This window comes from Homo sapiens, chromosome 1 (assembly GCF_000001405.40).
Source record: "Homo sapiens chromosome 1, GRCh38.p14 Primary Assembly".
Lineage (NCBI taxonomy): Eukaryota > Metazoa > Chordata > Mammalia > Primates > Hominidae > Homo > Homo sapiens.
In genome coordinates, this window is record NC_000001.11 from 203,185,101 (window position 1) to 203,255,438 (window position 70,338).

The window sequence follows — 70,338 nt, forward strand, 5'->3', positions numbered from 1 at the left end:
CTCGCCCTTCCTCCTGGGTGGGGTTGCCCTGCCCTGGGACCAGCCCAGCTGGTCCCTCCTCTCCTGGCCAGCCCTGGCCCAACCTGTTCTTGAGTGTGTTGAGCATGCCGTAGAGCGTCACATCATTCCACTCCCAGGTGTCGATGTGATCGTTGCTTATATTGGCAAAGCTGTAGATGATGTGGGTACAGAGGAAGCGGTCAAGGGCATCTGGGAAGCAGCTCCCATCGCCTTCCCGGTACTGGGACCAGCTGGTGTAGTAGCAGACCAGTTTGTATGCAGAGCCTGAAGGAGAAGTCTGGGATGGGGCCCGGGCCAGGATTCGGCAAGAGACCTCAGGCTGAGCCCAGAGCTGAGCACCAATGGGGTGTGGGGTTGGGTAGGGAGGAGTGGGGTGCAGATTGTGAGCAAAGTCAGAATTCTTAAATGAAAGGAGCTGGTTCAGGTCCCCCTGCCTCTGGGGAGTTCCCTGACTGGTGAAAATAAGGCCTATTCTGAAAATGCTTAGAAAAGATCCAATGCAGGGGATGAATACGCTACAGGCACTGTGTGGGGGAAGGGTAGGAGCTGGGGAATAAGGATGAAATGGGACTTGGTGCCAGCACAGCAGGCTTCCTGGAAGCAGTGGCTTTGTGGGAGGGGAAGGCCCAAGATAGCCTGTGTCACAGATGGCCCTGGCTTTCAGGCTGGCACCTTTAGTGACCTGCAGTGAGGTCCTTCATCCATGAGGGACTCTGGCCCACCTTTCTCTGCCTCCTGGTGAGAGTGCCTCTAACTTGTAACCCACCCGGAATGGCAGTCCTGTGCTCCCTCGGCATGTCCCCCAGGCTGGGGCACAATATCACAATGGACCAGGAAATCCTTCCTCGCCTCTAATTCTGTTTCTCCTGCTGCAAACAATGTGGGCATCACTCATCCAAGCAGCTACTGGGCAACTGTACTAGCGGCTCCCAGGGGCTGTTAGTCAAAGCCTTCACTGAACCAGGACCTTTTAAAGTTTCTTATTTTGAGAATTTTCACATATACCAAAGAGTATAGCAAAATAAACATCCATATACTCCTCACTCCAGTTTAGCAAACGTGACTATTTCGAAGTCATTGGAAGCACAGAAGAACCTGGCAAAGTGTTCCCTTGGAGCTAAGACCTCCTCCACACCTGCCCTGTGCCCTCGCCACGCCTCTGGACTTAAAAGTGGAGGTGGAGGGATTACTCACAGCACTGGAGCAGCACCAGGACCACAAAGCCTGAAGAGAAATCCAGGATGAGACCCCTGCAAGTGCATCCTGCCCTTCCGCCCTGCTCCCTCCCCCAAGCAACTGAGACCCACCTCCCCCACCCCCACCTCCTGGTTGCAGCCTCAGTCCCTCCCCTGGCTCTGCTTCTCCTCCCCCTCTGCCCACTCCCTTAGTCCCTCACCCAGCAGGCAGATGGCTCTGCGGGCTGTCTGGGCCTGAAAACCCACAACTCTGATGGATTAACCTTGGCTAGCCCAGATACCTGTTTGAGACGCCTTCACACCCATTCTGGCTGCAGCAGAGCAGGGCAGGGTGTGGCCTCTTCCCTTGCCCACGGCTCCTGGTGCCAGCTACCTAGACAGGGCCTCTTCCCCAGGCCCTGTACTTCCTTTATATACCTGTCCCACTCCACTCCCCGACGCGGCAAACCAGCCCTTTTATGGGAACTGAGCTATGTGTCAATGAAGGAATCACGAGGCTGGCAAGTGGAGGCGGGGGAGTACTATGGATTACCAGAGGAGGGTTGAGAAACCGCAGAGTTTTGAAAACTTTGGGTCAGGTCTTCATGAGGCACCTGCCAGCAGAAGAGCCACTAGGGTGATGATGGGGGGCTTCTGGAGATGTGACTCAGCCGCATTTCCCAGCCTTCCTCCCACTCCTGCACCCCACCACTGGCCTTTCTTGCCAGCAATTTCCTGGCTTTTCTGGCAGCCTCTACCTTTGCATCTTCAGCATTCACTCCAGGCCCCTGGCCAGGTGGAAACTGGGCACAATTTAGTTACGTAAGCCACAGTGCCCTAAACAAGGCTGTTGTTTTCTTCCCAGGCTCAGCATTGCCCTGCTTGACCTACCTTCCTACCCTCCCCCTCACACTTTCTGTCTTCAGGCTGGGTAAGGGCCAGAGAGCCTCGGGAGGAAGGAAAGCAAAGAGCCTGAAACTGAGCGCTCCCTTTTGGGCCCGTGTCTTTTTTTTTTTTTTTTTTTTTTTTTTTGCAATTTACATGCTGATTATTTAGAGGGAAAGACAGGGAAATTCCCAAGAATGCTTTAAGCCCCGGTGCTATTTTGCTTCTGTTTTGAAATTCCCATAAAGAGAGAGGATCTTTTGCAAGCTCGGTGCTGCAGTGAGGCACCATGGAGGAAATACAGGCCCTACGGGGCGGCTGCACGAGCATCTGACATCAGTCAGCTCCCCAACTCTCTCAGTGAGGCTTTGGAACCCAAGCCTGATGATACAGCCCCTCTCTAAATCCTTCAGTGATCTCTCATCACTCCTAGGACAAGAACAAAACTTCTTAACGAGGCTCCCTGCCTGATTACGTCCCTGTTTGTGGATACATTTTTTTTTTGGCCAAATATCCAGGACAACTCCATTCTTTGCAGGCTTAACATTAATTAATAGGCAGTGAGTGAAAAGTTCAGAACTCCAAGAGGCAGAATGGGTCCAAGGGCTTCTCAAGAAAGTACCTTTATTTTTCACTAATGTTAGGTAATACTCTAATTTTTCCAGGCTGGTTTTGCAGCTCTCTCGGTGAGGTCTCTCTGCTCTCTCCCTCTTCTCTCCCTCTCTCCCTTTCTCTTCCTTTAAAACTCAGCCAGTGCCTTCCCTTCATTGTAAGAGAGGTGGACAAAAAGTGGCTTGTCCAGAATCACGCTCGGTGAATACTAAAGAGGCATCACTTTTCCTTTTTAAGATGACTGCCTCCTTTTGTACCCAAGATGATTGACAGCAATGACAGTCAATGATAGCTTCTTCTGGTTCATTTGGGGCACTGAGAGGAGGACTTCTAATTTCTAATAGTGATATTATGAAGTGGCATGCAGATGCAAAATTTTTCATCACAGAGCACAGGATGTTAAGAAAACACCTCCTATTTTCACTATCTCCCTTTGTTAAAAATTATTTCATAGGCTTAGATTGGCCCAAGCCTTGTTGTCCTATGCTCCCTCAAGCTCAGTTTATTAATTCCACATGCTCTGCCTGAAGGCAGCTTTGTAACAACAAATGGCCAAGATACCCCCAGGCCTGTGTTAGCAGGATTGGCCAAGGGTCTCATAGGCTCACCACCTCCCAGCCTTATCTCAGGCCATGACCCCCACCCTCCCTATATTCCACTCATGCTTATATGTCTTCTTTTAAATCCTTATATTTGCTCTACTGACTCCCGCCACAGGGCCTTTATATATGACATCCACTTGCCTGTAAATAACGATGAAAGATCTGAGATTTTATGCTACTTGCAAATTAATGACATAACTACAGTTTCGTGGATGTTGGCAGAAGACACGAGACTCCTAGGTCAGAGACAAAGGACTTTATTATCCATGGTACAGCAAGCAGCATGAACTTCATGTTAGGGTCAGTTCCCCTTAGCCCTCAGGTCTCACAAGGGCAGTGTTGGAGGAGCCCAGGTAGATGCCATGAATGCAATGAGTTACATCACAGCAGAGGAATCCCTAGTTTAAGGAACTCAAATCTTTCATGATGAGCAGTAAGCCTTCCTCACCTTGGCCAGCCCAAGATAAGGGAGACATTATCTTTATTACTGGACAGTAAACAAATCTGCCTTTTGGTCTGGAGGGGGGACGCTATTTCTATCTTCCAAGGCTGTTTGCTGTACAAACATCACTAAAAAGATTGCCTAGAACAAAGAAGCCAGTGCCTCTGCACATAAGCTGTGCAGGAAATGCAGGCAACCCATGGAGAATTGCGGTTGGAGAATTGCGGATGGAGAATTGCAGCCTAACACTGCTCTTCTTTGACTGCTTTATTCTTCCTCATCCTTCAGATTGCAGCTCAGGAGTCACCTTGTCTGCAGAAAAGGCAGTCTCCAGGTGACAGAAAACCCGCTATAGGGCTGTCAGAGCACTTTGTACCTCTCTCCTTAACACCTGACTCAGTTATAATTTTATATGTTGTGTGTGGCAGTGGATGTTTTGTTTGCCTCTCTCACTAGACTATAAACTCAGTAAAGGCAACGGCTGGGTCATTTTATCCACCTTTGTATCTATCCCCAGTGCTTGAGACATAGTAGATGCTCAGTAAAGTACTCGTTGAATAAATGAACAAATGATCTCAAAATGGTGCATAACTTCACACTCTTATGAGTTTAAACCCTGATGTTCTCAAAATTTCATCTCATTCAATAGTTTTTGTTACCCTGTGAAGAACTGACTCAGGAGGTGCCATAAAACCACAAAACAAGCTTCCTGACTTAATTTCCCTAATCAAACATTTCTAGGCCCCACAGTACATTGATAGTGTTCAACCAATGTTTATTAAGTAAGTGTACTAGAGTAGTTGCCTTCCACTGAGGTAGACAGTAGAGACAGAAAGGTGAATGGGAACAGAGAGGCAGTCCCTGTCCTCATGAAGCATACAGTCTGGCAAAGAAGATGGACATTAAACAAAGAAAAGCAAGTAATGTATTACGAAGGAAGGGCAGGTGTTAGTCTGCCCCTTGCCCACCGTCCCCTACACACAAAAAAAATTGTGCAAAAACCTGGAGCAGGAAGAGGTTGTTATGTTCAGGAACCAGAAGAATTCAAGAGTGGTTGAGGCATGGAATTAGCAGGAGGGAGCTCGAGGGAGGCACAAGATGAGTCTGGATCAGGAGCCAGAGGGTGGACATTACCACCATTCAGAAAACAAGCTCCTGGGAGCCTGGGCTGGCCCCTTGGGCACAGTGGTTTTGAGGATTCCTTCATTTTGCATGGCGTGTCAGAGCAAACAGAGGTGGTGTTGATGCCCCACCAAATGCTTGAGGAGAATTCTCTCTTTTACAAGTAGTCTCTTCCTCCAGAGGGTGGACTTCTGCCAGGCAGGAATTCAAATCATCTCCAAATCCTCAGCTCGGTGGTGGTGCTGGCGCACAGTAGAAGCTGTCGAAGACTCAGAGGCAGAAACACTTAGAGAAGAAAACAGTTGCTTGTGAAAAGCGGAAGCGAGTCAGATTTCAGAATGGCTGGCTCGTCAAATGCAAAATGCAACAAGTATTTGAAGGGGAAAAAAAAATGACCCAAGGTTATCACGTTTGGTGGAGATCAGCATCATTTTTACAACACATCTTCACTTATCAGCATAGCAAAAATCAGGGATGAAATTGTTTTTTTCGGGGAATTTTTTTTCTTTTTGAGACAGAGTCTCACTCTGTCACCCAGGCTGGAGTGCAGTGGCGTGATCTGGGCTCACTGCAGCTTCGACCTTCTGGGCTCAAGCCATCCTCCTGCCTCAGCCTCCCAAAGTGTTGGGATCAATGGCGTGTGCAACCACACCCAGCTGGGAATCCAAATTTATGGGAAATAGCCAAGGCTTATTATTTTGGTGTCTTAAACCACTCAGGATAACCTATTATTCTTGGCTTATCTCCAGATGCAAATTATTCCCATCCCCACCCCGCAGTGGTACTTGGTCATGAATGAAGCCAGTAGAGTGAAGAGTTGGGCTTTGCGTCTACGGATTTTCCTTCCTTGTGGGCAAGTCCTTGCCATTGAGGCATGGGTTGAACCGTATATGTTGCTTAATAACTTCCTGATGCAGCATCATCAAATTGATATTTTGTTTTATTTGACCAAAATTTATTTCTATTGACATAACAGGAGGTGTTGATGAAATAAATACTTTCTTTTTGTATGGCTAGCGAAACCAGAGCCACATGATAGTGATGCTTTACAGTGAGCTTCTGTCTGGAGGCTTTGTAAAGCCCCTAGGGCTGGGAAGAAATTACTTTTATGTGTGAAGTATTATATCAGCACCATTTTCTCTAAGATTCCCATATGTGTTAATATTCCTAGACTGCCAGGAAATGTAGGTTTTATTTATTTATTTATTTATTTATTTATTTATTTATTTTACTACCTCTAAGGCTGCAATGTCATCAGTTCTAAAGCCATACCAGAGTTTTCTAGAGGACTTCATAGGTGTCATTTCCACATGTAAAATGTAGTCTTTATTCCTTAATAGTGGCTTATCATATAACAAAAATTCTTTGCTTGGCCAAATTTCAGGCGGGCTTCTGAATCTTCTCCTAGGCCCATCTGTGCACTTCCTTGTAAAATCCAGTTTTAGCAAAGAGCCCTGCTAAGTCAATTTAGCAAGAACCCCCTACCCTCAACATCTGAATACCTTGACATCTGACCAGGTTCCTTGTCCTTTATCATGCCCCAGGGGATGTCTGACCACCCTGGCCTGTCTGCAGCAAGAATCCTGTTAAGTCTGTTTAGCCAGAATCCCCCTTACTCCTGTTTCCTCTTAGTAACTTCTGTCTACAGACCCCCTGGTCCTTAGCTACTGATTTCCACTTGCCCATGCTGTATTTAGAGTTGAGCCCAATCTCTCCCCCCAACTGCAAGACCCCATTGCCCTGGTTCCTGTACCTGTCATAATGATCTTGGATAAAGACATCCTTACATACTTCAACAAGTGGCATTGGATAATTTTTTTCTTTAACACATACCTAATTAAATGGAATTTTGGCATGGTCAGTATCCAATTATTTTCTGGTAAGAAAAAGGACAGATTCTCATTGGATCTATATAAATAACATGATCATAAACATTCATTCTATCTAGAAGTGAATAAGCTATATTAATTTGGTTCCAATTTTCCCCCTCAAATGTATAACATAGGATATTTGATCATAAAAAGTAAAGGAACTTGTAAAAGCATGGGTAAGAGGAGAAAACATAAACTGTGCTTGTTCTGTTCTCTCACTCAACACAATGACCACCATCAACACAGGAGACTTCTGCCACCAAATGTGTGGGTCTCTCCCCATCACCAAGCAAGCATTTGCAATGGACACCAGCTGGGTGTCCTCCAGTTCAATTCTGATGCTCTCGGCCTGCAGAGAGCATCAGATCCCACAGGTTGAGGGCTCATTCCTACAAGACTGCCGCCCCTTCAGGCATCAACCACAAGTCTGGGCCTCTGGAACTTTTGACTGACCAGCTTCAAGTTGGGGTTCCCACATTCACCTCTTTAGGTTTAATTTGTTAGAGAGGTTCACAGAACTCAGGGAAACACATTTACCGGTGCATTATAAAAGATATTACAAAGTACACAGATGCTGAGATACACAGGGCGAGGTATGGGGAAGGGGCTTGGAGCGTCCATGCCCTCCTTGGGGGTGCCGCTCTCCAGGAACCTCCACATGCTCAGCTACCTGGAAGTGCTCTGTACCCAGTCATCGTGGGCCTTTATGGAGACTTCACTGGGTAGTCATGATTGACAACCATGTAGAAATGTGATTGGACAAGAAGGGTGTGGTCTAATACTAATAGACGCAATAGGGAAACCCAGCAAGGGCTGTCTGTTCAGATTCTTATTGGCCTCTATGCAGCATTCCTTCTTTCAGGGAACTGGGCAAGACTCTCTTTTGAAACAGGGGTCTTATGACCTACAATCCGACAAGGTAGGTCAGGGGATTTCTTTATGACCAGAGAAGGGGAAAGGTTAGAGTATATTTTTATTGTCTAAGGCCTGCTTCTGAGGCCTAAGACATCCCAACATTAAACACAAGATTGTTACAAGGGCTGCGGGAGTTATGAGTACTGTTCTGTAGACAAGTCCGATCAATACAGGTCATTATAATCTGATCAGGCTGTACAGTGAACTTCTGTCCGGAGGCTTTGTAAAGCCCTTAGGGCTAGGAAGAAATTGCTTTTATGTGTGAAGTATTATATCAGTGCTATTTTCTTTAAGATTGCCATGTTTGTTAATATTCCTAGCCTGCCAGGAAATGCAGGGTTTTTTTCTTCTTTTAAAATTGTCCTGATGATATATTAGTTTATAATCTATATTAAGATTTCCCATGGGATTTTTTTTCCTTTTGAAATTTGAAAGTTCAAGTGGGACTAAGTGACATTTAAGGAGTGCGCCCATGTGCTGTACGTATAAAAACCAACACTGGATTTGAAGACATAGGTTGGAAAAAAAAAAGGTTAGCTATCTCATTAATAATTTATAGATTGACTACATGTTGAAATGTTAATATTGTGGGTATATTGGGTCAAATAAAATATATTATTAAAATCTTTTTAAAAAGAGTGCCTTACTCCAGTATGTGTAGGTATAATATGTTAAATTGAAAATGAGAGATAGAGTAAGCAGATTTTTTTCTGATATTAATTAAAATATAATATCGATCATAATGAAACCAACACTTATTTCACTTAGTCCTAGGTAATTCATTTTTGTTTTGTTGGTCTTGGGTTAGGTAGACCAAACTTTCTTCTATAAAATTGTATGCTTTCTGATCAGCTGCTCTCACTCTCTATGCAACTACTCAACATGGCCCTTGTAGCAGGAAAGCAGCCGTGAGAATACTGACCCAAGGAGCATGACTGTGTTCCAATAAAACTTTATTTAAGGCCGGGCGCGGTGGCTCAAGCCTGTAATTCCAGCACTTTGGGAGGCCGAGACAGGCGGATCACGAGGTCAGGAGATCAAGACCATCCTGGCTAACACGGTGAAACCCCGTCTCTACTAAAAATACAAAAAATTAGCCGGGCGTGGTGGCGGGCGCCTGTAGTCCCCGCTACTCGCGAGGCTGAGGGAGGAGAATGGCGCGAACCCGGGGGGCGGAGCTTGCAGTGAGCTGAGATCACGCCACTGCGCTCCAGCCTGGGCGACAGAGCAAGACTCCATCTCAAAAACAAAAAACAAACAAACAAACAAACAAAAAAACAACTTTATTAAAAAAATAAAATAAAAACAAAACCTGACAGCCAGTTTTCTGACCCTTATTCTAGAGTCTAGACCAAAACCACTCTAGAGAATCTGAGTCAGTCCCTTGGTTCAGTCGAACAGGTCCAATGCCAGCTTATAGAGGGAAGTCCGTATCCATGGGTGTTTATGTCCTGTGATATCAATAGTCCTGATCTTTAGCTTGTAGCAGGAACATTTAGTATATGGAAGGAAAACGGAAATATTACCCATGTATAATAAAATTAAATGGTTCTGGTTAATCAGCTAGAATGGAGGAGAATGGAGTCTTTTATTAAGGTATAATGTGCAATCGATTTGTATGAGAGAGTGGGACATTAACAAATCTCCAGGGCCTTAATTTTATCTTTATGGGTAAGAATGTCACCAACTGACAAGGATATTTAAACCTAGAGACAACATTTGAAATAAATGACATATGATAAGACACATAATTAAGCCCCATTAGGTCTTTTAGGAAGAAGCATCATTGTTGAAAATCTGAGTAATTTGGAGATCTCCTTCTGAATTTAGCAGCACGATCTCTCTCTTTTTATGTCCCTATCCTTGCAATAATGCTCCCTTTTAACCTCATATAAAAATTTCTGAAGACATTATTTTTAAATCATTTAATTTATTATTATTATTATTATTATTATTTTGAGACAGAGTCTTGCTCTGTCACCCAGGCTGGAATTCAGTGGTGTGATCTCGCCTCACTGCAGCCTCCACCTCCCAGGCTCAAGCAATTCTTGTGCCTCAGCTTCTTGAATAGCCAGGATTATAGGTGTGCACCACCACACCTGGCTATTTTTTTTTTTTTTTGTATTTTTATTAGAGGCAGGGTTTTGCCGTGTTGGCCAGGCTAGTCTTGAACTCCTCCTGGCCTCAAGTGCTCAACCCACGTCAGCCTCCCAAAGTGCTGGGCTTACAGGAGTGAGCCACCACGCCTGGCCTAATTAATTTTTGAGACAGGGTCTCATTCTGATGCCTGGCCGGAGTGCAGTGACACAATCACCGTTCACAGCACCCTCAACCTCCCAGGCTCAAGCGATCCTCTCAACTCAGCCTCCTGACTGGCTGGGATTACAGATGCACAGCCCCCTGCCTGGATAATTTTTAAAACATTTTTTTGTAGAGAGAGGATCTCACTATGTTACCCAGACTAGTCTTGAACTCCTGAGCTCAAGCGATCCTCCTGCCTCAGCCTCCTAAAGTGCTGGGATTACAGGCGTGAGCCACTGCAACCAGCATCATTTAGTTATTTAAAGAAATTAATGAAAGCTGATTTTCCTTTTATCTTAGCTATAGGAATTTTACCTTTGTAGCTATCAATAGCTATTTGGACCATAATAACTTTAAAAGCCAGAACTTAGGGTTGAGGAAGGAAGCTCTGAGCTTGGAATGAAAAGAACCTACTGACACCAACATGAAACACATACCACAGAGAATTCCAAAAGTCACAGAGACTCCAAACAACTTCTTCAACCTTGTATTCTCAAACTCCAAGAAATCTCAAAATCCTTGGACAAACACATTCACCAGAAAATACTACGAGGGGAGTCAGATTCCAGAAACCCTGTCTGCTGCACCTGACAGAAATCATGTCATGGTCAGGCCATAGCAGCATCAAACCTAGATTCCACTCCTGCTGCTACCAATGTGGACACAATTGGCCATGCACCATCAGAACCAGAACCAGAAACAGACTTGGCAAGAATCAATTTAGCTCTATTGTCGCACAGAAGACATTTCAGAGGAGCCAGAGGAGGGTGGGCTGCAGATCAGATCCAAGGGGTAAGGTACACTGTGAGCTCTACCTGTCTGCCTGCTCCCTTGGTAGGAGCCAGGCAGCCAATAGCTTTGTAGAAACTCCAGGAATAAGCTGTCAAAGGAGGACCAGAGACTAATACATTTAGAAAAGAGAAGAAAATAATGAACACTTCAAATCAACTCTTCTAGCTATTTTGAAATATACAATAAATTATTGTTAGCTACAAAAAAAAAAAAAAAGAGAGAGAGAGAAGTAAACAAACTTTCAGTTGCAAAGAGTGGAAGGGAGTAAGCTTTCAAACAAAACTGGCTCATCAAATACAAAGCACAAATGTTTAAAGGAAAAAGTCCCAAATGGCCTAGATGACCGTGTTTACATTGGTACCATTTCTTCATGGTGGAAAACAGCAACTTTCTCACATGGTCATCAGAGTCACAGCGTATCCTCAGACTTCAGCAGAGCAAAAGTCAGGGATCAAATGGTTTTTCTTAGGAAGGCCAAGTTTCTGGGAAATAGTCAAGGCTTATTTTGGGGACCAGAACCAGTCAGGGCGACCCTGTTGGTTTTTTTTTCCTGCCATGGTATGTGAAGTGCTTAGTCATGTTGGAAACAGGGCAGAGTGTCAGCAATGCTCAACACACATTTGTTAAACTAAACTGAACTGAAGTTGACAGTCCCTCATAGGCCCATGAAAACCTGGTCTCTCTGGAGAAGCCACATGAAGATAATAGAAAAGTGATGTACAAGGGTCCCCTTAGCCAGCCTGAAATCAGTTTCCTGGTTAGCAGACAGGGTGGAATGTGGCGCTGTGCACCATTTCTGCCTGGATGTGGGACAGCTGTGTTCAGGCGGCCTCTCCTGTAAGGGAGCAGTGGCTCCCAGGGTCTGTGCTTTCTGGCACACGACACCCATGGGCAGGGGACTGGGAGTGAAAGCAGGGTAAGGAACCACTCTAGAAGTCGGGGCCAGCAGTCTTCACCCCTCTGAAGGTGCCTGGAGCAGCCATGTGTGTATTTATTTTCTGGACCCTGGTTTTGGCCCATCTTGTTAAAGAAGTGATGGCCACTCAAGCCGATCTGGGTGTCCCCCATCCCAGGGATTGACCGGCTTGCTTCTGCCTTCACAGTGTACTCCCCATTCTGGTGCCCACTCCTCACTTCAGTGATTCCTCTTTCTATTCCAGACTCATCTTCTGGAACCTTCCCTCTTTCACAGGCTCACATCTAATTGCTCTATCCTCTGACTGTGTTCTTACAACCACTGGGTCTGTGAGCTTGGGGAACACCTGTGTCTATGGTGGTGTTTTAGTGCCCATGTGTCTCATCTTACCTCTCAGACTGGAAGCTCCCTGAAGGCAGGACTATCTCTTTTCCATCTGCCACACACTTTAGGATCTCCCTGAAGGTAGGGGCTCTCGTCTCCTTTTCTTTTCAGATCTGGTGCCTCCTGAGGGCAGGGTTTGTGTCTCTTTCTGCTGGACTTCCCCATAGCCATGCTTGGGTAAGGGCCTGACTCTCTCAACAGATCTCTCACACCCAAGGACCCAGGTCTCTAACACATCTCTCTGGATGGTGATTGTGATTTGAAACCACTGTTTTGAGGGATGCTTTGCACTTATCCATAGGGCATGCAAAAGGTGTTCTTAGTGATGTCTTGTTGACAATCTTAAACTCCAATCCACTGGATGATCCTCCTTCTCCTCTCCCTTCAGTATCCAGAAGTAAGTGGAGGTTAGTGAAACACACACACACACACACACACACACACACTCCTTCTCCATACATTCTAAATGTCATCTACAAATGTACACCTCTAACCTCTCTAAATAGCCCTGTTCACCATAAACAACCATCCTCTCCTTGGAGTTGTTTTTGATGCCAGGAGAAAAGAAACACTGGCAATGTACAAAGCCAGAGCCCAGGTGACCCCAACCCCACGTGGTGCTGTGGTAGAATCAGAAAAAGTCCCCAACCCCCATTCAGCTCTGCCACTTGCTGACCTTTTTAGCATGACTCAGCCCCCTTGAGCCTCAGCTCCTCACAGGATTGTGGTAAGAATTCAGTGAGGTATGCATGTGAGGGTCTGGCACGGAGCAGATGCTCTGAGGAGGCCGGTTCTCCTTCTCCAACCCCACCTTCATTTCTGGCTCTCCCATGAGATTTCCACCCTCTGCAGTTGAGATGATCCTGTGGCTCCCCCACTAAACACTGAATTTGGAAAACGCATACAGCAGAGCTACATGGATCCCTTTTGCCAGAATGGAGATGGGTCAGATAGCAGTTATAACTCCCTTTAAGAGCCTTCAACATTAAAACAGGCAACTAGCCTGGGCGTGGTGGCTCATGCCTATAATCCCAGCATTTTGGGAGGCCAAGGCAGGCAGATCACCTGAGGTCAGGAGTTCGAGACCAGCCTAGCCAACATGGTGAAACCCCGTCTCTACTAAAAAGACTCAGGTGTGGTGGCATGCACCTGTAATCCCAGCTATTTGGGAGACTGAGGCAGAAGAACCCCTTGAACCCAGGAGGCAGAGGTTGCAGTGAGCTGAGATCTTGCCATTGCACTCCAGCCTGGGTGAGAGAGCAAGACCCTGTTTCAAAGAAAACAGGCAAATAAAGCTATCTTCAGACTCTCCATCCTTAGGAGTACTTAGGGGACCAGGCCTCATCCTTAGGCGACCGGGCCCTTTGGCCTGCGATGAGATGAGAAGGTCCTTCCTGAAGCCTGGAGATGGATGCGATTTGAGAACAGCTTATGTGGTAAGGAGGCTGTGGTAGAGAGAATAATGGCTCCCCAAAGATGTCCATGTCTTAGACCCCAGAGCCTGGAAACATGTAACCACACATGGCAAAAGAGACTTTGAAGATGTATCTAAGTTAAGAGTCTTAGTTGGGGAGGTTATTTTGGATTATCTGGGTGGGCCCAATATAATCACAGAGGTCCTTATGAGCGGATGATGGAGGGTCAGACACAGAAAAGGGGATGTGACAAGGGCAGCAGAGGTAGGAGTGATGTGCTCTGAAGATGAAGGAAGGAGCCACGAGCCAAGGGATGCGGGCAGCTTCTAGAAGGTTAGAAAGGCAGGGAAATAGATTCTGCTCTGGAGACTCCAGAAGGAACACAGCCCTGTGGACATCTTGATTTTAGCTTTATCAAACTTATTTTAGGCTTGTAACCTCAAAAAACTGTAAGACATTAAATATGTGCTGTCTTAAGCCATTATAATTTGTGGTAATTAGTTATAGCGGCCACAGAAAACTAATACAGAGATTGTTTTCTCCATTGACAATGAGGAAGCAGAGAGCAGGTGACCTTTCCAAGTCACTTGGCTGCTAAATACAGAGCCTGTACTGGAGCCCAGTCTCTAGGCTTCCTTTGACCAGGCATGGCCCAAGGCAAACCTGAGTGCAGGGAGTGTGAGGACATGCCTGAAAGTGACCTTTCTCCTGCTAGGCAAGGGCCTGGAGGAGGTGAAACCTGCGTGGTCTTCAATGCCCCTGACATTTGAAAGAAAGTGCCAGCTCCTCAATAAAAACATGCTCGAGGCAGACCTACCCAGGTTGGCACTGGATGAAGACCTCCCTGGTGGGGAGAAAGAAGCAGCTGGATTGCATGATCCCTACCCTGTCCCTCGGATTCACCAAGATGCACATTTCCCTTGAGAGGTTGTAGCCAAGGTGGTCTCAGGGGCACTGGTCACCCCTTAACACTCTGGCCCAGGAGGTGGCACAGTCCTCCCCCTGAAAAGCAGAGCCTGAGCCAAGGCATTCAGATAAGACTCAGGGGAGGCTTGAGGGTGAGGCAGGGGAAGTGCACGCTTTGAGGTGGGTCCTGGACAGTCAGACGTTCAAGCTATGCTCGACTCCTGATTCCATACGGAGGGCGCCATCTGTTTAGGGACCCCTGTTGAAAGATGCACCCCTGCTCCCAAGTCGGGGCCCTCTTCCATCTCCCTAAGGCTAGTCTTCTGAGCTCTGGTTTCCAATAAAGATACAACCTTTCCCCAGGGATTGGAGCTGGGCACCTCCTCTTTGTGGAGACAGAGCTCTCTATCTACAGACATGACCTGACTCATCACTCAGGCCACAGCTGAACCGAGAGAATATAACAGTCCCCCAACATCCACATCACTTCCACACTTCCACTGTTTGGGTAAAGCATTACATTACTCTCTGGAGCCCAGAGTCTTTTGGCTGAAAGACTAATTCACTCCATTATTCATCCTGAGGGGCAAGGGAGACTTGCTATGGGTGCCAAGTGCCCAACACATGCTATTCCAGTCACAACCCGCCCTGCCGAATGCTGGAATGGAGGTGTTGGCCTTATCCCTCTCAGTAGGTGAGCAAACGGAAGCTGAGAGAGGATCAGTGCTTTGCCCAAAGTCGTGCACATTTTATGTGGTTGAGCAAGACTTGAACTGAATTCAGCTCTTTCAACACTGAGTGCGAGGGTTGTTTAAGTAAGGCTGCCCTCATGGGATAAAAGGAGAGTGGGAGGAAAAAGAGAGAGAGCCAATATTGTAAGAAAATTCATGAAACACAGTGGGACAATAGGACAGAACAGTTGAAACTGGGACTGTCCTAGATAGCTGGTATAGATCTTGCCAAGAAAGGAAGTCAGAAGCTAACTATAGACTGAGGACCACGGGTGTAAGAACACGGTCAGTCCCTGGATTCTGCCACTTCTCCTTGTTGGTAATTTTCCATTCTCCCCACTGCTCCCCTGCAATGACTAGCACATAAACCCTGAAACTGAAAGGGACAGCTAGGAAGCAGATAGCCAGTCTTTGTCCAGTTCTGCAGCTATTTTAGGGAGAGAAAGAAACTCAACAATATGGTGTTTATGAGGAAAGTTTTGAGAAAACGTAAAAATAAGCGGAAAGGAGAGTGAATCTTTGGTGGCTTAGAAGGATAAACTAAAGAGCTCACAGGAGTCTGCCAGGGACTAAGGGCAGCATGTGTTCATTCTTTCAGGAAAGAGTTACTGAGCCCCTATTAGGTGCCAAGTCCTGGGCTAGGGTGGGGAGAGTGAGGAGTGGAACCTCCTTTAGTTAGGACAGTCAGGGAGGCTTCTCCGAGGAGGTGATCTTAAGCAGAAATCTGAGGGATGAGAGGGAGTCAGCTACCTCAAGAAGAGAGAAAATGATCCAGGCAGAGAACACCATATGCAAAGTCCTGGAGGTGAGAAAGAGCTTAGTGTGTTGGAAAAAAAAAAAGAGAAAAGCACAAGCAAGCTGACCAGCTGGCTAGAGTAGTTTGGGGATGTGGGGAGAGACAAGAGGCCCCGGGGAGAGAGGCAGGTCTGTGTCCTGGGGCCTGTGGAAACCACAGAGGGGTTTTGTCCTCTGTGCAATGGGACACCACTGGATGTTTAAGCAGGTAGTCCAGGATAGAGTTTATGTTTTGGAAAGTCACTCTAGTGGCTCTGTAGGGAATAGATTTGTGGTATGGCAAGAGTGGAAGAGGCATGAACATAAGCAGCTGTTAAAGAGGTCCAGGCAAGAGATGCGGTGGCCTGCCCTGGGCTGGGGACGTGGAGGTGGAAAGAAGGGTGGACTATGGACATTCCTTGGAGGGAACATCCGCACACTTACAGATGAGTTGGATGTAAAAGGATGAGGGAATAGAGGGACCAGGAACCACCCAGGGGGTCCTACCTTTAGCAAGGTGGACAAGGTTGTGCTAATTGTTTAATGTGAGGAATTCATGGGGTGGAGATAAGTTTTAGAGTAGGGGGTCTGTCTCAGCCATATTAAAGAACTGTTTATGCCTTATCTGGGTAGAGAGAGCAAGCGGGCTGGTGGATACATGCATCTGGAGCTTGGAGGAGAGGTCTAGGCTGCGGATACAGTCATTGGTGTCAAGATGCTATTTAAAGCCATGGGAACGGATGAGTTCACGTAGAGCAAGAAGGGCAGAAGCCCATGCCTGAGCCCTGAGGCATCCTGACATTTAGAGATCAGGTGGTGGAAGAGACCCAGAAGGTACAACGGCAACTATATCATTCAGCCCGACATCCACAGGCCCTGCAGGTTCAGCCCCAGTCTGCCAGGTGCTAGGGCCAGCAGAGGAGGGGGACAGGGCCCTTGCCCTCAATGGGCCCAGGGTCTATGTAGAAGGCAGTTGTTGAGCCAATACTTACAATATAATATGGTAAAGATGGGCCCAGGAGAAGGAACTAGAAGAAATGACTGTGGTCCCAGGTCCCAGAAGCTAGGGCTATGACTGAGTCTGGGAGGGGCCATGGGCCTCAGAAAGATGGAGAGAAAAGTTGCAGAGGGCCAGGCGCGGTGGCTCATGCCTGTAATCCTGGCACTTTGGGAGGCCAAGGCAGGCAAATCACGACATCAAGAGATCAAGACCATCCTGGCCAACATGGTGAAACCCCGTCTCTATTAAAAATACAAAAATTAGCTGGGTATGGTGGTCGGTGCCTGTAATCCCAGCTACTTGGGAGGCTGAGGCAGGAGAATCGCTTGAACCTGGGAGGCAGAGATTGCAGTGAGCCGAGATTTCGCCACTGCACTGCAGCCTGGGCGACAGAGCAAGATTCTGTCGAAAAATAAAAAAGAAAAGAGGCAGAGGCTGGGAACTATTCCAGGTCTGGCATCCTTCCCTGAGACCTCCAAGTCCCCTTGAAGCTTGTTGCCCATCCTTCCCTTCCGCTCGCCGCCAGCCTCCCACCCCACCTCCTAGTCCGCCTCCAGTTTCTCCACACTGCCCGATCTTCTTCCAGCAGAGCCCCTACCGCTCATGAGTAACAACATGGAGCCCTGCTCATTCCTCATTCCCATTCCTACCCCAGGCCTCCAGGTCTCCACCCCTTCCCTGACAGGCCAGCCTTCTCAGGAGATGTGTTTTCTACAACTAGGATTAACTTGACAGGAAAATGACCACAGCCTGAAGCCTTGCCCTCCATCAGGGAGGGATGCTGTCTCCAAAACAGTTGCTTCATTTCCTGCTGTTGAGAAATCATGCCTGTTGACCAGCTTACATTTCACATTACTAAGAAAGGAGAGAAATCTGCCCTGCTGAACTTCTTAGACAGAAACTTGGTTAACCCCCTGGGTTTGTGGGTGAGGGTCCTGCACGAACCCCCTTCCCTCCTGTCAGCTGCAAGTGCAGCGGCTGGGCTGCTGGTTTACATTGCTGCCTGGGTCATGGTGCCCACTCAGTTCGCTCTCTCCCATGGCTATGTGCAGTCCACAAACCTGGACCGTTTGGCCTCAGCCTCTCTCCATCCTTATCCCCTCCTGCCTCCCGGGTCTTCGCGTGCCTGGTCCAGTCTGGACACACCCTGGCCCTCAATCTGAGGTCATGGCTCTGAGTCTCATGGCTGACTGCCTGAGACTGCAGTGAGGTCTGAACCCTCATTCAAAACTCGATCTCAGTTCTGTTGTTTCTTTACGTTAGGGTCCCCACAGATCATCCAACCAGAGGAAATTTCCTCTGAACATATTTAATTTGTTCTTTTTTAATTGTTTATGACTCATTTAATCTTGAATTATAATACTTTGTGGGCATGCCTTATCCCCTCTCTTCTAGACTCTATAAACTCCAGAAGCTCAGGCCTTGAATCTGGAGTCAAATCTCATTTATCTTCATCCACAGTCTCAGCCAAGAGCTTGGACATGCTTGTGGAATGGATGAGTTTTGATTAGAATTGTAGAAGGAGAATTTGAGCTGATTGATATGGGAAATGCAACCTAGGGATTGATTTGTTGGTTCTGTACAAAAAAGTACCACTAACAGCTAGGAGCAGAGTCTATAAAGGGGATAGAGAGCAGTTCATTTATTCACTCGTTCATTCAACAAACACATATTAAGCATCTACTATTTGCCAGAAGTAGTATTAGATTCCGGAGATATAGTAACAAACAAGGCTGATAAAGTCCTGGTCACATGGAGTTTCTCTTCTAGCTCAGAAAGACGGATAGTCAACAGCAAACAAACAAACAAACAAAAAACAAAACAAAACAAAAAACACCGCGCAGCAGTAAGTGCCATGATAATAAACAATTTGGAGTGATGTGAGAGAGTGACAGGGAGGTGGTTGAAAGGACTCTCTGAAGAAGTGATGCTTAAGGGGAGACCTGAAGGGTAAGCTGGGCTGCTATGGGAAGATCTGGGCATGGAAAACCAAGCCCAGGAAGCAAGAATAGATCAGACCAAGTTTTGAGGTCAGGGCAGGTGGGGAATAGAGATGGGACGAGTTTAATGGGTTCAGAAAACAGAAAGAAGGAAAGAGTAGCTGGATCATTTGTTCATTGCCTCATGGTGATCAAGGGGGCAATGAACAAAGATAATCAACAGTTCAATAGGAAGATAATGGCAAGGTAGACAATACAAATGGTATAGTATCAACAGCAGAAGCTTTGATCTGCGGATGAATTGGAGTCCTGGCCAATTGTTATGGTGTGTGAGCTTGGGCAACTTTTCTAGGTCTTACTTTTCTCAAGCCTAGTTTTTAGAGTTCTTGCAAAGATGAAATGGTATAATAGAAATGAGCATCTACCAAATGACTTTGTGTAAATGGTAGCCTACAATCCAGGTAATAATCTGAAAACCAGCCTTACAAGATCAGGGTTGACCAGAAGCATGGAGCAGAAAGTAATGACCCAGCAGCTGGGCCTAACGAGCCCTCCTTGCTGCTCCTAACCTCATCACCCTCTTTCCCTCTCCTTTCCACTGGCCTGCCCTTTCCTGCCCTTCACGTTTTCCTTATTTTTCTCTAGTCTTTCTCCTTTTCCTACCACAATTTCTCACTCTTTCTTTCCTTTACATTCTTTTAAGTCACACCATCTCAACTGCCTTCAATTTGGAAAACATATTCTAACATATTGATCATGTTTATTTTGCATGGTTTTGTCTTCCTTTAAAAATCAGGTGTTCTGAATGTTTTATACATCTTTCCTAATTAAAAAGAAACAGCAGCAGCCACATCAAACTTCAGTAATTTTATACAGTGATGTGGCCCTTGTATGATTATGATTTTCCACTGAGGTCACTGCCCCTTAATAGAAAATGGCTCCCACCACTGGATTAAGGGATTAGAAAGAGATTGTCTCAAGGCATTTAGGGTCTGGTGTGCTGGGAGATCTCTCCACTGGCAGGGAGGGGAGGTCTGGATGTGTTCAAAGGTCAGTGGCCTCTGAGTCACTGCAGGGATGCTCTGGAGCACAGCCTGGGCATCTGGCTCCACCGCTGGCTGGCTGAAGCTCAGTGGTTGCTGCAGATGTGGAACCCGAAAGGTGGAAGGGCAGGGAAGGCCTGTGGGGTCAGCTAGTGCAGACTGAGATCCTGAGGAATCTGTAAGGACAGGCTCTGGTGTGAAGTGCAATGTAAGACACCCTCCCTCCCATTGTTCCAGGCCCCTGTGCTTGGCCAAGAAAGGACAAGTTTCCTCTGCAAGCATGCGTGTTGCACAAGGGTGGGGTGTGTGTGTGCGTCTGCTCGTGCACATGCATACACGTGTGTCAGGAGGAGGAAGCCATAGAGCAAGTCCCCCATGTTTAGCTCAGGATGATATTGCAAGGAGTCTTCTGGATGGGGGATCAGGGTGAAGAAGTGATGCTTGATGCCAAGTGGAGACTCTGACCCTCCCTTGCTTTCCTTATTTTCTGAGAAGAGGTACCCAGTGGCTGGCAGTGGCCAGCTGTGGCCAGTAGGTCATCTAGTCCAACCTGCCGACTGTACAATGGGACACAGAGGACTTGGGATGAGAAGTGACTTGTCCAGGGGGCAAAGACCTCTTGATCTTCCCTCCATACCAAGTCACATTTGCGTCCAGGCGATGGCAGTAGGAAGATGGTGGGGTGACATTCCTTCTGTACTCTGACTTTAGGGGTCCCAGATGTCGAACATGAAGCCCTGTCCTGGCTCATGTTATGGAGCCAAGTCCCTTCATACTCCAGGGTTGGGTGAAGTAGCTCTGGGTTGTGCAGCAGAAGGCAGCCCAGGACTTAACCGTGGGCACAGATAAGCCACATGTGGCATACAGAGAGCTAACTTTAAACATGGAGAGGGTGGAGGTTTCCACCTCTAAGGAGGCCCAAGTAAGGTCATACGAACTAAGGCTACAGCTTGGCCATCTTACTCTAGATGCCAGGAAGGAGCTTAGGGAAATAAGGGCACCAGCGGGTGGGTCTGGGCTGGTTTGGGTGGACTGGCTCCCCCGTGTCCCTGCTGCTCTGCTTCAGACGAAGGCCAAGGACAAGCAGTGGTAATGGCAGTAGTTGTGGACACCGGGTCCTTGTCCCTTCCCTCTAGATGCCCCCCTTCTCAGGTGACCCCTTTACTGTCCCCCCTTGGAGTGTGATCTCCAAGGGTGGAGCTGCTGAGTGGGTAGGGGGACTGGGAGGTGCCCTCACCTAAGCCTGGGCTTCTGCTTGCCTGGCCTCATCAGTTTATTATTGGCCCGGGTGACAGCTGGGAATGGCAAGGACACCCTGGAGGAGGGAGTGGGTGGGGCTGGGGCCATCCTAAGCCCCCAAGATCCCACATGCCTGTGGTGGGGGCCAAGGAATGAAAGGAATGTCTGCATGCTCTCCCTTCCTCACTCCCACCCTGAGCAAAATGAGGCGAGGCCCAAGACAAATGTCAATGTGGGCCTTTGGAAGGGTTGTTTCTTTCCTTGAGATATATTTGAAATACATTTGTTGCCTTAATGCCTGAATTAATTAAGAGGGATCTGGCTACTTTCTCTTGGCACCAAGCTCTGAACAAGGGGAAATGGGCATTACTAACAGGAAGAGACTGAATGAGCATAAAGAGCGCTTGTTAGTAGTTAATCTACCCTAGACCAGGAGGTTGCATCTGGGGAGGAGGCCTAGGAAAAGCACGGTGTGGAGGAGGGGGTTGCCGGGAGACCCTGCAGCTGCACCCAGCTCCACCAACCTTTCAGACGCACCCCTGTCTACTGCTTTGTCACCTTTTTCATTCTGCATCTCAGATGGAGCTGCTCTCTTAGCCAGGATCCCCTTCAGTTCCCCCCAAACTCAGCAACACCAGGCCCTAGAGTCAAGGGACATGCATTTCCCATGTGAGAGCTTTATACTGTAGGAAAAGCGGCATCTTCAATGGCATTTACAATTGATAAAAGAAAAACTTCAGCTGGGCGCAGTGGTTCATACCTGTAATCCCAGCACTTTGAGAGGCCAAGGAAGGTGGATCACCTGAGGTCAGGAGTTCAAGACCGGCCTGGCTAACATGGTGAAACCCCACCTCTACCAAAAAGACAAAAATTAGCCAGGTGTGGTGGCACGCACCTGTAATCCCAGCTACTCAGGAGGCTGAGGCAGGAGAATCACTTGAACTTGGGAGGCGGAGGTTGCAGTGAGCTGAGATCACTCCACTGCACTCCGGCCTGGGCGAGAGAGTGAGACTTTGTGTCAAACAAAACAAACAAACAAACAAACAAAAAACAAACTACAGCTGAAAGAGTTTAAGGAGTTTAATTGAGTTTAATTGAGCAATGAACGATTCACAAATTGGGCAGCCCCTAGAATCACAGCAGATTCAGAGTCTCCAGGGGTGCCTCGTGGTCAGAACAAATTTACAGACAAAAAAGAAAAAGTGAAGTACAGGAATTGGAAGGGAAGCACAGAAACCGGGAGATTGGTTACAACTTGGCGTTTGCCTTATTTGAATGTAGTTTGAACATTCAGCAGCATATCAGTAATTGAAGTATGGCTGCTGGGATTGGCCAACACTCAGCTATTGTTACAGGTGCACACTACTAAGTTAGGTTTTCAATTTTGTCTGACTATTAAGCTAGGTTACAGTTCATCCACAAGGACCCAAATATGGAAGTATGGAGTCCTTCTCAGGCCGTAGTTAGTTTGCTTTAACACAATGTAGGGAAAGGCTGTACCTGTGGGAGGGGACATGGAGCCAGGGGAGAAGAAAGAAGGAGGGAAGAATGGAGGGAGCAGGTTTATTGAGCCTGGATCCTCTGGAGATCCCTGGGGGAATCTGTGGATTCCTTCAGTGAGAGAAGTGAGGGCAGTGCCTCAAGATGAACAACCTCCCCAGAAGGTTCTTAATTATTCGTGGCACTTTCAACAATCTGGTGTCACTCAGCGACTTCTGGGAAAACCACAGGTTTATGGCATCTGCTCTATCCCTCTCCAGGGACACTTAAGAGGGACAGATGGGAGGGAGAGAGCACTAGCCACTACCTTGATTTTATGTCAAATAAGGGCTCTTGCACAGGAAACAGAGATGCTGAGTTCTGAGTAAGACAAAAGCAAGCTCTAATGCCACTTCCTACCACCCTCAGTACCATTTGGGGAGAAAGAGGAGGATCTTGGCCTAAGAAGGGACAGAGAGTTTCAGCTTTCTACCTACTAGAGGGAAAATAGAAAATGCAATAGCCCTGTAGCCAACAAAGACACTAAATCAGTGGTTAAAAATTATCCTTAAAAAAAGCATCGAGCTGATGGCTTTACTGGTGACTGCTACCAAATGTTCAAGGAGCAGATAAGTCCTTTTAACACATCTATCAAAAAATAGAATGAGGGGACCTTCCCAGCTTGATATCCCAGAATCTTGATACCCCAGATCAGTTTATTATTGGCCTGGACAACAGCTGGAGGTGGTGAGGACTTCCTAGAGTGTAAGAAAGAAAACATGCAGGTCCATCTTACTCACTAACATATGTGTGAAAATGTGAAAAAAAAAAACTAATCCAGCAAATTACAAAAAAAAATTAATATAGCATGACCAAGCTGGCTCAATCCTAGAAATGTAAGATGAATTTAACAGGGGAAAATGAATATGATTTATTACCAGAATAAAAGCAAAAATTTATAAATGGAAAACCATATGACAAAACTTACATCCATTCTCATAAAAACTCCTGGCAAATTAGGAGTAGAAGGACTTCTTTAGTCTTGTTAAAGGCATCTATGCAAAACCTACAATAAATGGCATATTTAACACTGAAATATTGAAAGCATCCTCTTTCAGGCCAAGAACAAGACAAAAATGTCCATTATCACTGCTTACACTCACCACTGTACTGGATGTCTTAGAGCAGTTTGCAAGACAAATAAACAAAAGTTATATGGTTTAGAATGGAAGAAACAAAACTTATTTCTGCAGATGATATGACATGACTACCTACATAGAATGCTGTGCAGAATTTGCAGAACAATAATCATCAAACTTAATCAGAGAGTTAGAAAAGTTGCTGGATACAACATCAACATACAAAAGTGGCATTACCATACACCAACAACAGTTGGTTAGAAAATTTAATTTTTACCATGGATAAAATTTATAACCGTAATCAAAAATTTAAAATACCTAGGAATAAATCTAATAAAAGATGTATGAGACCTTTAAGAAAAAATTTATAAAATTTTATCAAAATATATTTAAGAAGACAACTAGGGCCAGGCACAGTGGCTCACACTTGTAATCCCAGTACTTTGGGAAGCTGAGGCCAGGAGTTCGAGACCAGCCTGGGCAACATAGGGAGACCCTGCCTCTATTATAAATAGAAAACATTAAAAAAAGCAGTAGAAGACAACTAAACAGATATACCATGTTTTTAGATAAGGAGACTTAATATCATACAGATGCCAATTCTTCTCAATCTATAGATTCAGTGCAATTATAATCAAAACCTGGACAGAATTTTTAATGGAATTTGGCAATATAATTCTAACATATACATGGAAAAGTAAGAGCTAAGAACATCCAAGACATTTCTGAAACAAAGAACACAGTATAAAGATTTGCTGTAATAAATATCAGGATTTATTATAAGGCTTTAGTAATTAAGATAGTGAGTTATTGGGGCAGCAAAAGAAAAATACACCAATGGAACAGAAAGATTCCCATGTGTGTACAGAAACATAATTTGTTTCAGGGATGGTATTGTAGGTTAGTATGAAAGGGATAGATTATTCAATAAATAGTGCTTGAATAACCAGTTATCCGTATAGAAAAAAAATTAGATACAACCTTACAGCATATTTAAATGGCAATTTCAGTAAGACTAAAGGCTTAAGTGGGAAAAAAGCTACAAAACTTTTAGAAGATAATATAGGAAAATAGCTCTTGACTTCAGACTAGAGAAAAATTTCTCAAGATACAGAAAGTAAAAACCATAAAGAATAAGATTGGTAAATCTGACTACATTAAAGGCACCTAAGGAGAATGAAAAGCCAAGCCTCAACCCAGAAGATTTAGCCAAACCTGCAGTCATGAGTGGATTTGTGTTCGGAGCATGGAAAGAACGCCTACATTTCAGTAAGAAAGATATAAACAACCCAATAGAAAAATGACAAGAGACACATTGGACTATTCACAAAAGACAAACACATATTGCTTATAGGTATAGGAAAAGATGCTGAAACTATAATGAGTAATTAGGACAATGCAAGTTGAAACTCTAACGGGATACCATTTTACATCTCTCAAACTGGTATAAAGTATGATATGGTAATGGTGAGGATGGGATACAAGAGAATTCTGCTGACGGGAGGGAAAAGTTACACAACCGCTTTGGGAAAACACGTTGCCTGCACCTGGTAAAATTGAACAAGCACATAATTCACATCCCATTAATTCTACTCCTAGGCATATTCTACACATATGCACTAGGAGACATCCTCAAGAGTGTTTATAGCAATATTGTCCACATTGGCCACAATCTAGAAACAACCCAAATGCCTGTTGACAGTGAAATATGTAAGTCATGGCATACTCTTATGATGGAATACTATACAGTAGTGAAAATGAGTTACAGTCATGTGGAGCATTGGGCCACAGAAGATACCATACAGTGTGATTCCATTTATGTAAGTTTCAAAACTAGTGCAAACTAAACAATTTTATTTAAAAATGCACACCTAGCTGGTAAAACTACAAGAAAAACAAGAAAAGGAATAACCAAAATCTAGTTAGAGGGCTATGGGATTAGGGAGGGGCACATCAGTCACTGTTCATCAGAGGCTGCTAATGTTGTTTCCTTACCTGGGTGAGGGATTCATAAGAGTTCCTGAACATATATGTTTTGAACACTATTTGGTATAATGTGGTATATTTTACAATGGAGACAAAATTAAAATGATAAAGAGTTTCAGCTCTCACTGCTCCAGGTAGGGTGTGATGGACAGTTTGGTCCCCGATCTGACCAGCCAAGGGGGGAGCCAAATTTGTCTGGGGTTCCAGCAGGTGTGTCAGATGTAACAATGAATGCTATGAGAGAGAAGAATACAGGGGCCTCTTCTTTATGGGTGAAGAGTGGTCATCACTGTTAAGGAAGGTGGCCAGACATTAGTGGGTTAAGCCACCAAAAAGTAAATAGCCCCAAATTCCTTTCAAACTGTATTGCTCAATGTCAAACACACTGTAACAGTTCAAGCAGTATTTGTGCCTGTCTTCAAAGGCCATGCAAGCTTACATGACCTAGTTTATAATTAAGGTGTGTGGGGCTGACAGGGCAGTCTGGTGGGAACAGAGAGAAAGTCTTGTTATAAAAAGTGGTATTTGCTTTGCAGTAGATGCTCAAACTTCATATGTCAGATTGTCTTGGGCAATGAGAGCAAGAAGTTCACCCTAGGTGGAGGCAATAAGAATGGCTTGTATGCAGAGAATTTTTAAAAAACAAGGATAAAGCCAGGCTTGGCCTGTTTTTTATTATCCCCATGAGCCTGCAGCTCCAAACAGCATCAGTCATGAAGTACCTGTACCTTCTCTCTGGGTTGATTTTTTGTTTTGTTTTGTTTTGTTTTTGAGATGGAGTCTCACTCTATCACCCAGGCTGGAGCGTGCAGTGGTGCAGTCTCGGCTCACTGCAACCTCCGCCTCCCGGTTTCAAGCGATTCTCCTGCCTCAGCTTCCTGAGTAGCTGGGATTACAGGTGCCTGCCACCATGCCCAGCTAATTTTTGTGTTTTTAGTAGAGACAAGGTTTCACCATGTTGGTAAGGCTGATCTTGAACTCCTGACCTCGTGATCTGCCCGCCTCAGCCTCCCAAAGTGCTGGGATTACAGGCGTGAGCCACTGCACCAACTGGGTTGATCTTTTGACCCTTGGTGCTAAGCTGATCCTGGAGACCCCCCACCAACAGTCCCACCAGCTGGAAACACCATGAGGGCAGGGTTCATTTCTGCATTTCCCTTAGGCCCTAGCACAGCTCCTGCCACATGGCAAGTGCTCAGGCAATGCTTATTGTTTTAAGCATCATTAAGATTTCATACTTAGGTAAACCATAAAATCAGATATTGTAGAGGACAAGAGCTGAGGCATGAAGGAGGGTGCACTGGGGAGAGCAACCAAAGACATGGGTGGGCCTGGGTCAGGCCCTGACTCCACTGCCGGCTTGACTTGGACACCGTGGTTTCTGCACCTGTGATCCCATGGGATTGACAGCAGAGATAAATGGACCTGAATATTAGTGTATGGCTGGACACAGAAGAAGTGCCCAATACTCATAACCTCTGAGGTCTAGACACCAAATAGCAGGGTAAGGAGATAAAAGAAATACATATGATTTTAACCTGGGGGAGGAAAGACAGCAGTGTTCTAGAAAGCAAACCTGGGCTCTGGGTCTCATCTAGACTGGCATCTAAATTGCAGTTTTAGGCCAGGCGTGGTGGCTCACGCCTGTAATCCCAGCACTTTGGGAAGCTGAGGTGGGCAGATCACTTGAGGTCAGGAGTTCGAGACCAGCCTGGCCAACATAGTGAAACCCCATCTCTACTAAAAATACCAAAAAATTTAGCTGGGTGTGGTGACATGCGCCTTTAATCCCAGCTACTTGGGAGGCTGAGGGACGAGAATCACTTGAACCCAGGAGACGGAGGCTGCAGTGAGCCAAGATTGCACCACTGCACTCCAGCCTGGGTGACAGAGTGACTCTGTCTCAATAATTAATTAATCAGCTAATTAATTGCAGCTTTGCCACATACTGCTTGTGTAACCCAAGGGAAACAGAAAATGACACGTCCTTTGCAGGGGTACCGTGAGGATTAAACGACACAGGTTAATTCACTTACTATTCATTCAGTAACTATTTATTGGATGTCTAATACATGCTTAGTATGGTCTCTGGTCATGCAACGAATGTTAATTCCCCTGTCTCTTTGAAGGAAGGACTAATGGCTGGACACTAATATTAAAAGAGTCAGTGGTATTCAATAGAAGGGCTTGGGAGAGTAGTGCTCTTGTCATGAAATAGCACTTCAGTCTGGAAATCCTCTAAGTGATTTCTGCACCTGAGGGTAAAAGAAGAAAAAAAGTCAGAAATTACATGGTTCAATATTTACTGAGCCTCAAACATGTGTCATGATTGGAGAGGACCACTTAAGACATTGTGCTTGACCTTAGGAGCTCGGAACCTAGGGGAGGAGTCTAACATCCACACAGATCACGGTGGCAGCATATGTCAGTGTGGTGGCCCAGTGGTCTAGTGTGGCAGGGAGGCAGTCACTGATGTCCAGGGCACCCGAGGATGTTTCCTGCAAGAGTAACCCAGGAGCTGACTGTCTCAGGGTGACTGGCAGTGGCCCGGTGGGGAAAGGAGGGATGGCACAGGCAGAAGTGAAGCACAGGTGGAGATGCGCTGGAGGAAGGCATGGCTTGTTTGGAGACTCCCGATGGTCCCCTGGGATACAGGTCACCACACTGGATATGGGACACCAAGGGTGCTTTCCTAGCAGCAACCTGGGGCAGAGGAGAGGGAGGATGTTGTACTGGACCATGCACGTGGACCATGCACTGGGCATAAGGGCATGACAGAGGCTGGGGCAGTCACCAAAGGTTGACTCTGAAGGTACAGTCCACAGGTTGGGGCAGTGGCCGGGAGCCCTAACCTCAGTCGGTATTAACTAAAAGGCCACCAGGCAAGTGGGGATTGAGGTGACAGTTGACATAAAGGATAGGGGAGCAGTCATTGCTCTGGAGGACTTGTCCATGGGGCCATGATCACCGCCATCAGACTAAGGGCCTACACGAGGCACCTGTGCCAGGGGAGAAATGGGGCCAAGGCAGGGCCTCTTGGGGACATTTAGAAGAGGGGACCAAGGCAGGACCATGTCCTATAAGCTGGGTTAACAAAGGCAGCCAGGGAAGAATTGCACCCAGATTTACCCCTGAGGACTGTGGATCTCAAAAGTGCATGGGCAAATCTTCCTTTGACTTGGGATCTCATCTCAAATGTGGCCTCTACTGAGCCTTCTGTGACCACACTGTGCACAGCAGTCCCCTCACCGCCATCCTTCACTCTCTAGCCATATCTTGTTTCCTTTCAGCACTCATTATTGCCTGGAAAGGTCTTATGTGCACGTTTGTTCACTGTCTGCCTCCCCCAACAGAATGTTAGCCTCAGGAAAGTAAAGCCCCGGCTCTTGTCCCTGCTGTGTCCAGCTGGACACCAGGCCTGCATGGACACTTGGTGTGTGCTGAGAAACTCAGCAGCAGCAGGAAGACTCCAGCCACATGGGGCTTCAAGGCCAAGGTGGAGTCAAAGGAGACAATCTGGCTGGGAACAATGGCTTACACCTGTAATCCCAACAGTTTGGGAGGCCAAGGCAGGAGGATCACTTGAGCCCAGGAGTTGGAGACCAGCCTGTGTAACATGACAAAACCCTGCCTCTACATAAAATACAAAATTTAGCAGGGCATGGTGGTGTGTACCTGTAGTCCCAGCTACCTGGGAGGCTGAGGTGGGAGGATCAGCTGAGCCCAGGAGGTCAAGGCTGCAGTGAGCTGTGATCGTGCCTCTGCACTCCAGCCTGGGTGACAGAGAGAGACCTTGTCTCAAGCAAACAACAGCAACCCCGTCTCTACTAAAAATACAAAAATTAGCCTGGTGTGGTGGCAGGTGCCTGTAGTCCCAGCTCCTCGGGAGGCTGAAGCAGGAGAATCGCTTGAGCCCAGGAGGTGGAGGTTGTAGTAAGCCGAGATCACGCCACTGCACTCCAACCTGGGCAACAGAGCGAGACTCTGTCTCAAAAAAAAAGAAAAAAACCAAAACCCAAAAAACAAAAACCAAACAAACAAACAAAAAACAAAACAAAACAAAAACAAACAAAAAGAGATAATCTGAACACAAATAGCTTTTCGAGAACTCTCATTGTTTCTGTCCTAGACAGGATTCATTCAGAAAATGGCGTGGGCCTGAGCTAGCCGGGTGACAGAGGGCTGTGGGAGTCCCACATGAGGAGCTGGCATGATGGTTGAGGTTAATGCTGACATCAGGGGTACCCAGCAACTGAACTGGGGTGGGGACGGCAGGAGAAGTGACCGGAGAAGACACGAGGGCCTGATAAAGTGTCTCAACCCTGTGCTGATGGGTGGGGACTTTCTCCTTTGGGCAGGGGAAGCCTGTCACTTCCCTTGCTTAGTTTTTAAGCAGGGGAACTGACAGGCTTAGATCTCTATTTTAGAAAGATTAAACTGGTTGCGATGTGGTGGCTGACTGGAAGAGGGGGTGGGCAGGAAGCAGGGAGGCCAGATAGAAGGTGGGTCCAGATATGAGATGATGCTGGTTCTAGCTGAGGGAGTGGCCATGAGTTTGTAGAGGAGCAGGGTGGATGTGAAGACCAGAGAGAGGCTGTGGCTAATGCTTTCCTGAGGGTAACAGTAGTGCAGGTGTAAGACTGCGTACTCAGGGAGGACTTTGGTTATTTGGATGCTTGTAGGAGGGCGCATTCTGCTAAAAGGAGACTACAGTTTTTGCTAAATCCTTGACAAACCCAGCTCACAGAAGTTGAAGAAAGGGCTGAGAAGGGAAGAGGGAGGGAGGGAATGAGCACTGATCATAGGGCAGGCGTGCACGACTTCACTGACTCCTCACATTTCTTCCATCCTACAGCAGAGGACTGAGGCTCTGCTTCTTTGCCTGAAGTCACACAGCTGGAGTGCAGCACGCCAGAAGTCACCCCTGCACCTGGACTCCACTCCTAACAGCTCGTTGGGATGTGGTTGGTGTATCCCTCAATTGAGACCTCAGGGGGCGGAGCACGTGCTCAAGCAGCTTGTGCTCTGGACTGAGGAGAGCAGGTTTCAAAATGCCCATGGACAGGCAGGCTGCCGGAGTGACGGGGACACTGTTCCTGCGCTCTGGTGCTGGGTTGACTCACATGGGGGGCCAAGCTGCCTCCCCCTCATCTCACCTGTCCCAGTCCCCAGCTGCCTTCCCAAGTCCCAACCAGAAACCAGCTTGGAGTGAATAACAGGCTGGACCATTAGGCTTTGTGCAGATTTTCTTCAAACAGAATGACCAAGGTGCAGCCCAAAGCAGCCAGGAATGTTGGGATGACTTTATTTAACCAGGACACCGTGTGCATGCTCTCTGGCCCATTTCAGGCCTTGGTTCTGGACTCAGAATTGGTTAGAATCAGTCTTCAGTTTAAATGCCTATAAAGTGAGAATAATCATTGTTCCTTCTTCATCTGGTGAACGGGGGCAGTAGGTGAGATAGGGCCTGCAAAGGGCCCAAACAGGATTTATCTCGAAGACCCCTGAGTACCAGGGGTCTGAATTCTTAGTGTAATGCTGAGTGGCTGCTCGCAGAGCGCTTAAATCAGGGAAAAGTTCTTCTCTGCTGCCATCTAGTGGCATTTTGGGAATAACACGTGCGTGAAGGTCCGCAGAAGCTCCTGTTTCCAGGCTTCTGAGCCAATAACCAAAGAACGTGTTGCACTTGGGGCCGCGCTCTGGCTGCCATCACCTGTGTACTGGAAACTGCCCACTGGCATATGGACTCATGGGGCAAGACCTGCCACAGGGCCTGGCACATCCTGCACGGACCACCTTCCCACCTGGCTCTGACCTGCGGATGTTTTGGAGTCAACAGTGTGCTTAGAGAGCCTCTTAAGTCACCACATCTTTGGGAAGAGGGGCACAAACCAAAGATTTATTTTGCAAGTGAAAGGGGCAGCCCAGGAGACCCAGAAAAAAGGAAGGCAAGGCTGAGAGCAGAAAGCCTGGATAAAGGAAGACCACAGAAAGGCCTGCAGGAGCCAGATTGCGGCCCCCAGGGAAAACCCAGGAGGCAGGCTGTAGAGTGATCCTGGGCCCAGCCTCAAAGCTGGGACTGGAGGGGCTTTAGCGACTCAATTCCAGGTGCAGCATTTGCAGGAGTTGCTGAACACCAGGCCTGTCGGGCAGCTTTGCTGGAACAGCCGCCCCGCTGCACAGCTGTAGAAGCTGGACCGTTCCCGAGGATTGGGATAGAGCCCATCAGCTTTGCCCTGGCAGAACGTGTCTTGTCCAGGGCTGGGGCCATGCTCAGGTTCAGAGGGCTGACCTGGTTTTGGAACTTCAAGCTCTGGGGTGCCTGAAGGCAAGTATGGAAGACCTGGGAAGACAGTGAAGATTCAACCAAGGCTCCCCCGAAGAGATCCCAAACCCACAGGCAGAGCACACAGGCAGCAACCATTGGCTGGCAGCAGCCCAGCACCACATGCCCTACAGGCTGAGTACAGCCAGATACCCCAGGCAGAGAACAGCCAGACAACAGCCATACCTACAGCTGAAGCACAGTGCCACAGGCAACACCTGGCCTCACATGTGACAGGCAGTTAAGGCTTTACCCATCTGCAAGCACAACCATATACTGCTGAGGGCAGGTGGGGGTGCCACGCTGCAGGCTAAGGGGAGGCTTTCTCCCAGGTAAGAGAGGAACAAGGTGCTGCTCCCAGTCTGGGGGCCCTCTGGAGGGAAGCCACGGTTACAACAACCCTGGGCAGGCATTGCTACAACCAGGAAGAGAAAGACCGCAAAAAGGAAAATTGTTTTGACAGTTTCCTTAGCTCCTGCGGGTACATGAAGCTTGGGAAATTACAGTATTGGGGCAAAGTCATTTCCTCAGAAGGACCCGGGACCTACAGTTCATTGGATGCATGGAGCTGTGTTTGTACCCCACCTCCAAATTCCACCACTGGCCCTGGGCCCCTTACTTACTCAGTTCCTGCCGTAGCGTCTGGATGAGGGGGTATCGGCCCTGGTTGCAGGAGAAGCCGGCAAAGTCATCTAAGTCCAGTGCCCAGACCATGGCCCCGCCCAGTCCCTTCTGCTTCAGATAGCTGACCTGTGCAGGGAGGGGATGCAGTGGAGGAGCCCGGGGAAGCCTGACCCGGCCACCCCAGAGCCTGGCTACCTCTTCTGGACAGGGCCCTTTTTGCTCCAGCAGCCTCAGGCCTGTGAGTGGCTGTAGATTCTGGAGACAGCCTTGGGCTGGGAGCCTGGATGCTGAGTCCTCATGCTGCTTGGACATCAGTCATTTTGCAGTCTCCTTGTCTTAACGTAAGCATGACCTGGGGTGGGGTGGGTGCAGTCGGGAGGAATAGTGTCAGTTGTGTGCACCTCCCTAAGTGGGAACCCTTCACCGCTTGGTCATGTGTGGGCTGAGCTGCTTTATTTAAGGGTATTGTATGCTGGTCAAGGTCAAGGTCAAGGTAAGTCCAGTTACCATAGGGAACAACTCAGATTTCCAAAAGATCTCAATCAAGGCTTGCTTCTCTGTCTTCATGTCTTTGTCTTCCCTGAGAGCCATCTTCCCTCCACCAGATTCCTGAGGCTTCCTGAGGGTATGACTGTGTGTTCCCTCAGAGTGGGATTCTCTGTCCTCTAACCCTGCCAGGGGGCCATGGTGCTTGATCCCTTGCTGGCCCCAGCCTCCCTTTCAGCTAGCTCCCTTCCTCTACCTGCCCTGCTTGGGGGTCCAGCTATGTGGGCCTACACTTTGTTTTCAGAGTCCAGCCTTTACTTTCTCTGCACCCGCGTCTTTGCTTGTGCAGTTGCCCGCTCCCTCACCCCTAAGAATGGCCACCTTCTATGCTTTAGGACTTATCTGAAATACCCTTCCACCGTGACCCCTTCTCCCATCTCCCCAGCCAGGATCGTGCCCCCCTGCAATTGTCCACCTCTAGAAGCTGCCGCTGTCAGCCACACATGATAGTTGATGTGGGATGTACAGATAAACTAGTGAAGCATCCGTCTTCAGGAGCTAACAGTTTCACAGGGGAAAATGGCATGAAACCAGGTAAATGCACCAATATTGGGCAGGAGAAGGGGGTCCTATAAGTAAAGCAAAAGGTCTGTAATTTGGACATGCACCAGATATTGCCAATGGGCTGAAGAAAGCTATATGTCTCACCATGTGTATTTCTCCTCTTCATATGTCTGTAGAATTTGTATGGTATTTAATAAAATAGAAATACTTTCCAGAGTGCTACTAAATGTAGAGCAATTTTTTGTCATTTTGTCTTTTCTGAGTCAATAGGTAGTAAAGGTACAAAATACTATCACGTGGAGATTTATGAAATGTTGGGACATTTAAAGGAGACTCACCCTTGAGGTCCTGAACTGTCCTCATTCCATGTCATTGACAGGACTTGTTCACTAGGACCACCCCTCTGCCAGCAGAGCTGGGCCTCACCTTGGTTTTGAAGCTCTCCACATCATCAAAGCCCACCCACTGGTTGTCCCGGAAGATGTAGGGCACCTTCTGATCCTGGATTCTCTGTTTGGTGGCCCCCTTCCAGGAGCAGACCTGTGGGAGCAGAAGGCAGCACTGGGGAGGAGGAGGGAGGCTCTTGCAGGCACCTTCCCTTCCTCACCAGGAGGAGACTAGAGATTGGAAAATTCCTGTCTGAGGAAGCCTGGAGAATCAGGAGGTTCTTTGCAGTGACCTAGAATTCTGGACTCAGCTTGAGGCACCTGGGCTTAAGGATAAATTCAAGATGGCATGGATGAGATGGAATTTACATGGCCAGAATTCTCTGCAATTGGCATCCTTACTCAGAAACGGTGGGAGAAGGAAACCTCTGTTCTCTCAGGCACCCCCTGACCCTCACAATACCCAGGGTGGTTATGGGTTTTCCTACTTCATAGTAGGCCAGCATCCCTCCTTCCTTGGTGAAGGGGCCTGGAGTGCCAGACCCTGTGGCTGGGGCCCCCACTCTGGTGTCTGATGAGGAGGCCAGTGTGAAGGAGCGTCCGTAGGTAGGCATGCCAAGGATCAGCTTGCTGGCAGGGGTCCCCTTCTGCAGCCACTGTTGCACAGCAGCATCCTGGTGGAAGAGGGCAGGGTTAATTTTCTCAGCCCTCAGCCTGGTTCTGATTATCTAAGTCTGGGGGATCCAGAGGCAGAGCTAGGAGGGCAGGGGCTCCTCAGCTGGAGCTCTACGGGCCTTTGTTAGGATTCCAGCCCTACCCCATCTTCTTTAGAGCCTGCCTTAGACCCGTGACCCCAGTGAAGAAGCTGCATGGCATGATAACCAGAGAGCGTGGGCTTCGGACGCAGACAACCATTCACTGAACAAATGTGTACTGATGGCCCACTGTGTGCCAGGCGCTGTCCATGGTGCTTCAGACACATCAGTGAACAAGGCAGACACAGATCCCTGCCTTACCCAGCAGCTTATTTAACCTCACTGAACCTTGGTGTTCTGTCTGTAACATGGAAATAAGGAAAATATCCATCTCTTAGGGCATTGTGAGAATTAAAGGTTATAATGCATGTAAAAGGTCAGCACAACGCAATAAAGGGTCGCTGTGGTCATCATCGTTATCATGATTGTTGTCTTAGTTTTACCCTGAGTACAAAAGCAGGGAATTGGGTCTGCTTTATTTATCTCTGTATCCTCAGTGTCTAGAATGACACCTGATGCTCAGATAGAACAAAGGCTTCCTTACCCACCTTTGAATAAGGCCTTCCCCTGATTATATATTACTTGGTGTAACACCCCCAGGCCTGTGACGGGAGAAGGTACCCGGTACAAGTATGATAAATTAATGAATAATGAAGCCTCATTCCTTAAGCCAAGAGTATGGTTCACTTTCCCCCAGAAGCTGCCCTAGTTTTGTCAGGTCTAGTTACTCTGAGCCCACTTAGCACTTAGGTAAAGAACAGCTTTCACTACATTTATTTAAATATATTTCTTTTTGTCCATCTATACAACTTATCTTTGATCAGATGGGTGCTTTCTGAAGGCAGAAGTCGGGGCTTCTCCTGATCTGTTATAGCACTTTTGTGCAAGTTGGGAAAAGTCACCCATCTGGTTAGAACCTGTCCCCGGGCACACTGTGTGGTGAGTAGAAGGCCTCTTTGTAGGAATAAGATGGCCTCCATTCCTCGGTGGATTCAAGGTACACAATGTGGAAAGCAGGGTGCTGGAGGGACTCCCACCCCACTCACCTCTCAGCTAAATTTCTTTCTGTGTCTCCCCACCAGCACAGGGATACAGCTTCCTCCAAAACTCACACAGTCTTCCAGACAGGGATGGAGAGGCCAGGCTCAGTGTGAAATGTGGGTGCCTGGCTCACTGGCTCAAAGAGGTGCTCTTTATTCATGAAAGAGCCAGAAAATCAAAGATGTCCCACTCCAGCTGACATACAGAGATGTGGGCTCTCCAAAAGTAAAAAGCATTTTAATTTAGGGCTTTTTCTTTGTTGTTTGGTTTTGCTTGTTTTAAGAAAGAAAAATAATGTAGTTATTATAAGCCCTCTCTGCAGGGTTTTATAAACCCTCTCTATATTTTAAGATATATAGAGGGCTTATAAAAAGGATCTAGGCTGGGCATGTTGGCTTGTGCCTATAATTCCAACACTTTGGGAGGCTGAGCCAGGAGGATTGATTGAGGGCAGGAGTTTGAGACCATCCTGGGCAATATAGCAAGACTCCATCTCTACAAACTTAAAAAAAATTAGCTGGTCATAGTGATCCCAGTTACTCAGGAGGCTGGGGCAGGAGGATCGCTTAAGCCTGGGAGGATGAAGCTGCAGTGAGCTATGATCATGCCACTGCATACCCTCCTTGGTGACAGAACAAGATTCTGTCTCTTAAGAATAAATATATAAAATTAAAAAAAATTAAAAGTGTCTTGATTGCTCAATGAGGAAAAGTTAGGAAACCCCAACCTACCCTAGTCTAAAAACCAAGCCTGCCCTTTGCAGGTGCTGGGAGTACTTCCACCCTGAGTGACATCTGCAGAGATGTTATCAACTTGGGAAAGCTCCTGTCCCTGAAAGGACCTTCCAGAAGGTCAACCAGTGTGACCATGGAGCACAAGTCTGCCCACTGTCTTGAAGGAAATGGGGTGGGGGTGTGTGAGGGAAGCAGCAGGCCTGCTGGCTGGAGACTCAAGCTCAAAGTGGGCTTCCCCATTGGTCACTTGTTTGTCATCAAACTGATTTGCTGCCTCTACCATCAGCCAAGATGCTCCACAGAAGTGAGGTTTCCCCTCAGCAGGGGCACGGACCAGGAAAATAGAACAAAACAAGCAAGCAAAGAAACAAAAAAGCTTCTTGTTTCTCAGTGCCCTGTGTCTTTTTTCCCATGAGGGCCTCGGGGCTCAAAAGAAGCCACCAAACAGGGCCTGCTGGACAGGGGAGTCCTGCCTCAGCCCTCCTGCCACACGTACCACGTTGAGGCTGGCTGCTGCACCACTCTCTTCTTGCCTCTTGTAGAGGGGGCTGTTATGTCCCGTGACCTTCTCCCAAGAGCCATGGAAGTCGTAGGCCATAAGGTTGACAAAATCCAGGTTCCTGCAGGAGGCATGGAAGAGGAGGTGAGAAACAAGGGATTGGGGGTGGGGTAGCCCTTCTTTCTCACTCCTACCCCCTCAGTGCATGGCCTAGGGAGGAACCACTGGGGTCAGAGGCAAAGGTGGCAGGCTCACCTGGCTCTGCAGAAGGTGACCCAGACAGCAGTCCCAGCCAGCCCCCTTATGAAGGCCATTCTCATTCTCACTCAAACTTGTCACCCTCACCCCACTGTCCCCTCAGCACCCCCAGGCCCTCCCTATTCCACTCAAGAAAACTCCTGCTACATTGCTATTCTGGAGGGAACTCTAGCTTAGGGTTTCTCCCACTTCAGTGTGCACACAGATCACCTGGGAATCTCACTAAAATGAAGGTTCTTCAGAAGGCCTGGGGTGGGGCCTGAGAGTCCATAATTCTAATGAGCACCTGGTTTTAATGAGGGCTGCGAGTCCACATGCTGTACTTTGAGGAGCAAGGATCCAGAAAACCCATTTTCTTGAAGACAATGGCTTCACTACCCACTCAGAGGCATTTTCACCTTAAGAATGAGTTCCCGAGGAAGAGGACAGAGATCCAAAATGAAGGATCTGGAACAGGGCAGCAGTGGACACTGAGCAAAGCCTTTCTGGATGTGTCTTAGTTTTACCCTGAGTACAAAAGCAGGGAATTTTCTGCTTTTGTTCTGGTGTAAGGATGGGACTTTCCAAATGCCTTGTAGATGAACACCTGCTCTACCCATGGGAAAGCTCAGTCTGCCCTTGGCCTCTCTTCCCTCAGAGAGCACAGCTCCAAGCCATCTGCCTGAGACTCACTGGGCGATTTTGTCCACCTCGTATCCAGCATCCACATAGGTCTGCCCAGCTGGAACCGCTGCACTCAGAAGAAGGCGTTCCTTCCCTGAGGTCTGGGCTTCCTGCTGGAAGGCATTGGCCAAGTCCTGTGGGAGTGGAGCTCAGAGTCAACACAGGGGCGCGCACCAGGCAGGCAGCCCCTGTGAGCCCCAGGTAGATGTTCACTTGTAGAAGTCTGAGAGCTGGCCACAGGGCTGATCTGTGCCATGCAGATACGTGAAGCAGCTGGCTCTGGGGGCAGAGCAGCCCCCACATGTGCTGTGGGGGCTCCAGCTCTGGGTCCCTGCACAGACTGGTGATCCCCGCCCCGCCCAGCCATACCTGTACCAGGGTTGTGAAGCGCTCCTTGTCTACGGCAGGGCTCCCCTGGCTTCCTGGGTACTCCCAGTCAAGGTCAAGGCCGTCAAAGCTGTATTTGCGCAGAAACCTGATGGCCGAGTTGACAAAGGTCTGACGGTTGTTGGCCGTGGCTACCATATCTGTGAACCTGTGAGGTGATGAAGGGGAGTAAGGGCCGGCCTTGGACCAGACAGGAGGCCACTCTTACTCAGAAGCAGGCAAGAAAACACTCAGGACAGTGCGTCTCTGTGTCTGGGCTAGGAGGGGCACTGGGAGGGCTGCTTCAGAGGCTGCAGGGATATTTGCTGGTGAGTTATGGTCCGGGTTGAGGAAAGGGGACCATCCAGAGCACTTTCTACCCCCGAACATCGACATCACCAGGGGCACATGGACACCCTAGGAGCCTTTCCCAAAATTCCCTCCAGAGGCTTCCTCCAAGCCCTTGAATTGTCCCACCCCAAACCAGAACTAGTTGACACCCTCAGAATGGAGGTTTGAAAAGAAAAGGAATTAGTTTCTCTAATTCCTCTTGTAAGGTTTTTCTTTAAGTAAGATTTTTCTCTAATTAGAATTTCTCTAATTCCTTTACTAAGGTTAGTAAAGACCTGGGGAGCCCACTGTTTTAGTTTCCTGGCAGGTTAACCTGGTCATCTTTCTTTTAACTCACACCCGTAGAGCGCTTTGTGTTTTTGTTGCTGTTACTAGTCCAGAGTTCGTCAAAATCCCCAAGCTGCCCCAAGAACCACCTCTCCACATCTTCCTTCCTTAGTGGGAAGTCCCTGAACTTCTTGAGGGGGTCTCAAGTTCTTTACAGATTGATCCTATTTTATTTTTATTAATTTAGTCCGAGGACACCAGGCTAAAAACTCCTGCTGCATTTCAATAAACAGTCTGTATATAAGCATTATTTTGGAAGATGAGTAATCACTTTCATCAGATTCCCAAAAGGGTTCATGATCCAAAAAAGTTTTAGAAAGACTGTTTAGAGCTTTGGGAGCCCTATATTCTGGATTTTCTAGAAAACACCAAGTTTCAAATACTCCATTCCATTTTCTCCATAAATCATTTAAAAAATGTCCCCCAAATGCCAATACTCTGGCATCCAGGCTCAATCTCACAGATTACCTTTTGTACTCAGAAGTGGAATAAACACTCTTTCTGGGACAAGGTACCCCATTTCTGAGCTCAGAAAACATAGACACTGCATGTTGTCAGGATTAGTTGGGACCCTCCCTCTTCTCATTTCATGGAAGACGAGACTGAGGCTTGGAGAGGTCTGAGCCCTCTGCTGTGTTTAGACCTATGCTTCTGGCAAGACTGGATCTGAAACAGCCTGGAGCAAAGCTCACTGTGCTGCCCTCCAGCTGAGGTGCCAAGAACCCAGAAGGAAATTCAGCCCTCAGAGTTCAGCTCCCCTCCCCTTTCCCCTGACCACACCTCAGCCTGGCCTGATTCCCTGACCAGGGCTCCCTCTGGCCAGTGCACCAGGTTCCCATCCAGGAGCTTTACCACACAGGTGACCACAGTCAACTAACTTCTGAGTGCCGAAATTCCAGCCTCCGATGGCTAACAGGGTCTTCAGCTTGGGATTCCTGGGAAAGACAGGAGACACAGCAGGATTTACTCTGCCAGCTCCCAGGGCACCCTGGCAGGGATGTTACAGTGGGGAGGAACAACAGGGGTGGGGACGTGTGAAAGTGCCTATGTGCAGAGACTGTATTAGGCATTCTGGGGACAGCTGTAGATTGGAAAAGGGAAGTCACGTTCCTGACTCACAGAACCACCTGTCTAACTGTGTGGGCTCAGGAAGCAAGGATTGGGGCAGATTCTCAAGAGGCTTTGTGAAGGCGCCCAGAACACTGGAGCTGAAGGGTGGATCAATTTCATAATGAGGAAGGGGCTTCATGGGAGACAGAAAGAGTCTCACAATCCTGATCACACTTAGACCTAAACTGGAAGGGACCTTTGGGATCCCCTAAGCAAACCCTACCTCTTTCATTAAGCACAGGAGAGCCCAGAGAGGTGATACAACTTGCCCAAAGCCACACAGTGGGTCTGTGGCAGGACCTTAGTGCTGGAGAGGTGTCTGGCTCTGGGAGGAGGTTATCTGTCACCCCACCACATCCCACCCACCCTGCTCCTCTGCTTTGGCTCACATCTTCTTCAGGCCATTGAACTCCTGGTAGAGAGTCTCGTCATTCCACTCAGTGGTGCTCAGCTGGTGGTTGGTCATGCCAGCGAAGGCGTAGATGAGGTGGGTGCAAAGGCTGGGGTCCAAGTCCTTGGGCAGGAAGCGAGCCTCCCCCTGTCTGTACTGGGCCCAGTTGGTGAAGTAGCAGACCAGTTTTGCAGCAGAGCCTGGCCCGTTGGAGTAAAGAAAAGGGATAGCTGTCAGCAGGACCTTCTGGGGACTGGTCACCCTCCATCTGGGGTAGGCAATGTCCTTGGACCTCCCTCTTCTACACCTGGAGTCAGTGGAGGGACCCGACAGGCAGAAATGGCATTTGCTTTTGTGTGGATGGAGTCTGGCAGTTGGGAAAGCATTTTCAGAGGCCAGACATGGGATCCTCAGAACACTGAGTGGGCAGGACCATCATCTTCTAAGCCTTCTTTTCCCGGGAAGCAAGTTGAGGCTCACGAGCTTGGGGCCCGTCCCCATCAGCATGGCTGCTAAGAGGGCAGAGCAGAGGTGCTGCGACCCAAGTCTCATGACTCCTTGACATCCTTGAAAGTTGCTAGTCTCAGAGTCCGAGCTCCCAGGATCAGGGTCTGGCAGGCAGGTCTCCCTATCCCCAGTTAGGGTCTCCCCTCCAGGCCCTGAAACCTGACAGAAGGTAGCCCCAGGCAGCCCCAACATGAGGCCTAGAGGGAATTAGACATGGCATGCTCATCTGCAGAAGGAAGGCAGGCAGAACTTTCAAAAACGGTTTGGAATACCTCAGAATACTTCGTTAAAATGCAAACAGATAAGTAGCAGAGAGGAGGCCCCAGTTACAGGCCTGGGTTTATGTTTCTTTAGTCTTGCATTAAAGCCATTTGCATTTGCTTGTTATCCCTTGTAGATAATCTACGTTTATCAATATCACTGCTGAGATTCTAATAGAGCTAATTTTATCTAGGAGAAGGCATCTTGTCTCTAAGTACCCCACACACTGTAGGGTACTTGTCTCTAGAGTACCCTACAGTGTGTGAAAAGACTTTGCAGGGGTGGGATGGTCTATTCCCAGTGAGGGCTCGGTGGTGATGACCCCCACTGAGGTCAGCCCTGTGCAGGGTTGACCAGGACACCAGGAAGCAAGAATGCTAGTCTTCATTCCAGCATCTGCCAAAAATAGACTTTGGGTCTATCTCATCTTCAATCCCGGCCCCATCTGATAATGACTGTGTGGTCTGTGGGGTCTCTTCCAGTCTCTCAATCTATGATGGTGTGGTTTGTATGAGCCAACATTTTATGCCAAGATCTTGATGGAGCAGTGAGTTTGGACTGGAGCGTGCCTGTGGCTGGTGTCTAGAACCTGGGACTTCCCTTTGCCCCAGCAGGGTCTGTCTGTACCCCCTCCAATGCCCACATGGACAGGGATGGGACGAGGAAGAGGAGGGGTGCAAAGTGTCTATAGGAGAGTTTTGGGAAGAGACCGCTCAGGCAGGCCTCAACTAGAACCCGAGAGCATGGAGGGCTGACCTTGGGCATACACGTGGCCCCGGAGTGGTCACTGTCTCTAACCAGAGGTCACCCAGGAGTGCAGCTTGCTAGTGGGGCTGGGGTGTAGCCTGCAATGATACAGGAGAATTGGTGAACTCCCCAAAGGAAAAGAAAGGAAGGAGGGGATGAAACCAGATAACTCATCCCCCAGGCCATGTAGGAAGGAGCCAGGAAGCTCTTTTTCTATCATGTCATGCTGTCGCATATCAAATATTGTTATGAATTTCTGTACTATGGAGAAAATAAAGTGCAGTGGTTAACAGCAGGGACTCTGGCATGTCAGTGTCTGGGTTGAAATCCCAACTTTGCAACTTACTCGCTGTGCGACTCAGCTTCCTCCTGTGTGAAACGGGGAGACCATTGGACCTTCCACAATGTGTGTCACAGGACCCCAGTGTGGGCTAAAGTTAATATATGTAAAACACTCGGAGGAACACTGCAAGGAAGAAGTTCTGTTCTAGGTGCTTCACATATATTAACCCTTAGTCCACACAAAGTCCTACTATTATTACTATACTGCAGAAAGCCCAGAAGTAGCCTGGACTAAAGCTTTTTGAGAAATCTTCCACCTCTCATCTTCCCCATGTTTGCTGTTTCTGTGCCCCCGGCTGTTCCATCCTATGAGGCTGAGAGGGAAATGTACCTCCAATGCTACAGCCCAGCGTGAGAGGCACAGTCGCAGGACAAGTTCTGAGAGGCCAGCATTCCCAGGCCACTGATGCCCAGGGAATGGGGTGGGACAAGACGGGGACCAGGAGTTCAAGTTGCTGAAGGTCCCCCAGGTCTCTTTTCCATTTGACACAACAAGGAGCTCCCTCCTGCCTCTCTCAAGCTCCACATCTGATCAGTTCAACAGACCAGAAGCAAGTGTGTTGTCCTCGCAGAGCTAAGGGGCTGGGGATGCTGAACCAGATGAGACTTAGGTTCCTTACCTGCAGCAACTTGGAGTCTGAGACTGGTGCAGAGAGACACCTAAGCCAATAATGAGAGGCAGTACTGTACTGTAAAACACACAGGTGCTGCAAGAGCACAGAGTGCAGAGGAGGGAGCCAGCAACCCCAGGAAAGGAAAGCCCTGAAAGAGGCTGATGCGCAAGCTGGCCCCACAGATGTGCAGGAGCTCAGCTAATGGATAAGGAGGCAAGAGCCTTCCTGGGAGGGCTGGTAGCAGATGGGGACATTTGCAGGGGTCTGAGCTTTGGAAGAGAGTCCCCACTGAAATCTGGAGCTCTTGGGGAGGTCTGGCAGGGAAGGTGTTTTGGGACATTAAGCAGAGCCCAGGGAAGGGGCTGAGGCAGCCAAGAAAGAGGCTACTTACCCCATGGGATCATCAGCAGGACCATGAAACCTGGAGCAACACAAGAGAGAAGGCCAGGGTTATGCTGCCATTCTCACCTTCCCAGGCCCCACAGCTTACGGAAGCACAGGAGGTGGTCAGGGAGGGCTGATTTCATACAAATCAAGCTTTCTCCTTTCAGAAGGGACCCAGGAGGGCACTGTGCCCATCCCTTCATGCAGACCAGACCACGGGGGTCTCTTCCTGGCCTGGGTTGGTCCTAGAAGCTGATGGAAAGTTCCATGGGCTGAGGCTGCCCCCTCTCTATACCTCAGTAAAGGGCAGTGTGGATTCAGGAAGATTGTGGAAAAACTGCTGACTTGTGAGTTATTTAGAGAGATAGTTTCTCTTTCGGAACAAGAAACAAGCCTGTTTTGGGGCTAGAAAGAATCAATCTGGAAGGGCTGCATGGAGAGAGTTCATCTCCTGGGGAGGGCCTGTGCCTCTGCTCCCATCGTTTATGGCTTCCTGTTGCCTTTCCGCTACCTGGCTGTGGTAGGCAACCACAGCCTTGGAGACCTAGGGTCTGACAGGACTCCTTCGAAGAGATCTCTTTCACCTGGTGACCTTGGACTTCTCTGTCAACCTAATAGAACCTCCATGAAAATTTGCAAGGATGCCCAGGATCTTGGCCCCAGGCTGCCCTCTTGCAGGACAGACAATATGAGGTTGGAGAAGAGGTTCTTGGCAGTGGGCGCTTCTTGGATAAGGCCAACAGGAGGGACCTAAGAACATGGGAAAGACACAAAGACCCAGTGCAGGGGCCTCATTGACTCTGGGCTTTCAGGACAGAGAGAGGAAAGTCAAGTCATCTTCAGCCTGTTGAGAAAAGCCTTCCCTTGCAACATGAAGTCTCTTGGGCTGAAAGAGCCTAAGGGGGAGCCCACAGGAAAGGTAATCAAGGGACTGCAAGCCAGGAGGCATGGAGAGGGATAAAATGACCCTCTGAAGTTCTCCTGAGTCCTCCTGCTTCCTTGCAAATGGTAGCAAGTGGTCCCTGAACATCCACATCCCCACCTCCCCACAGCTCCCGAGACCCAGCCCACTATCCGACGGCTCACCTGCCCAGGCCACAGACCGCACCATGATGCAGCTCAGCGGCAGGCTGCAGCCCATACAAACCAGCTTTCCAGGTCCTGCTCTGCTTTTATCTGGCCACCCTGTCCCACCCCAGCCAGGAGTGTTGCAATCAGGGGCACTGGGTGGGGGGGATGGGAGCAGGGTGGGGAGGGGTAAGATGTCAAGCAGCATGAATTGGGCAAACTTGACACAATGGCCTTTAGCAATTCTTGCTTTTCTGGAACAATCAGAGGGTGACTCTTAGTGTTGCCAAACAGAGGAAAGCGGGAAGTGGCCCTGAACCTCCTGATGGATGAGCATGACCCTGACTTTCTTTGTGTAGTTGGTGAGGACCATAAGCAGCCCCAGACTTAATAGGGCTTTGGAGGAAGAGAAATGACTCACGAGTCAGGCAGCTGGGTTCCAGACCAGCTCTCTTGCTTCTCCACTGCCCTCTCTCAAACTGTTTCTCCATCTAGAAGATAATGGGGTTGCAAATATAATTTACTTTTCATGATAGTAATAGTTGCATATCCATTGATGGAGAAAAATAGATAATGATAAATAGTGACTATAAGTTTGGTAATGGCTTGAAATGCCTATGTTTCTTATGAAGAATAATAATGGTGGACATTTGGGCCAGGCATGGTGGCTTACACATGTAATTCCAGCACTTTGAGAGGCCGAGGCAGGTAGATCACCTGAGATCAGGAGTTCGAGACCAGCCTAACCAACATGGAGAAACCCCATCTTTACTAAAAATACAAAATTAGCCTGGCATGGTGGCACATGCCTGTAATCCCAGTTACTCGGGAGGCTGAGGCAGGAGAATTGCTTGAACCCAGGAGGCGGAGGTTGTGGTGAGCCGAGATCGCGCCACTGCACTCCAGCCTGGGCAACAAGAGTGAAACTCCATCAAAAAAAAAAAAACAAAAAAAAAAAAACAGAAGAATGGTGGACATTTGTGTCGGTTTCCCAGAGCTTCTGTAACAAATGGCCACCAAACAGGTGATTTGAAACAACAGAAGTTTATTCTTTCACAGTTCTGGAGGTCAGAAGCCTGGAAACAAGGAGTTGGCAGGGCCATGCTTCCTCCGAAGGCTCCAGGGGCGAATACTTCCCAGCAGCTTCCAGCTTCGGATGGCCTGTGGCATTCCTGGGCATGCAACGGCATCGTTCCAGCCTCTGCCTGCCTCCATTTTTACACGCCCTTCCTCGCTGTGTCTCTGTATGTCCCCTCCTTTCTGTCTCTGAGAAGGACATTCTAATCCAAGATGATCTCATCTTGAGATCTTTACCTTCATTACATTTGCAAAGACCCCTATTACAAATACAGTCACCTTCTGAGATTCCAGGTGAAGTTATCCTTTGCGGGGGGTGGGAGGGGGTCACCATTCAATTCACCACAGGACCCAAGTGGGCACATATTACTGTAATGTCTGCAGACAATGTCTGGTGTATGCATGAACTCCAGGGTCCCTGAGAAAGCTCTGCAGTTTCTAGGGGATCCAGTCTTTGGCCGGTGGGCTTAACATGAATGGCCTAGATGGCCACGTGGGAATATTGGGTGCGGCAGGCTGTGGAGTTAGGTTCCTGAGTTTGAATTCCTCCTCTGCCATTTACTATCTGTGTAAACTGAAGTGAGTTCCTTAATTTCCCTGAACTCCAGTTTCTTCATCTGTAAAGGGGAATCCTCAGAGGACTGTTGGGAACGCACTCCATGGTGGCTGCTATTATTCCTGGTTCTGCCAAGTGCTGCCACTTCTGCTGGTCTAGGGGTGTCAGAGGGCTCTAGTAACCTCTTCGAGGCCCCTGAGAGTGTTGGACCTCAGCACTCAGATGGACCAGCCCTAAGTCCTCCCTTTCCCTGCTGCAGTCATGGCTTCTGTTTCTGCTGTGGTCAGCCCTTTCTCTTGGGGATCCTGCAAAAGAGCCTGTTCAGGGTCACCTGAGATGTGCAGAGGTGCCTCAGCTCCTTGGTGGTGGGGGAGTGAGAGTGGGATGCAGGAGTGAGGACTGGGAGGTCCTGAGCCTCGGGGAGGAGAGGCTTCTCTGGAGAGTTAGGGGCCACCTTATCTCGCCCCCGCCTCCATATACACAACTGACCTGTCAGTTTCATGAATTTCTCGCTATGCCTCATGTCCCCAGGAGGACATGCACTGCAGTGCCCAGAATCTGAGTTTCTCCAAACACTGCCCCATCCCCTATTGTCTTTAGGTTTTCTAGAAAAACAGATCAAAAATAATAACAGAGTTTGGTAATATGGCTGGATTTAAGGTGAATGTACAAAAATGAATAGCTTTTCTCTACATTAGCAATAACCAATTAGAAATAGAAGTGAAGGAAATGTCTGATTCACAGAAGTGTCAAAATCTATAAAATATTTATAAATAAATTTAATAACAATAATAAGTTTAATAGTAGAATCTATAAAACTTACCCACAGGATATAAATTTGCAATAGGATCTGAACATGTTCTTGCACGGGAAAACAATATCATAACAAATGTCAATTTTTGTCAACTAAAATACAAAACCAGTAATGATGGTGACACACTATACAAAACTTATTATAATTCCATTGGGATTAAAATAGCATGGAATTGCCACCAGGACAGACAAACAGAGGTAGGTCTGAGCATATATGGAGAGGGTGTGTGCAATGAAGGTAGCAGTTCAAATGAATAAGAAAAAGATGTTTTATAAATGCCAATGACTTAATTGTCTACCAATCTGGAAAGAATCAAAGTTAGGCCCCTCACACCATATACAGCAGAAATGACACGTGGTAAATGAAGGTGGGCACAGGGAGCAAAGGAGCTCAAGGAGAAACACCAGCCAGGGTGGGGTGGGAAAGCCAGTGGAGTGATGCTTGAACAGAGCTTTGAGAATAAGTAGGTTGCTGGACAAAGAGAGAAAGGGAAGGAAGTTATAACAAACACACCAGATGTTCACTGATGGAGCCTCTCAGTGAGGAAACTGCCCACGATACATGCAGGGACAGTGGGACATCATTAAAAACTCTGTGTCCTGTCGGTTGAGAACCACTGGTTGAGGTAGGCAGGTGGGGGTGATCTCTGCTGAGGGGCTCTGTGTAAAAGGGCACTGGACATGGCTGGAGGGAGAGGAGAGAGATACAATGCCTTGCCAGCCTGGATTTATTTTACAGTATGCCTCAGTCTAGTAGGGCACATCCTGGGCTCACCTGATGGCCAGACCTGAATTGCAAGATTTCAAGGAATAAGTCCCTGCCTGGAGGCTGAGACCTGGGAGCAGAAGGCAGGCCCATGTCCACCAAAGCTGGGGAGGAGCCTTCCCCAGGGACTGACCCAGAGTTCCCACCTAAGTAGGCAGGTCCCAGCCACCAGTACAGATTGCCCATGTGTAGAACTGAGAGGTCTCTGATGCCTTCAGCAAACTTCAATTAACAGCCCACCACACCTTTGCTCCTAAATTGTGTCCCTCCTGGGGCTGCCCTCCCTGGCCCTCAAGTCCTACAGAGATCACTCTGAGTTAAGCCTTGCCTCTTCCACAGTCAATGTACTCCATACTACCTTCTGCTATCTTGGAACAACTCCTTCCATCCAGAATAGGAAAGAACCCTGGCTTGGAGACAGACAGAACTGGGTGTATCTCAATGGATATCACCAATAAATTACTTTCATAGATTTTATACTCTCCTTTCCAGCCCCATTGGCTTCTCCCACCCCTTTCTCAGCCACTGCCAAAGCCCAAACCAAGTAAAACCAGTGTGCTTGATATAAAATGAGGCTTCAAAGCAAGTCCCCGTCCCACCCTACTGCAGAGCAGATGCCTGTATAGAAATTCTAAAGCTTCTGCTGATTTGCATCCAACCTGGCTGGCTGAGCTGGGGCTAGTCACAGCCTCTCCAAGCCTTGGTTTTCTCATCTGTAAAATGGGGATAATACTACCTATCTTATTTGGTAATGATGTGGATCGAATAGATAATGTGTGAGAGGGCTTTGTAGGTGGGAGGACGCCAGCCAGATCTCATGGGACTGCATCTTGATGGTTGGTATCACACCTTTTTCTCTTGCTTCATGTGAGCATCTCATCTCTGTAGCTGGACTGTCCATAGCCAGGCAGAGTGGGGCCTCTCTCCACACCTCTCTATGTGTCCCTCAGCACCAAGCATACAGGGGGTCTTCAATTAATGTTTGTTAACTGTTCCTTCCCACGTCCCACCGTGTTCTTCCCCTTAGCAGTAAAAGACATCACCACCTATCCGGGTCTCCAAGTCACCCAGGAAGTGTCCTTGATCCTTCCCTTTCCTCACCCTCAATGATCAGGACCTATTAGACATCCTGCCTCCTGCTCCATCTCCTCCACCTCCTAACCACCGTCAACTCCCACCCTGTCCCCAGAAGAGCCTCCTACCTGCCTTCCTTCCTAATTCTCTTGCCTCTGCAATCCATTCTCCACACAGCAGCCAGAGTACACTTTGAGAAACTTAAATCAGATCCTGTTGCTTTCCTGCTAAGACCTTGCAATGGTTCCCACTTAAAATAAAATATCAACTCCTTAACTCTACCTCTAGAACACTCTAACTCTATTCTTTCATTAGGACAATGTTCTTTCAAAGGACACCTTCTTGGCAGGGAAGATAATTTATCACTGGACATAACTAAATTAAAAAAACAAATTTTTGAAGCCTCTCAGGCTCACTTATCCATTGTGCCTGGAGCTGAGGCGTTAGATCAGGTGGCAGAAAATCTTTATGGACTAAACCCCACGACTTTGATTAAGTCTATTGGAGGCCCCACTCTAGTAAATTTTGGAATTATGTTTCTCTGTTTAACCAGCTTGTCTTTAGTGTGTCAGACAAGTCAAAGAATCCTGCATCAAAATCGAGAGAATGAACAAGCCTTCATCGCCATGGCACATTTATATAAAAAGAAAGGGAGAGATGTTGCGGGAAGTCAGGGACCCTGAACGGAGGGACCGGCTGAAGCCATGGCAGAAGAACATAAATTGTGAAAATTTCATGGACATTTATTAGTTCCTCAAATTAATACTTTTATAATTTCTTACGCCTGTCTTTACTGCAATCTCTGAACATAAATTGTGAAGATTTCATGGACATTTATCACTTCCCCAATCAATATTCTTGTGATTTCCTATGCCTGTCTTTACTTTAATCTCTTAATCCCGCCATCTTTGTAAACTGAGGATGTATGTTGCCTCAGGACTCCGTGAGGATTGCGTTAACTGCATAAATTGTTTAAACAATATGAAATCTGGGCACCTTGAAAAAAGAACAGGATAACAGCGATGTTCAGGGAACAAGGGAGATAACCATTAGGTCTGGCTGCCTGACAGCCAGGTGGGACAGAGCTATATTTCTCTTCTTTCAAAAGCAAATAGGAGAAATATCGCTGAATTCTTTTTCTCAGCAAGGAACATCCCTGAGAAAGAGAATGCATTCCTAGGGGGAGGTCTCTAAAATGGCCGCTCTGGGGACATCTGTCTTTTACTGTTGTAGATAAGGGATGAAATAAGCACCAGTCTCCCGTAGCACTCCCAGGCTTATTAGGATGAGGAAATTCCTGCTTAATAAATTTTGGTCAGACCGCTTGTCTGCTCTCAAACCCTGTCTCCTGATAAGATGTCATCAATGACAATGCATGCCCGAAACTTCATTAGCAATTTTAATTTCGCCCCGGTCCTGTGATCTCGCCCTGCCTCCATTTGCCTTGTAATATTTTATTACCTTGTGAAGCATGTGATCTTTGTGACCCACACCCTATTCATACACTCCCTCCCCTTTCGAAAATCACTAATAAAAACTTGCTGGTTTTGCAGCTTGGGGGGCATCATGGAACCTGCTGACATGTGATGTCTCCCCCGGACACCCAGCTTTAAAATTTCTCTCTTTTGTACTCTTTCCCTTTATTTCTCAGACCGACTGACACTTAGGAAAAATAGAAAAGGGCCCACGTTGAATATTCAGGGGCGGGTTCTCCTGATACCTTTGCACCTGCCATTGCCTCTGCCCACAATGTTCTTCTCTGTGATCTTCACACAGCTGGCTCCTTCTCCTCATTCATGCTTTTCCTGACCACTCATAGAAAGTAGTGCCCTCCCCTCAAGTCACTCTCTGTTCTCTCCTGATGATTTATTTTCTCCTAAGTACTTTCATGGCTGAATTCATTCATTCATTCATTCATTTGTGTGTAGTGTCTGTTTCCTACCACTAGAATGTAAGCTTCATGAGAGGAGGGACTTTTCTTGTTTAGTCCTCTTTGTCTAGTACCCAGAATATTTCCCAGCACATAGTAGGTGCTTAATCCATATCTATTGAATTAATTAATTAATTAATGTGACCTCTCTGCATGATCTGGCCCACTATGATATTGTGATATAAGAAATGTATATTTGGTCTTTGTCCCCAATTTCTGGCACGGAGCTCCTAAAACCCTTAAAATTTCTTGAGAAATAGGGGTTCTAGGTGCATCTCTTGTTCTAATGTTTAGCCTTTGACCCTAGTTTTGACACAGAACTCCTAAGCCCTTGGAACTTCCTGGGTACTAGGAGCATCTTTTGTTCCAAAGAGGTGCCTCTTTGTGGGCATCTGGAGGGGGGTTGGTCACCAGAAAGACCAAGCCATGATGAGAAGTTTGGAACCTTCAGCTCCACCCCCCATCCTCTGGGAAGGGGAGTGGGGCTGAAGACCACGTAATCATGCTTATGTGGGGAAGCCTGCATAAAAGTCCATTAACTAGGCTGGGTGCAGTGGCTTATGCCTGAAATCCCAGCACTTTGGGGTGCAGAGGCAGGAGGATTTCTTGAGTTCAGGAGTTTGAGACCAGCCTGAACAACCTTGACCTCCTGAACAACTAGGTCTCAACCTAGTGAGACCCCCTTTCTACAGACAAACAAACAAACAAACAAACAAACAAAATCCATGATCCATGGGGTTTAAAGAGCTTCAAGGCTACTGAACACATGGAGAGAGGAGAGCAGCTCCAAGCCCCTTCCCATCTTCCTCGCACTATGCATCTCTTCCATCTGGCTGCTCCTCTGTATCCTTTGTAATATCCTTTAAATCAATGGGTCAATGTAAGTAAGTGTTTTTGTGAGTTCTGTGAGCTGCTCTAGCAGAGGAAGAGCAGAGGAAGGGCGTCATGGGAACCCCAGTTTTTAGCTGCTTGATTGAAGCACAGCTCACCACCTGGGACTTGTGATTGGCCTCTGAAGTGGGGGCAGCCTTGTGGGACTGAGCCCTCAGCCTGTAGATCTGACTCACTCCAGATGGATAGTGTCAGAATGGAATTAAATTATAGGATACCCTGTTGGTGTCTGCTGGAGAGTTGTTTGGGTGTGGAGAGAAATCCCCACACCTCTGGTCTCAGAAATGAAGTATGGAGAGTGAGTGTGAGAATAGTAGAATACAGTCAGTTTGTGTGTTTTTCCATTAGGCCACCCGCCTACCTCTCAGCCTTGTGCTGGTCACGCCACCCTGAGCACCCCAGTTCTATTTCATGAACGTGAGTGTGTCAAGCCTTTTCCAATCTCAGGGTCTTGGCACAGCACCCTTTGCCTGGGATGTGTTCTCCTTCTCATTCTCATCCTCCAGGGCTGGTCTCTGCTGTCACCTCCTGAAGAGGCTTCCCTATATCTGCGTATTTCTCCATGGCAGGGCAGTTCTGCTACTCTCTCCTGAAAAGGTGTTTATTTTTCCTCCCCAGACCTTATCCTAATTTGCAATTACATATTTATTTTGTGAGCTTACGTATTTAATGTCTGTAACTCTCTCTAGACTGGAAGCCCCAAGAGCAGTGACCGTGTCTCTTTGTTCATTGCTGTGCACCAAAAACCAGGTGCCTGTATAAAGAACTGACCTCAATAGACATCTGTTGAATGAGTTGATTATTGAATACTATTCCTTCAACATCCCTTGTAACTCAACGTCAAGTGCTTAGTAAGAAGCTGGTTGATGTGAGAAGTGCATACCACCCCTTAAGACCTCTTAATGTATTAGCAGAAGCTATGCTCCCCATATTGCAGTGGAAGAAAGAGAAGCCAGGGAATTTGCAAGCCTTCCAGAGCTAAAGTGGAGGTTTCCAGGTTCTTCCCTTTCCATTTGGTTATCTTTGGACAGGCCTGGCTCCCAGGCAGAGGTGGAGCTAGTGGCTGCAGGCTGGTGTGGGCTTCAGTCATGGTGAAACTCATATCCTGGAGTCAGGGCACTCTCTGGGGACAGAAAGCACCTTGAATCCTCTCTGGCCACGTGGATTCTGGCCTTGCATGTCTAAACATCAGCCTGTTTCCTGTTTCCAGTGGACCATATCCCAGTGGTAGTTGTTTCTTTCACCATTAACAGGTTTGAGCCTGAAGCAGTTGGCATGTAGTGGGCAGTAGAACTAGAAGGGGAGAGTCAGGCCTAGGTCATGATATGGGCCAGGACTGGAAGTACAACCCATTCAGACCCCTACACCTCTCCCTGACCTGCTGTCTTCAGATACCTGACATTCTGCATGGACTCCTTCCCTCCTCCCCACCTCCTTCTCTCTGTCTCACCCCCTTTCTCTCTGTCCCTCTCTTTTTTCTCTCCTTTCTTTATTTCTACACATAATTATTGTTGTACAATAATAATGTCCCATTGCAGCATTTCTTAAAATAGCATAAACCTAAAACTGCCTTAAGTGTCACCAACTGGAGCCTGAAATTCCATACGTCATTAAAATGAAACAAAAATGTCCTCAATATATTGTTAAAGGAAAAAAGCAAGGTGTACCCATTTCGTGTGGCAGATTGAGCATAGGTATTTATCTCCACTCTCTCCTGAAATCCCTTGAAATCACAGTTAAAGGAATAAAATGGTATAAATCTACTAGGACAAAGCAAACAGAAGAGGAAATTAAAATAGATAAGAGATGCCAACAAATGTTTGGAAGGTGAAAACAGAATGAACAGGTGAAACTGTTTGTGACAACAGAATGAACAGGTGAAACAGGCTTCACAGACCTGAAAAAGCTGAAACCTTGGTCTTTCATGTGGGGCCTCTTTCCTCAAATGTCTGGTGATCAGGCTGCAGGTGGGGAAGCCCACAGGAAAAAAGAGAACTCAGGCCAAAGGACCCTGAAAATGTGCAGGAGTCAGCAGAAAGTTGCCAAGTGGGCTAAAGCTGACAACAGTAAGTGTGGGTGACCTGTTGGACCCCTGGATCTTCTTCATCCCCATTAAATATGGGGATGGTCCAGAGGGACTGAAGACTCAGTAATACCTGGCCCAGCAGAGGATGGTGTGGGGGCTGTAGTGGGTGGGGAGGGTGTTAGACTGAAGACTGAGAAGAAGGACTGAGGAATTAAATGAAAGTCTGTACATGGGATGCTCAGAACTTCCAGGCTTTCCCCCCGCTAGGCTCCCAGAGCCCCAGTAAGAGGACTGAAAAATTCCTCTCAAGGAAAAGCTGGCCAGCCTAAGAGAAAAGTTACCAAAACTCAGACTACCAAACTCAAATGACATTTGAGGGCCCCCAGCAGAACAGCCAGGTTCTTCTCCATCACCCGAAGGTGGGGACCTTGGATAAGAAGCCCACCAAGCCTCTAGAGCTTCCAGTGGGCTTCTGTTGACTCATATGGAACCAAAAGCCTGGTGACTAGACATTCGAGGAAAGAGTCCCCACAGGAAAGACCAAAATAAAAAAAGAAGGAACTCAGAGAAATCAGAGTGGGCAGCTCCCAGCGATTCTGACTTTCTAACCTCAAACGACTATATTCTGCCCATTAACAATGCATTACTTTCATTCTTAAAAATTACTTTATGATAATCAATGGGCATAAAATTTCAGTCAAGCAAGATGAATAAGCTCTAGAGATCTGCTGGACCACACTGTCCCTACAGTCAGCTATATTGCATTGTATACTTCAAAATTTAACAGGGTAAATCTCATGTTAAGTGTTTACCACAAGTAAATAAAAAATTTTAATATGCTGATTCATTGCACACTTTCTAGGTAACAGGTGCTTGCCAGGCACTGGGGACCCTGAGATGAATTCACAGTCCCTGTCCCAGTGGGGTTTATAGCCTGCAGCGTTAAGCATTGCTTTTGGCTGGAGTGATTTCTCAAAAGGCAAATCCCCTGAGCGGTGCAACCCTCTGAGTTATTTACACCTCAGCCTGTTTTCACCAGGAGGAAGAATTTTTGGTCTCCACCATGGGCCCTGCAGTTTTTCTTATCTTCCCCCACATTTTTTGAAGCTGAGACTCCTCATCACTCAAGGTTTTAAACATGCCAAGGCAGGGGGCTTTAGCTTGGGGCCTTGGGCCAGGGCCTGCTGGTCCCTGTGAGGTGGGTTCTACCTGGCCTCTGGGGACCCAGGCAGGGAGGACAGGTCTAAGAAAAGACCCTTGTGGGGGCATCTTGGCCCTAGGTTTTCTCAACCCCCACTCAAGGACTGTGCCCAGGGTTCTATTTCTGGGCTTCCACCCACTCCCTGCCTGCTGACTAAATGACTCTAAGTAATCTGTTTCCTCTCCCATGGGTTCCCCAAGATCATCATGGGATGTACTATCACAGGGTCTGAACTGGGCTGGGCGGGGCTGGGCCTGACGGGACACGCTACACATTGTGTCCTTGTGTACTTGTGTACTTGTTTACTCTAACATCTAGGTATTTGAGGGTTCTTCTTTTAAAAATTAGCATTGTCAAAGCTTTGTCTGTTTCATTCATCTTTTAAAGGAAAAAGATCATATATTTACTAAAGGATTCTATAACTTTTAATAAACTGGCAGAAATACTTAAATGGTGACAGTGATGAATTGCTTGAGAGTTAAAAACTCCTGGGTGCCCAGTCTGAAAGAGAGACACACAGTTTTGTGGATTTTACCTCTAGAAGTCCACCAAGTTCTCATGTTGAAGACTGGAAAAAAATATCCTCATGTTACCTGCAAGAGGGAGGGGGAAAGTAATATCTTAAAATATTCCCAGAGCATCTTGTATAACAAAGGCTTGCCCTCCAAGGGAAATTACTTTACCGGAGCCTTATCTTACCTGGGGAAAAATCCACTAGCCCTGTAGCCATCCTGTATCATGTAAGGATAGAAAACACAAAGGTTAAGAAATTATTTTGTAATGCTAAATGACGAGTTAATGGGTGCAGCACACCAGCATGGCACATGTATACATATGTAACTAACCTGCACATTGTGCACATGTACCCTAAAACTTAAAGTATAATTAAAAAAAAAAAGAAAGAAAGAAATGCAGGCAATCTAAAAAAAAAAAAAAAAAGCAATTATTTTGAAAGTCATGGCCCAGGGACTCAGGTCCAGTAAAATACTGAGATTTAATCATAAGATTATAGAACTCTCGACTGGGCGTGGTGGCTCACGCCTGTAATCCCAGCACTTTGGGAGGCCGAGGTGGGTGGATCACGAGGTGAGGAGTTCAAGACCAGCCTGGCCAACATGTTGAAAACCCTGTCTCTACTAAAAATACAAAAATTAACTGGGCATGGTGGTGCACGCCTGTAATCCCAGCTACTCAGGAGGCTGAGGCAGGAGAATCACTTGAACCTGGGAGGCAGAGGTTGCAGTGAGCAGAGATGGTGCTGTTGCCCTCCAGCCTGGGCAACAGAGCGAGACTCCGTCTCAAAAAAAAAAAAAATTATAGAACTCTTGCCCTCTCCAACAACTTACCACTACATCAACAAGGCTCCAGCATAATAACTGTATACAAATTCAGAAAGCTGCAAAACACAGATCTTATTTTTTAAAGAAATACTAAACAATGTAGAACCAGTTTATAGAAAATTAAGTTGGAAGTGTCATTTCTCAGCCTTATCTTCCGTTACCTCCCTGTATCATCTGCACTGTTAGCCACTCTTGTCTCAGCAGAAGGTCTTCCCTTGTCTTTCATGACTTCATATTCTCACCCTGGCTGTTTCTCCTCAGATATCACTTTAGGCTGCGTTTCTTTTTACAGTCTCTTTTTTTTTTCTTCAACTTTTATTTTAAGCTCAGGGGTACATGTGTAGGATGTGCAGGTTTGTTACATACTGTAAACGTGTGCCATGGTGGTTTGCTGCACAGATAATCCCATCACCTAGGTATTAAGCCCAATATCCATCAGCTATTCTTCCTGATGCTCCTCCTTCTCCCAGCCCCCCACCACTGGCAGACCCTAGTGTGTGTTGTCCCCCACCCCATGTGTCCATGCGTTCTCATCATTCAGCTCCCACTTATAGGTGAGAACCTGTGGTGTTTGGTTTTCTGTTCCTGTGTTAGTTTGCTGAGAATAATGGCTTCCAACTCCACCCACGTCTCTGCAAAGGACGTGATCTCATTCCTTTTTATGGCTGCATAGTATTCCATGGTGTATAGGTACCACATTTTCTTTATCCAGTCTATAACTGACAGACATTTAAGTTGATTCCATGTCTTTGCTATTTCGAGTAGTGCTGCAATGAACATGCGTGTGCATGTATCTTTATAATAGAATGATTTATATTATTTTGGGCATATACCCAGTAATGAGATTGCTGAGTCAAATAGTACTTCTGCTTCTAGGTCTTTGAGGAATCGCCACACTGCCTTCCACAATGATTGAACTCATTTACACTCCCACCAACAGTGTAAAAGCCCTCCTTTTTCTCTGCAACCTCGCCAGCATCAGTTTTTTGACTTTTTAATAATAGCCATCCTGACTGGTGTGAGATAGTATCTCATTGTGGTTTTGATTTGCATTTCTCTAATGATCAGTGATGTTGAACTTTTTTTCATATGTTTGGTTGGCTCCATGTATGTCTTCTTTTGAGACGTGTCTGCTCATATCCTTTGCCCACTTTTTAATGGGGTTGGGTTTTTTCTCTTGTAAATTTGTGTAAGTTCCTTGTAGACTCTGGCTATTAGACTTTTGTCAGATAGATAGAATGCAAAAATTTTCTCCCATTCTGTAGGTTGTTCACTCTGATGATAATTTCTTTCGCTGTGCAGAAGCTCTTTAGTAAGACATAGACCCTATTTTAAGAAGGAATTATAAGGGAAACCCAAAGATAACAGGGGAGGATAAAAAAAATTAACCAAACCAGAAAACTGGAGGAAACAGGAGCCTCTGGCACTTACAGCTCAGGAAACTAGGGAAAGAAGAGCAATGTAATCCTAAAGCAAGCAGAAAAAATAAATAAAAATTAGGGCAGAAACCAATACAACTGAAGAGAGGAAATCAATGAAACCCCAAGCTAGTTCTCAGAAAAGATCAATAAAATTGATAAACCTCTAGCCAGGCTAATCAAGAAAACCTAAATTACCGATATCAGAAATGAAAAACAGATAATCACCACAGATTCCATGGAAATTAAAAGAATGATGAAGGAATATTATGAACAACTCTATGCCCATAAATTTGATAATTTAGATTGAGTCAATTCCTTGAATGATACAAACTAAAACTCACACAAGGGAAAATAGATAATCTGAATAGGCCTATGTGTATTAAAGTAATTGAGTCAGTAATTATTAATAATAACGTCCCAAAAAAGAAAGCTCTGGGGCTGGATGGGTTCACTGATGAATTCTAACAAATATTTAAAGATAAAATTATGCTAATTCTCTATAATCTCTTCCAGAAAATAGAAGCAGGGTAAATACTTCCTAACTTATTCTGTGAGATTTGCATCACCGTAATAGCAAAACCAGATAAAGACATTAGAAGAAGTAAAATTATAGGCCAATATTTCTCATGAACATAGACATAAAAATCTCCCAAAAAATTAGCAAAATATTATAAACCACAACCAAGTGGGATTTATTCTAGGTATGCAAGGCTGGCTCAACATTTGAAAATCAATTAACGTAATCAATCACATCAATAGGCAAAATAAAGAATAAAAACCATATGATCATATAGACAGATGCAGGAAAAGCATTTGACAAATTCCAATACCCATTCATGACAAAAACTATCAGCAAAGTACAAATGAAGAGGCATTTATTCAAATTCACTTAAAAATCTGCAAAAAATCTACAGTTAACATATTTATTTATGAGAAACTAGATGTTTTCTCCCTAACAAAGGGGAACAAATTGGGAACAAGCCAAGCATGTCCTCTCTCACCATTGCTATTCAGCATTGTACTGGAAGCCCTAGCTAATGCAATAAGAAAAGAAAAGGTATAAAGATTGGAGAGAAATAACTAAAACTGTTTTTGTTCAAAGATGACATGATTTTTCTGTGAAAACATTCCACAGAATCAAAAACAACAACAACAACAAGCTCTGGAACTAATAAACAATTATAGCAAAGTTGAGGGATACAAGATTAATATACAAAACTCAATTGTTTTTCCGTATACCAGAAATGAACAACTGGAATTTGAAATTAAAAACACAATACCATTTTACATTAGTATCAGAGAGAGAGAGAGAGAAGAAGAAGAAGGAAAGGAGGAAGAAGAAGAAAGAAAAAGGATAGGGAGAAGAAGAGGTAGAAGGAGAAGAAGAAGGGGAGGAAGGAGGGAAGAGAAATACTTAAATATAAATCTACTAAAATACGTACTATGTCTATGTGAGGAAAATTACAAAATTCTGATAAAAATAAAACAGGTTTAAGCAAATGCAGAGACATTCTATGTTAATAGGTAGGTATAATCAATATTGTTAAGATGCCAATTCTTATCAGTTTGACCTATCAATTCAACACAATCCCAACCAAAATCCCAGCAATCAATATCATGGATATTGATAAACTGATTTCAAAGTTTATATGGAAACACAAGAGGCCAATATTGAAGAAGAAGAAAATCAGAAGACTGACAATACATGACACTTATTTGGAAGATATAGTAATCAAGACAGGGTGGTATTAATAAAAGAATAGTTGAATATATTAATGTATCAGAATAGAGAGCCCAGAAATAAACCCACGCAAATATAGTCAACTGATCTTTGACAAAGGAGCAAAGGCAATTCAATGGAGAAAGGATAGGCTTTCCAACAAATGGTGCCAAAACAATTGGACATTGTGCTGGGCATCCCCATAACTACCCTCAGGTTGAATGATTCACTAGGAGATCTCAAAAAACTCAGAAAAATTGTTATAGTCATGGTTATTACATGACTACAAATTTATTACAGAGAAAGGATACAGATTAACATGGGCAAAGGAGAAAAACATACAGATCAGAGTCCTGAGGAGACCAAGATTACGCTTCCAGTGGTCCTCTCCCAGTGGAGTTGTACGGGCAATATTTATTTCCCCCAGTAATAATATGTGACAATACGTTGGAGGTATTATCAACAAGGGAAGCTCACCTGAGCCTTGGTATCAGTCACATAGTCATGTAATATCCATGTGACTGACCTTAGGTACTCAGTCTCCAGCCGCTACAGAGGTCAAATTGATACAGCATTGCACAAGACTTTCACATAAACTACATTGTTAGCATAAGCTATCTGGCATGGCCCAAGGCCCCAGATATGCAAAGACAGGCAGGATATCCCAATGGTGTAGAGGTTAACTGTCAGAAGCAGGTCAGGAGCCAGTGTCTTCTTTGCAATGTGCAGCCTGCTTAGTTAACTTTTGCTGCACAGGCATCTAGATGCCAAGAAAAAAAAAAAACCAAACACAGATCTAGCATGTTTTATAAAAGTTAGCTCAATATGAATCATAAATCTAAATGTCAAACACGAAACTATAAAACTTATAGAAGATAAGAGAGGAGAAAATCTAGGTGACCTTGGAGATGAGTTTTTAGATACAGCATCAAAAGCACAATACATGGAAGAAAAAATGGTAAGTTGGAATTTACTAAAATGAAAAACTTCTGCTTTGTGAAAGACACTGTTAAGAGAATAAGCCACAGATTGGGAGGAAATATTTGTAAAACACATATCTAAAGAAGGATTTATGTTCAAAATATACAAAAAACTCTTAAATGCACAATAAAAAAACACCAATTAAAAATGGGCAAAAGATTTAAAGAAACACCTCACTAAAGGAGATATATGGATGACAAATAAATATACGAAAATATATTTAACATCCTATTGATACAGCACAGGCAAGCCCCCAAATTGGGGATTATCTAGGGAGGGTTCTTGGCTTTGCCTAGGAAAGAATTCAAGGGCGAGCCGGTGGTGGTAAACAGTAACTTTTATTGAAGCGGCAGTGTACAGCAGCAGCAGAGGTACTGCTCCTTGCAGACCGGGGCTGTCCCATAGACAGTGTGCCCAGAATAGCAGCTCAGAGGCAGGGCTGCACTCATATTTATACCCACTTATAATTATATGCAAATTAAGGGGAGGTTATGCAGAAATTTCTAGAAAAATTGTGGCAACTTCTGGGTTGTCAGGGCCATTGCCATGTCATTAAGGAACTGCAAATTAAAACAATAATGCATACCTATTAGAATGGCTCAAGAAACAAGCAAACTGGACAATACCAAATGCTGACAAGGATGTGGAGCAACAAGAATTCTCATTCATTGCTGGTGAAAATGTAAAATGGTACAGTCACTTTGGAAGACAGTTGGGCAGTTTCTCACAAAGCTAGTGTTAACGTACAATCTAGTAATCATGCTCCTGGGTATTTGCCCAATGGAGTTGAAAACATGTATACACAGAAACCTGCACTCTAATGTTTATAGCAGCTTTATTCACAGTTGCCAAAAACTGGAAGCAATCAAGATGTCTTCAATAGGTGAATGGATGAACAAACTGTGGTACATTCATACAATGGAATATTATTCAGCAATAAAAAAGAAATGTGCTATCAAGCTACAAAAAGACAGGAAGGAAGTTTAAGTATATATTACTAAGTGAAAGAAGCCAGTTTGAAAAGGCTAAATACTGTATGAACTCAACTCTATTACAATCTGAAAAAGGCAAAACCATAGAGACAGTAAAAAGATCAGTGGCCTGGGTGCAGTGGCTCATGCCTGTAATCCCAGCACTTTGGGAGGCCAAGACAGGCAGATCGCTTTGAGCTGAAGAGTTCAAGACCAGCCTGGGCAATATGGCAAAACCCCATCTCTACAAAAAATATAAAAATTAGCTGGGCCTGTAGCCCCAGCTAGCTGGGAGGCTAATGCTAGAGAATCGCTTGAGCCCCGGAAGTGGAGCTTGCAGTGAGCTGAGATCTTGCCACTGCACTCCAGCCTGGGCAACAGAGTGAGAGTCTACCTAAAAAAAAAAAAAAAAAAAAAAAAAATCAGCTGTTGGCAGGGGAAAGTGGGGAGACATGAATAGGTGAATCAGCACAGGGGATTTTTAGGGGGTAAAAACTAAAGAAGGGTACATGACATTAAGCAAAACCCATGGAACTGTACGTCACAAAGGGTGAGCCCTTAATGTAAACTATGAATTTTAGTTAATAGTAATGTATCAGTATTGGTTTGTGAATTATAACAAATGTATCACACAAATGGGAGATGTGAGAAAACTGGAGTTCACATGGGAGAGAGGGGATTTGGAAACTCTTTTGGACTACTGGCTCAATTTTTAAATCTAAAATTGTTCTAAAATAAAGTCGGCCGGGCGCTGTGGCTCACGTCTGTAATCCCAGCACCTTGGGAGGCCAAGGCAGGTGGATCATCTGAGGTCAGGATTTCGAGACCAGCCTGGTAAACATGGTGAAACCCCATCTCTACTAAAAATACAAAAATTAGCCAGGCGTGGTGGTGGGTGCCTGTAGTCCCAGCTACTGGGGCGCTGAGGAGGGAGGATCACTTGAACCCAGGAGGCAGAGGTTGCAGTGAGCTGAGCTCGAGCCACTGCACTCCAGTCTGTGCGACAGAGCAAGACTCTGTCTCAAAAAGAAAACAATGAAAAGAATAGAATAGAAGTCAATTCTATTAATTAAAAGAATTATGTCTTCCATAACGACAGTTTTAAACCCCACTTTCTAATCTTCTTACTGGTATAGTTTTCTCTTGACCTCCATTACGGCAGTGAACAGAAGTAGTCATACAAGCCATCCTTGCTGTGTTCACAATCCTAAATCTTAAAACTTTCAAAATTTCACCATTGACAATGGTGTTTTGGGATACTCTTTCGTATCAAAAATGTTGCCTTATTTTCCTAGTTTGTTAAATTTTTTTCAAATGATAGGTAATGAATTTTATCAAATGTATTTTCTCATCTAATGAGATTATCATGCCTTTTGTTTATCCTATACTCTCTGTGTGTGTGTATGTGTATTTTTTTTTCCTTACCCAATAGTAAGTAAGCAACCAATCCTATAGTCTGCTAATATGGTGAATTCTACTGATTGATTTTCTATTGTTAAGCCAAGGATATAGTACAGCAATACACCAACTTGGTCATGATGTATCCTTTGCATACATATTGCTGGATCTTTTGCTAATATTTTCTTTAGGACATTTGCTTCTATATTCTTCAGTGAGATTAATCTGTAATTTCTTTTCTCGTAATATCCTTGCCAGATCATGCTAGTGAGTTAACAATAGCCCCATAAAATGAGTTGGGGTGAGATTTTTTTGTTTGTTTGTTTTTTAGACAGAGTATCACTCTGTCACCCAGGTTGGAGTGCAGCAGTGCGATCTTGGCTCACTGCAACCTCCACCTTCCAGGTTCAAGTGATTCTCATGCCTTAACCTCCCGAGTAGCTGGGATTACAGGCACGTGCCACCACGCCCGGCTAATTTTTGTATTTTTAGGAGACATGAGGTTTCACCATGTTAGCCAGGCTGGTCCCCAACTCTTGACCTCAAGTGATCCACCTGCCTTGGCCTCCCAAAGTGCTGGGATTACAGACGTGAGCCACCGCACCCAGGCTGAGGTGAGATTTTTATTCTTCTATTCTTTAGAAGAATTTGAGAAAGTTTGGCATTTGGTAGAAATTGCCTACGAATCCACTTGGACTTTTGTTGAGGAAATTACAGATTATTTAATTAATTTTACTTATAGGACTAGTCATCATTTTTATTTCTTCCTGTGTAAGTTGTATTTTATTAAGGAATTTGTCCATTTCATGTAAATTTACAAATATATTTGTATATAATTAATTTATATAATATCCTTCTGTTATCTTTTTGGTGGCTTTATGATCTATAATGATGCGCCTGTTTATACTGCTAACTTAGATTGTTTGTATCTTTCTTTTATCTAATATATGTTAGCAATACCTCTCTAAGCCCTGTTTAGCTCCACCCCACAGGTTTTGATTTCCAATATTTTTCTAATATTTCGCTTCAAAATGTTTTCTTATTTCCATGATGATTTTTTTCTCTGATCCAAAAGGTTTTTAGAAGTGTATTTCTTAATTTCCAAACATATGAGGATCTTCTAATCATCTTTTCTTGTTGTGATTCCTGGCTTAATTGCATTGTGGTCAGAGAACGTTTTCCATATAATTTCAACCCTTTGTGTTCATACTTGCTTCACAGCTCAATGAATGTATAGTAAATTTTTGTCAATGTTTCATGGATGTTTGAAAGAATGTGTCAATTAAGTCATTTGTTAATAGTGTTATTTAATATTTTATATCCTTACTAATTTTATACTTGCTTAAACCATCTATTATTGAAAGAAGGGTGTTAAAAATCTCCCATTATGGGCCCCACTCATGCCTGTAATCCTAGCACTTTGGGATGCCAAGGCAGGTGGATCACCTGAGGTCAGGAGTTCAAGACCAGCCTGGCCAACATGGCGAAACCCCCTTTCTACTAAAATTACAAAAATTAGCCGTGGTGGTGCACACCTATAACCCCAGCTACTTGGGAGGCTGAGGCAGGAGAATCGCCTAAACCCAGGGTGCAGATGTTGCAGTGAGCTGAGATCGCCCCACTTCAGCCTGGGCGAAAGAGCAAAACTCCATCTCAAACAAACAAACAAACAAACAAACAACTCCCATTATGATTGTAGATGCATCTATATTTCCTTGCAGTTCAATCCATTTTTTTAAATTAAATAAACTCCATGCTTTACTTGTATTTCACTGTTTTCTCCCTAATGTCGTTTTTCAATTCAGGGTCCCATCTAGGATACCACATTACATTTAGTTGTTGTGTCTCCTTTAGCCCCCTCTTGTCTGTGACAGTTTCTCAGACTTTCCTTTTTACCTTTTCCAATACTTTGAAAGTTTTAATGAGTATTAGTCAGGTATTTTGTAGAATGTCCTTCAATTTTGGCTTGTCTAGTGTTTTCTTCATGGTTAGATAGGGGTTCTATGTTTTGGGGAGGTAAACCACAGAGGTGAAGTGCCATCCTCATTACATCTCATTAAAAATGTAGGTATTATCTGCTGGATGCAATGACTCACACATGCAATCCTAGTACTTTAGAAGGCCAAGGTTGGGGGGATCACTTGAGGTCAGGAGTTCGAGACCAGCCTGGCCAAGTGGATTCATAGGCAAATTCTACCAAATGCCAAACTTTCTCAAATTCTTCTAAAGAATAGAATAAAAATCTCACCCCAGGCTGGGTGTGGTGGCTCACGCCTGTAATCCCAGTACTTTGGGAGGCCAAGGCAAGCAGATCACTTGAGGTCAAGAGTTGGAGACCAGCCTGGCAAACACGGTGAAACCCTGTCTCTACTAAAAATACAAAAATTAGCCAGGCATGGTGGCATGCACGTGTAATCCCAGCCACTTGGGAGGCTGAAGCAGGAGAATCGCTTGAACCCAGGAGGCAGAGGTTGCAGTGAACAGAAATCTTACCACTGCACTCCAGCCTGGTGACAGAGTGAGACCTTGTCTCAAAAAACTAAAACTAAAAGGTAGGTATTATCCACATAACTGATCTTTTTAATCTTGATTACCAGGCCGGGATACTATTTGCCAGGTTTCTACTTCTCCACCTGGCTTCCCTATTCTACTCTTTGGAAGCGAGTCAGTAAGTGCAGCCCACACTCTAGGGGTGAGGAGTTAAGCTCCACTTCCTTGGGGAAGAAGCAACTACATACCTTTATTATATAATTCTGTATGGGACATTTGTCCCTTCTCTCCCATTTATTTACTATATCATTTATTTATATCCATATGGACTCATAGATATTTATTTATGTTTTGAGTTATAATCAAATACTATTAGTACATTATTTATTTTGCTGCTCAAATTTTTCCAGCTTTGGCCACCGAGAGCTCTTTAATGTTGGCTTGTTTCAGTCAGCATAAAGTTTTTGAGACTCATCCATTTTGTTGTTATCAGTAGTCTGTTTCTTTTAATTGCAAGAAGTATTGTATTTTATGAATATATCCCACTTCATAAACATTGGGTTATTTCCAGTTTTGGCTATCAGAAATGCAAAGCTTCTATGAACAGTTATGTATACGTCTCTTCGTGGACATATGTTTTCATTTACTTTGAATAAATACACAGGTGTAAAATTAGAGTCATCAGCTAGCTTTATGTTTAATAAGAAGCTACCAAGCAAGCAACTTTTCAAAGTAATTGTGCCATTTCACACATCCAAGAGCAACGTGAGAGTTTTTGTTATGTCAAATGCTTGCCAACATGTGGTGTTGACAGTCTTTATAATTTTAGACATTCTAGTAGGCATGTAGTGATTCATTATGGCTTTAATTTGCCTTTGCCTGCTGAGTAATGATGTCGAGCACTTTTTTTATATGTCTTTGTCCATTCATATGTCTTTGTTTGCTTCTGAAAATGTTGCTCAAGTCTGTCATCCACATTTTTATTGTGTTAGAAGTTCTTTATTATTCTGGATAGAAATCCATATTCAGATATATGTACTGTGAATGTTTTCTACCAGCCTTTGGTTTTGCCTGTTCGTTTTCTTAGCTGAGTCTTTTTTTTTGTATTGTGGTAAAAACCACACAACATTAAACCATCCTAAACATTTTTAAATGTACATTTCAGTACTGTTAAGTATATTCACTTGTGCAACAAGTCTCTAGAAATTTTTCTTCTTGCAACACTGAAACTCTATACCTACCAAACATGAATTCCCCATCCCACCTCCCGCAAGTTCTTGGCGACTACCTTTTTACTTTATGTTTTGAGGATTCTGACTTATTTAGATACTTTATATGAGTGAATTATACAGTATTTGTCCATTTGTGACTGGCTTATTTCACTTAGCATAATGTCCTTAAGCTTCATTCATGTTGTAACATGCCCTTTTTTAAGGGCACATAAAATTCCATTATGTGCATATACCACATTTTCTTATCCAATTACCTGTTATTTCCTCCTGTTGGCTATTGTGAATAATCCTGCAATGAACATGGGTGTGCAAATATCTCTGAGATCTGCTTTGAAGCTTTTTGGCTATATACCCAAAAGGGGGATTGCTGGATCATATGATAGTTCTATTTTTAATGTTTTGAGAAACTCCATACTGTTTTTCATAACATCTGTATAATTTACTTTCCCACCACCAGTGCATGAGGACCCAAACTTCTCTGCATCCTTGTCAACACTTGTTATTTCCTGTTATTTTTATAATGGCTATCCTGATGGGTGTGAGGTGATATCTCATTGTGAGTTTTATTTACATTTCCCTAGTGATTAATGATGTTGAGCATATTTTCATGTACTTAATAACCATTCATATATCTTCTTTGGAGAAATGTCTATTTAAATCCTTTGCCAGTTTTTAAATTGGATTATTTGGGGTTTTTCTTGTTGTTAAGTTGTACAAGATCCTTATATATTCTGGATATTGACCCCTTATCAGATATATGACTTGCAACTCTTTTCTCCCATTCCATAGGTTGCCTTTTCTCTCTGTTGACTGTTACTTTGATGTGTAAAAAAACTTAAGTTTTATGTAGTACTATTTGTCTATTTTTTATTTTGTTGCCTGTGCTTTTGGTATCATATCCAAGAAATTATTGCCAAATCCAATTGTTGGCATATAATTGCTCATAATGGCATTTACATTTTAAGAAATTGCTGATAGTGAAGGACTTACTGTTGCCATTTTGTTCATTGTGTTCTGTTTCACTTGTAGCTTTCTTTGTCCCCCCCCCCTTTTTTCTTTTGATAATTTCTTTTGTGTTTCATTAATTTTTTTTTGTGGCCACAGATTTTGATTCCCTTCTCACTTCCTTTCCTTTACAGTCTTTGTCCATTTTCTGTTGCTGTAACAGAATACTTGAGACCAGGTAATTTATTTTTTAAAAAGAGGTTTGTTTAGCTCACAGTTCTTGATGCTGGGAAGTTCAAGATCAAACAGCTGCATCTGACGAGGGTCTCATGCTGTGTCATAACATGGAGGATGGCATCACATGGTGGTTATGCATGTGAGAGCACTGAGCGGGTACACACACAAGAGAGAAAACATGAGGGGTGACCTCACTTTATAACAACCCACTCTTGCGGTAACTAATCCAGTCACTGAAGAGCAATAATTCACTCCTGTGAAATGGCATTAATCCCTTCATAAGGACAGATGGCTTATGACCCAAATGCCTCTTAAAGGTCCCACCAGTTCTCAACACCATTACATGGGGAACAAGCCTTAACATGAATTTCAGTGGGGGATAAACCATATTCAAATCATAGCACTTACATTCTATAGTTACTGTCTTTGTGGTAACCATTGCAATTACGTGAAACATAACCTCTTAATGTTTTAACAATCTACTTTTAATGAGTACCATGTGGTGGTTTCCTGATTAAAGCCCCTTAATTCAGAAAAACTGCTTGCTTGCTTACTTGTTTGCCTGTTCTCTTACATAGGTGTGTCTCCATAGATAAATTAGGGGAAAATCTGTCCCTTTGTATTTCAAAAAGGGCAAAGAAAATTGTAATTAGATTTCTCCATAGACACACTCTTTCCTCCCTGGGGGAAACTAATAAGAAGAGGGTATAACACTTTCCCTAGCTAGAATTCCCTACAGAAGTTTGCCTTTGGACTGCAAAGAAAACGGCTCTTTCATTCTTAATCATCAGATAAGTAATTCAGTACCACTGGGACAATTGTAGATTCAGATCTTTTGGCAGAAGACTGGAAGAATATGGGTAATATCATAACAATCTATTTTAAGCTGATAACAACTTAGCTTCAATTGCATCTAAAACTCTGCTTCTTTACATCTCAGTCCACCCCACCTTTATGTTACTGATGACTCAAATTACCTTTTTTATATTGCATATCCATTACCATAGATTTATAATTACTTTCTATGCTTTTGTTTTTTGAATTCTATGAGATTTAGAAGAGATTTACACACATTACAATACTACAAGATTCTATATTTATCTATATATTTACCAGAGAATTTAATATTTTCTTTTTTTTTTTTTGAATTGCATTTTGTCCCTTTACCTCAACTTCAGGGACTCCCTTCAGCATTTCTTGTAGGTCAGGACTAGTGGTGATAAACTCCCTCAAATTTTATTTATTTGGGAAAGTTGTAATTTCATCTTTGTTTTTGAAGGACAGTTTTGTTGGATCTAGCATTCTTAGTTGGCAGGTTTTTTCTTCCAACACAGGCATATCTCATTTTATTGCACTTTATTTTATTGTGCTTCACAGATATTACATTTTATACAAATTGAAGGCTTGTGGCAACCCTGTGTCAAGCAAATCTTTTGGCACCATTTTTCCAATAGCACATGCTTACTTTGTGTCTCTGTGTCACATTTTGATAATTCTTAAAACATTTCAAACTTTATTATTAATAGTAGCATATCTGTTATTGTGATCTGTGATCAGTGATCTTTGATGTTACTATTGTAATTGTTTTGGGGTGCCATGAAAAGACAGCAAACTTAATTGATCCATCTTGTGTGTGTTCTCACTCCTCCACCAAATGGCTATTCCCCGTCTCTCTTTTCCTCGGGCCTCCCTATTCCCTGAGACATGAAAACATTGAAATTAGGCCAATTGATAATCTTACAATAATAGCCTCTAAGTGTTCTAGTGAAAGGAAGAGTCATATGTCTCTTGCTTTAAATAAAATGCTAGAAATGATTAAGGTTAGTGAGGAAGACACGTCAAAGGCTGAGATGGGCTAAAGGCTGGTCCTCTTGTACCAAACAGCCAAGTTTTAAATGCAAAGAAAAATTTCTTGAAGAAAATTAAAAGTGCTACTCCAGTGAACACATAAAGCAAAACCACTTTATTGCTGATGTGGAGAAAGTTTGAGTGGTCTGGATAGATCAAACCAGCCACGACATTCCCAAAGCCAAAGCCTAATTCAGAACAAGGCTAACTCTCTTCTGTACTATGGAGGAAGGCTGAGAGAGGTCAGGAAGCTGCAGAAGAAAAGTTTGAAGCTAGCAGAAGTTGGTTCATGAGGTTTAAGGGAAGAAGCCATCTCCATAACATAAAAGTGCAAGTGTTGATGTAGAAGCTGCAGCAAGTTATCCAGAAGATCTAGCTAAGATCATTGATGAAGGTGGCTACACTAAACAACAGCTTTTCAATGTAGATAAAACAGGCTTCTATTGAAAGCAGATGCCATCTGGGACTTTCACAGTTAGAGAGGAGAAGTCAATGCCTAGCTTCAAAGCTTCAAAGGACAGCTGACTCTCTTGTTAGGGGCTAATGCAGCTGGTGGCTTTAAGTTGAAACCAATGCTTATTTACCATTTTGGAAATTCTAGAGCTTTTAAGAATTATACTAAATCTGATCTGCCTGTGCTCTATAAATTGAACAACAAAGCCTGGATGACAGGACATCTGTTTACAGCATAGTTTACTGAATATTTTAAGCTCACTATAGAGACATGCTACTCAGAAAAAAAGATTCATTTCAAAATATTATTGCTCATTGACAATAAGCCTGGTCACCCAAGAGTTCTGATGGAGATGTACAAGGAGATGAATGTTGTTTTCATGCCCACTAGCACAACATCCATTCTGCAGCCCATGGATCAAGAAATAATTTCAATTTTCAAGTCTTATTATTTAAGAAATACATTTTGTTAGGT

The 70,338-nt window shown here is 45.4% G+C and overlaps 2 protein-coding genes and 1 long non-coding RNA gene across 14 annotated transcripts in view, besides 3 other annotated features; all 3 read right to left on the reverse strand.

Annotated features, from left to right (window-relative positions):
- Positions 1–1,604, reverse strand: part of CHI3L1 (chitinase 3 like 1) — a 7,774-nt gene extending 6,170 nt beyond the window's left edge. For all 8 annotated transcript variants that reach the window (XM_047442848.1, XM_047442846.1, NM_001276.4 and 5 more), the window contains exons 1-3: positions 1,499–1,604; positions 1,216–1,245; positions 84–285 (exon numbers count right to left, since the gene is read on the reverse strand). In XM_047442848.1, coding sequence (XP_047298804.1) covers positions 84–285; positions 1,216–1,245; positions 1,499–1,523 — 257 coding nt within the window. In that variant the 5' untranslated portion in view covers positions 1,524–1,604. The remainder of the gene's footprint in view (positions 1–83; positions 286–1,215; positions 1,246–1,498) is intronic.
- On the reverse strand, positions 27,723–28,387 carry LOC124904485 (uncharacterized). The gene is made up of 2 exons (XR_007066797.1): positions 28,053–28,387; positions 27,723–27,945 (listed from the first exon to the last, which is right to left on the reverse strand). It is a non-coding gene; the product is annotated as an uncharacterized LOC124904485 (long non-coding RNA).
- Positions 30,232–30,988: an enhancer, noted in NCBI's record as "H3K4me1 hESC enhancer chr1:203184460-203185216 (GRCh37/hg19 assembly coordinates)". NCBI's record gives its function as "activates a minimal SCP1, AML or CMV promoter by ChIP-STARR-seq in naive H9 embryonic stem cells {active_cell/tissue: H9 hESC(naive)}" and the evidence as "EXISTENCE:reporter gene assay evidence [ECO:0000049][PMID:30033119]".
- Positions 30,979–44,999, reverse strand: CHIT1 (chitinase 1). Of its 5 annotated transcripts, NR_045784.2 has the most exons (13): positions 44,512–44,573; positions 43,433–43,462; positions 40,569–40,770; positions 39,948–40,004; positions 38,395–38,560; positions 38,035–38,159; positions 37,102–37,225; positions 34,564–34,749; positions 34,116–34,229; positions 32,835–32,991; positions 32,639–32,765; positions 32,202–32,272; positions 30,979–32,033 (listed from the first exon to the last, which is right to left on the reverse strand). NR_045784.2 is itself a non-coding variant. In XM_047442899.1 (11 exons), the coding sequence occupies exons 1-11, from the start codon at positions 44,982–44,984 to the stop codon at positions 31,789–31,791; spliced, it is 1,446 nt and encodes a 481-aa protein (XP_047298855.1). In that variant the 5' UTR covers positions 44,985–44,999; the 3' UTR covers positions 30,979–31,788. The 5 variants fall into 5 exon arrangements, 3 of the variants coding, with proteins under 3 accessions (XP_047298855.1, NP_003456.1, NP_001243054.2); NR_045785.2 differs by lacking the exon at positions 32,835–32,991; XM_047442899.1 differs by lacking the exons at positions 32,202–32,272; positions 32,835–32,991; positions 44,512–44,573 and adding an exon at positions 44,915–44,999.
- Positions 30,989–31,744: an enhancer, noted in NCBI's record as "H3K27ac-H3K4me1 hESC enhancer chr1:203185217-203185972 (GRCh37/hg19 assembly coordinates)". NCBI's record gives its function as "activates a minimal SCP1, AML or CMV promoter by ChIP-STARR-seq in naive H9 embryonic stem cells {active_cell/tissue: H9 hESC(naive)}" and the evidence as "EXISTENCE:reporter gene assay evidence [ECO:0000049][PMID:30033119]".
- Positions 31,745–32,500: an enhancer, noted in NCBI's record as "H3K27ac-H3K4me1 hESC enhancer chr1:203185973-203186728 (GRCh37/hg19 assembly coordinates)". NCBI's record gives its function as "activates a minimal SCP1, AML or CMV promoter by ChIP-STARR-seq in naive H9 embryonic stem cells {active_cell/tissue: H9 hESC(naive)}" and the evidence as "EXISTENCE:reporter gene assay evidence [ECO:0000049][PMID:30033119]".

What these genes read in the sequence shown, in the direction of transcription:
- CHIT1 (XM_047442899.1), bottom strand. Translation starts at nt 44,984, where the DNA reads ATGGAGAAACAGTTTGAGAGAGGGCAGTGGAGAAGCAAGAGAGCTGGT. An exon ending in TGGAATTTCGGCACTCAGAA is followed by an intron (nt 38,561 to 39,947) that starts GTTAGTTGACTG and finishes ATCACCTCACAG; the next exon opens with GTTCACAGATATGGTAGCCA. An exon ending in GAGGTGGACAAAATCGCCCA is followed by an intron (nt 37,226 to 38,034) that starts GTGAGTCTCAGG and finishes TGCCTCCTGCAG; the next exon opens with GAACCTGGATTTTGTCAACC.